General features: G+C 34.7%; 1 protein-coding gene across 8 annotated transcripts; it reads left to right on the top strand.

Annotated features, from left to right (window-relative positions):
- The first annotated feature begins 33,789 nt into the window (after positions 1-33,789).
- On the top strand, positions 33,790-51,417 carry LOC111023867 (uncharacterized). Of its 8 annotated transcripts, none has more exons than XM_088122701.1 (6): positions 33,790-34,017; positions 34,295-34,381; positions 44,978-45,111; positions 50,439-50,546; positions 50,638-50,762; positions 50,864-51,417. In XM_088122701.1, the coding sequence occupies exons 4-6, from the start codon at positions 50,462-50,464 to the stop codon at positions 51,092-51,094; spliced, it is 441 nt and encodes a 146-aa protein (XP_087978827.1). In that variant the 5' UTR covers positions 33,790-34,017; positions 34,295-34,381; positions 44,978-45,111; positions 50,439-50,461; the 3' UTR covers positions 51,095-51,417. The 8 variants fall into 8 exon arrangements, with proteins under 8 accessions (XP_087978827.1, XP_022157051.1, XP_022157053.1 ...); XM_022301359.2 differs by having other exon boundaries at positions 34,209-34,381; XM_022301361.2 differs by lacking the exon at positions 44,978-45,111.
- Positions 51,418-72,089: the final 20,672 nt, after the last annotated feature.

The following is a 72,089-nucleotide window of genomic DNA, read 5'->3' as shown; positions in this document are numbered from 1 at the left end:
CCAAGAAAGGATATTTGTATATAACCACCATTCTACATCAATAAAGAGCACAACTTATTTGAGCACAACGTTACATGGTTTGAACCGAACTGAGCTCAAATGGAGGCCATAGTGCGTACTTACTACAAACTATTCTACTCAGCTACGAGCTCCTATTTGTAACTAAGTTTTGAGCACCTAACTTATTATTAACTAAGTTAGTTGTTTTATAAATGTTCCAGTTAATCGAGCTATCGTAAAACATAAAAAGTGCACACTAAACTCCCAAATCTGACTTAATATTGTTAAGTTTGAAGATTATTAATAAGGAATAGGGTAAGTGTTTAAAACCCGACCTCAAAGTTAATGGACTTTGAACACGGTAAGGGTTAAGTATCCGACCTAAAACATCAACACGATATAAGCTTAATAAAACAGAGATCAATATTGTACAAGAAAGGCAATTTCATTGATAAGATAAGCTGAGGTACATAGGCCCCGACCTACAAAATTACAAAGTTTGAAGAGTACAAAGCATAATGAAGTGACCTATCCCAGGATTGAGGAGAGTTCTTTTGGGAGCTCGTCCCAGTAATGTCAACTTCCTCTTCCTCCCCCTTGTAATTTAACTCAGTGAGATAGGATTCGATCAAGGTGTTTGATGCCTTGGACCCGTCTGAGAGGTTGGTCCATTCTTCGACATACGTCCTTTACCGACCTCTGAATGATCATTCTTGAGCTCACTCAAGGCAAATATGAACCCGCTGTCCATGAAGTCCTTATCGAATGATGAGTATGACGAAGTCTACTAGAAGGTCGCCTCCACAAATGGCTCATCTTAAAGCTTCTTCTTGAGGTCGGAGAGCCCTTGCTGGGAAGCTTCAAGGTCCTTCTATGCAAGCTCAAAGTTGGTCTTCAGGTAAGAATAAGCCTCTATGACCTTACGGATTTTTTTTTTAATCTAAATTAAATTTAGATTATTTAATTTTTAGAAAGTATATGATAAGTGACTAATCTGAAAATTAAAAATAAAAATAAAAAAGCAATTAAGAAAAAAAAAGATTCCCTAGAAATTTTATCGTTCTCGCTCTCTCTTTCTTTCTTGTTATCACTCTCGTTCTCATTCTTTCCCTGCTTCTCACTTCTCTCTCTCACTTACTCTCTGTCTCTTTCCTCGCTCATGTTGTTAAAGAAAAATACAAGTAAGAAAATTTCTCTCTCGTCCACACTAGTCTGAGTCCGTCGCTGGAGAGGGAACTCACAGATTTTGAGCATGGTTTACGTCGTTGGGTCCATAGTTGGGAGGGCAAAGTTGGTCGATCCAAAAAAAAGAAGAGAACATATTCCTCACTCTGTATTTTCAAAGAATCACAGTGCAACCCATCGCATAAAATTATAATTTATTAAAAAAAAGCAAGCTCCAACAATGGCAGCAACATATCGACTTCATGAACGAACCTTCATTGGTCGGAGGATCGGTGGGTGGACCAATGCCACTGCATAGAATCAGCGTTCGTCACCTACGAATTTTGTGAGGGAGGAAGAAGAGAGGAGGGAAACTAAAATTGATTTTCATATTTCCCATGAGAGGAGAGGGCAATTTGTGTCTTTTTGCATTCTTGTCAAAAATCAAGTGACCCCTAAATGAGGTTATTGGGTGTGTTGCCCTAAACTCGTAGTTTGTATTTTGTGTAAAAACAAATGTATATTCAATAAATTTGCTGTTGAATTCATAGCATTGCATTGTCCAAAATCCAATAAACTAAACATTCGAGGTTATTTTAGTATAACCGGGACAGTATATGTACTGGGTATTTATTTGATATACCCCTGATATACGAGGTATATATTTCATATTCCCTGATATACAAGTGGATAATGTCCCGTTAATAACCTAAAGGGTCTATAGTATATGGATAAGGTTGAGTACCTTATCCTGGCAACACTATGGATATGGCCCACTCTGTAAAGGTTACAAACGACTCGATCCAGGTCGTTCGTGTGGAGACATGTGAGTGAGGGTATCCTATACAATGAGTTTGTATAAGATCGGACCACGAAATAGCCAATCTTTAGATGTAACACCGTTAACTAATAGATTGCTGTTTCTTAGGATGACCAGGCAACTCATTCTCAATCCTGAGTGAGTTATGGACTGTTGCCCGTGAGGGCTCGTCCTTTGATCTTTATGGGTGAGAGTGGCCAAAGTTGCCGACTCAACATTCCTACCATTTTGGGGACGAGACCGAGTGGGGAGCTGGGAACATAACTTCACAAGATGGAATTCACTCCTCTCCGACTTTAAGGGAGTAGATGAGTGTTCCCTTAAATGCTGACTCCGGGACTTGAACAAGGGGCCCCACCCTCTCATTGGTCCGAGAGGGACTTCCGGTTATTGGTCGGACCATAACCGAGTTGTTCATTAGATGAGCAGTGGTATTTAAGGAGTAAGATGTAACTCAGGGGTAAAACAGTAATTTGACCAACTTGAGTTATGACCATTCGTGAAGGATTGACTCGTCATTAATGGTCGTATATCCATGGACGCAAAAACATTCTGCAGTGAGAAGAGTGCAACTGCGGGTCTTTAGTGGAATGACCCTAGTCAACGAATCTTGATTAACTCGTTCAATGAGTTTGACCGATTAATCTTGCATCGTTGGAGCTTCTGACCTGTAGGTCCATTAGGTCCCCTCGCTAGGTCATAACGGGTAAAACGAGGATCAAGTTTTTGGAAGAATTTGAATTGTTCAAATTACTTAAGGGATTATATGTATATTGGTACATTATAATATATAGTTAATTATAAATTAAAACTATATATTATGAGAGAAATTATTTGAATGAGATTCAAATAATGTGCATAAGATGTACATTACCACTATAGGTTATATGAGAGAAATGTTATAGAATATGATTATATTCATGTGATAAATAATTAAGGGTTAATTATTTATTTGATATATATATATATATATATAAATTAATTATTAATTAGATTAATAATTAATTAACTTTTATTAATTAATATGATTAATTATTTATATATATATATATTTGTTATATATTATTAATATTAATAATATTATTAAACTCCCCTGCAAATTTGCAGGGGAGTGGGGGGTTAATATGACATGGGGAGTTACCCCACATCATTCTTCTTCTCTTTTTTTATTTGCAGAACTGTTCTGCAAAGGACTGAACAGAAAAAAAAAAGAACTCCCACCCAACTCTCTCAATTTGATCTCTCTCAACTCTCCCTCACATTCCAAATCGGTGCTCCCACAAGTACGCTCTCGAGACCCAAGAGGATAGCGAGGAAGACACGGTGGTGTTGTTCGGGTGGAAACCGTTGAAGAAAAGTTATTCAAAGGTATGGTTTTCCTCTGTATTTTCATCTTTACACATTTTGATTTTGTTTCCCAAATTTCACAAACAACGGTCCGCTTCCACTTCGGGATTCACATCCCTTCAGAGGTCACTTATGCTATTTCCGTAGAATCGCTCTTCTCTCCCTTCCTCCTTAACTATTCACTATAATTCATTTAGTTTATTCTCTCTTTTTCTTTTTTTTCTTTTTTTTTACAACAGTGAAATATCTGAATTTGAACTTCGGACATTAAGAAAAGAAATAGATATCATTTATAGCTATGTTAATATTGGATGCTATCTCTATCTCTCTCTCTCTTTTTTTTTTTGGTTTAGTTATGGCTAAATTCAATTATAATTAAATTTTATGTTAAAATACTCTTTTGGTCCCTGTACGTTTAGGTTGTGTTCATTTTTGTCCATGTACTTTAAAAATGTTCATTTTCGGCCCTATATTCTTCAGATGGTTCATTTTGGTCCTTGCTTTTAACCAACAGTTAAATTGATAATAGATGGATGACTTAACTTTTTTTTTTAAAAGATTTTTCTTTTTTAAACAGACATTTTTTCTTCTCCTCTTCGGCTCGCAGTCTTCGACAATTTCCATATCAATCCAAACCCATCTATCATCTCTATTTCTTCTTCCTCTACCTAACTGATAAGAAAACAGTAATCATGCTGTATATAAGTCTAAGACTCGAGAGTTAAGTGAGAAACCTAAGGATAAAGGAGAGACTTCTTATAAGGGGAAAGAAAAGGTTGATGAGACTAATGAAAGAAATAGAGATATTAAGTGTTGGAAATGTCAAGGGGTTGGTCACTATAGTAGAGATTGTCCTAATAGGAGAACTATGGTCCTTAGGGAGGGAGAGTTGGTGACGAACGATGAGGAGGAAGATGAGGTAATAGAGAAAGAAAATGATGATTGTGATAGTGAGGAGTATAGTGAAAAGGACCCTACATATATGTTCTTAGTCACTAGGAGAGCTTTAAGCACCCAAGTTAAGGAGGATAGCTTAGACCAAAGAGAGAATTTATTTCACACTAGGTGCCTTGTTCAATTGTAGTATGGTGATCAACAGCGGTTGTTGCACCAATGTTGTGAGTTCAATTCTGGTCAAAAGACTTGATTTAAAACCACATCCTAGACCATATAAGCTTCAATGGTTAAGTGATTGTGGGGAGGTAAGGGTGAATAAGCAAGTTCTTGTTTCTTTTACCATTGGAAAGTATGCTGATGATGTTTTGTGTAATGTTGTCTCAATGCATGCCGAAGATATTTTGTTAGGGAGACCATGGCAATCTGATCGTCGGGTAATGTATGATGGATATGCTAATCGTTATCATTTTACTCATAATGGTAGGAAAACTACTCTTGTACCTTTGTCTCCAAAAGATGTATATGTTGATCAATGTAAACTTGAAACGAAAAGGCAAGAGGTCGATGCAAAAGCAAAAGAAATGAAAGAAAAATAATTGAGAGAAAAAAAGAGTTTGAGTGAAAAGCAAGAGAGTAGCAATCGACCTAGTGAGAAAAATGAGAGAAAAGCTAAATGTGTGAGCTTGTGTGCTAGAATGGGTGAGGTTAGGAATGCTTTGATTGCAAAACGAAATATCCTTGTACTTATGTACAAAGGATCTTGTTTCCTTACTAACGAGCTTAACCCTTCTTTGCCTAGTGTTTTTGTTGCCCTTTTGCAGGAATTTAAGGAATTATTTCCCGAGGAGATGCCAAGTGGATTGCCACCACTTAGCGGGATCGAGCACAAGATTGACTTCATTCCGAGAGCAACCATTCCAAACCGTCCGGCGTATAGGACTAATCCTAGCGAGGCCGAAGAGATACAAAGGCAAGTGAATGACCTCCTTGCCAAAGCGTATGTATGCGAGAGTTTGAGTGCATGTTCTGTTCCGGTTATTCTTGTACCTAAGAAAGATGGGTCATGGTGTATGTGTGTTGATTGTAGGGCTATAAACAAGATAACTATTAAGTATAGGCATCCAATTCCTAGATTAGATGATATGCTTGATGAGTTGCATGGATGTAGTCTTTTTACTAAGATTGATTTGAAATCGGGTTATCATCAAATTCGCATGCATATTGGGGATGAATGGAAAACTGCTTTCAAAACTAAGTATGGTCTTTATGAATGGTTAGTTATGCCTTTTGGATTGACTAATGCACCTAGTACATTCATGAGGTTAATGAATCATGTCTTGCGTGAATACTTAGGGAAGTTTGTGGTTGTATATTTTGATGATATTCTTGTTTATTCTAAGTCATTAAATGATCATGTTGAGCATGTACGTTCTGTTTTGACTACTTTAAAAAAGGAGTGTTTGTATGCAAACTTAACGAAATGTAGCTTTTGTATGGAAAAAGTTAACTTTCTTGGTTTTGTAGTTTCATCTAAAGGTGTTGAGGTTGATGAGGAAAAGGTAAAGGCTATAAGGGATTGGCCTACACCTAAAAGTGTAAGTGAGGTAAGAAATTTTCATGGACTTGCGGGTTTCTATCCTAGGTTCATAAAAGACTTTAGTACAATTGCTTCACCTTTGAATGAACTTGTTAAGAAAAATGTTACTTTTGTGTGGGGAGAGGACCAAGAACGTGCTTTTACCACTTTGAAAGAAAAATTGAGTTCCGCTCCACTACTTGCATTACCTAATTTTGACTTAACTTTTGAAATTGAATGTGATGCTAGTGGGGTAGGTATAGGTGTTGTTTTAATGCAAAATCAAAGACCTTTAATGTTCTTTAGTGAGAAGTTGGATGGTGCTTCTTTGAAGTATCCCACTTATGACAAAGAACTTTATGCTTTGGTGCGTGCATTACAAACATGGCAACATTATCTTTGGCCTAAAGAGTTTGTTATCCATACTGATCATGAAAGTTTAAAACACTTGAGAGGTCAAGATAAGCTCAATCGTCGCCATGCTAAGTGGGTGGAGTTCATTAAGACATTTCCTTATGTCATTAAGTATAAACAAGGTAAAGCTAATGTAGTTGCTGATGCTTTGTCTCGAAGGTATGCTCTTTTTAACACTTTGAATGCTAAACTACTTGGATTTGAGCATATTAAAACCTTGTACCATGATGATGCTTCTTTTGGTTCTATTTTTGATTCTCTTGAAAATGGTACTGTTTTGGATGGGTACAATTTGTTTTTCTTTTTAAGAAAGGTAAGTTGTGCATTCTAAATTGCTCTATTCGTGAATTGCTTGTTAAAGAAGCTCATGGAGGAGGATTAATGGGGCATTTTGGAGTAGCAAAAACATGTGACATGCTTTCTGAACATTTTTAGTGGCCTAGGATGAGACATGACGTTCATAAAGTTTGTGAGCATTGCATTTCACGTAGGCAAGCTAAATCTAAACTTAAACCGCATGGCTTATATTCTCCTTTGTCCGTTCCAATTGCTCCTTGGTTGGATATATCAATAGACTTTGTCTTAGGTTTACCAAGGACTAGGAAAGGTAGAGATATTATATTTGTGGTTGTTGATAGATTTAGTAAAATGGCTCATTAATTTCAGCTCCTTTAAATGAACTTCTAATGAAACGCCTCCCTTAAGCTCTACTTGGAAGATATTGCCTTAAAAAGTTTCATCTCTCTCTTGATCATCCCTAGCCGAGTTCACCAAGTATTGAACATGAGAAAGTAAAGCTTGTTGTAGCTTATTGACTCTTGATCTCGTTATGAGTCCTTGAGGCATGACAATGGTGCTTCCTTGGTTCACATCACTGACCCTAACCCACGAAATGAAAGAAGAAAGAGAGATGGGAGTTTGTGGGAGAGAAGGAAGAAGCCCAACGGAAGAAAATGGGAGAAAGATTTGCCGATAAAATGAAAGTGAAGAAACCAGCGGCTGAGGAAGATAAGGACAAGAAGAGGTAAAAAACAGAGGAATCCAAAGATCAACCACCTCAGCCGCCGTCGGAGATTGTGCTCAAAGTTTACATGACTGGAAAGTCCGCCGCTGCCTCAGAGGCTTTGAAGATAATTTAATCACCCATTTTGATAAACAAAAGAAAATGAGTGGATTGCAATGTATTTATTTAACACTACATTACAAATAGAATACAAATTCAACTCATCCCCTTTCTTTTCAATCCCCTCTTTTTTTCTTCTCTCACTAAACGGGCCCAAAAAGAAGAGAGACAGATGGGAGCACAAAAATCCTTTGATTCTTTTTTTTTTTCAAATTTTTCCCATGTTGGGCTTCTTCCTCCTCCCCCACAAACCCCATCTCTCTCTTTTTTCTTTTTCAATTTGTTGCTTATTTAATGGTGGTTTAACGGTAGGAAACAAAATAAACCATTTGTAAAAGTATACGGATTAAAATAAAGATTTTTAAAGTATAGGACCAAAAGAGTATTTTGACCTAAAATTTAAAAAGAAAAATTAAGTGTCATTTGGACAATTTGAACGTAGTTAGTAGGTAAGTCATTTTCAAGTTATATTTAAATGCCATATATATATATTTCTATAATATTTAAATGTCATACTTTTTTGTTGAGTACTTTAATGTCAGAGTTGATGGTAGAAAACATGCAAAATATTGATTTGAAAATTGATTTATCATAACGATGCAACAGTTGACTGTACTTTCTCAATTGCCACAAATGCTGTCAATAATGAAAATCCACTAAAATTAGCGATCCAAACCTTATCTTATTTCCCATCAATGGATCATCCAATTTCCTTCCCAAAAGAAAAAAACAAAACAAAACAAAATTAAACACAAACGGAATCTACCACATAATTTTTGTCGGCCAAAGCATATTAAAGACACAAAATTTAAAATTCAGATGAATAGAAATCAAGAAATTTTCATTTGGGTGATGTTTAACAAAATTGTAGGACTGAAATTAACGTGTAGAACTCAATTAAAACTTTTAGGGCCGTTTGACTTTTGAGAATGTAGATGTCCGGCATCTTCAGATGCCTCGAATCTCATATGTCTGGAATTTTAGATGTCCGGAATTTCAAACAACGACGTTTGTTTTGTAGGAAAATTTATAAGGATATATGACAATATTTTTGATAACCACGTTTGTTTTGTAGGATTTATTCAAGAGAATATTGTAAATTTATGTACTGTTCCAAAAATGCCCTTAACGGTCGTCATATAACTTATATGTTAAATTTAATAGTATTTGAATTCATATAAAAATTGTACTTTTATTAATTTAGGGCCCGTTTGATAACCATTTTAGTTTTTGGTTTTTGAATTTTGGTTTTTCTTGTTTTTAGTTTTTGGTTTTTGGTTTTCTGTTTTTAAAAAACAAAAACCATACATGTTTGATAACCATTTTTTGTTTTTTTATTTTTAAAAAATAAAAAACCAAAACATGTTTGGTAACCATTTTTAGTTTTTAGTTTTTAAAAAGTTAGAAAATTGAAAATACATATTAGAGAGAGAAAATTTTATGTAGAATACAGATGATCTGGGTGCGAGTGAGGATGCTCTCCCCCATTCTTGGGCTCGTGAAAATTTTTAGTCTCCGTCTCCACCTCGTTCTTGAGTCCGAGAGATGTTCTCGAGAAAAATTATCGCTTTTATAATTGTTTTTAATTATTTTTAGAATTTAAATATAAAAAAAAGTGTAATAAATATATATTAATTGTTTAAAAATGGAATCAGGGACGGGGTCGAGACATGCATTTTCTATGTTTGGGACCCAACCCTGTGGAAATTTTTGTCTCCTAATGTAGAGACATGAAAATAAAGATGTAAATAAACTTTTGGTAGATAAATTTTAGAGAGATAAATAAAAGATATTTAGAAAAAAAATACTGAAAGAAAAGTTAAAACAAAAAGAGAAAAATTTTGGAGAAAAAAATAAAGTCGAGAGGAAAAGATATGTTAAAGAAAAAAAAAGAAATTATAAAGAAAAAGAAAAATTATAGTGGAAATAAACTTAGAAATAAAAACGAGATTCATAATATAATTTTTATATAAAATAAATAAATATAAAGATAAATAAAAGTTACAGTGAAAAAAAAATTGAATGAAAAAATAAAATATAAATTTTAGAAGAAAAAATAGATTACGAAGAGACAGAAAATTTAGAAAATATGAAACTTTAGAGAGAAAAAATTAGGAAAAATATTAAACTTTTAGAGAGATAAATGAAACTGGTCTGTTCGAAAAAAAAATACAGGAAATGTTGGAGAGAGACAAATAACAATAACTATTCAAAATATGAAAATTTTAGATAGAGAAATTTTAAAATAAAAAAATTTGAGTGAAAAATAAATTTTTTAGAGATAAATATGAGAAAAAAAAAGTTGAGTATTAGAAGAAGAAATGAGATTTTGAAAAACAAAAATCTGTTTTTCAAAACTACTTTTTTTGAATTTCAAAATGGTTTTTGAAAAACAAAAAATAAAAAATTAAATTGGTTATCAAACAACCCTGTTTTTGAAAAACTAAGAACCAAAAACTAAAAAACCAAAAACGAAATGGTTATCAAACGGGGCCTTAGTATTATATTTTTATATCAATTTTAGTTTATGTTTGGTGACTATTGGAAGAGCAAAATAAATGAAAGATTGCACCCTAGATTTGAATTAAAAACAAATTAAGATATTATACCATTGACTAATGTTTGTTTTATATCTAAATGTAGCATATAAATAAAATTATATTTAGACATTTATCATGAATTAGTGTATACATTTATTTTTAAAATAAGATAAAATAAATGAGAAATAAATATTATTGATGAAAAAATATTATAGAACAAAAACGATGAGGGACAAAAATTGTCAAAAGAATATGTCCTCAACACGGGAATCTTAGAAACCCATGTTACAACAGGGCATCTAAAATTGCTCAAATGCCTTCTGTATAGGCATTCTAGGATGCTTGGGGATCTAAGAATGCTCGGGAATCCAACATTCCTATCAAAAAAATACGGGCATCTGGATGACCATCCCATGGGAATCTGAGATTCCCATTAAACAAACGGCCCCTTATAATCAATCTTAAGGTATAATTTCATTTATCTCCTATAACCTCATCAATTTCATTCTCATTGTTTATGTATTCTCTCTCATCTCCTAGCAACACCCATACGTTTTTAGTTAATTGTTTTACACTTTTATTATGTCTTTTATTTATTTATACTATTAATAGTTTTACCTCATCAATTTTGAAAGATCTAATTTGCTTGTTAAAATATTATTCAATCTATAAAATCGCAAATTTTTTTATCTTAGAAATTAAAAGCAATTAAGCACATGCAATTGTAGTGTAATTAAAAGGCAATATAGTAAAGAGAGACGACACAAAGACGTTTTTAACATGGTTTGGTTTCTCAACCTACTTCACAAGACCACGCTTGAAGAATAAGATTAACAATTAAAAGTTAGTATAATTTACAATCAATATTGACTTATGCATAAAAGAACTCTCTTTTTAAATCATGCCGCAGTATTTGATCGACTTCTCATTCGATTAAATCTTTTCAAGCAGAAGCTCCCCTTGTGTTGCAGACCAGTGCTTGAACTCCCTTCAATGGTAGATGCATCTTCTCTCAAGACTGGATAGAAATCTCACAAAAGAAAAACAACTCACAAAATTGCACTTATCGAATTATATTAAAAAGAAAATCTCTCCCAAAATATTACACCATAAACAATGTTGGAAGAAATTGAGAAAACAAACAAACTTTGCACCACACTTCTTGCATGCTATGTTCCAAGACTACACAATAAATAGACAAGAATAATTTACCATCATAATCATCTTTCTCAATATTGGTATTTTCCATGTCATCTTGTCAATTCTGCTACTCGTAGAATTATCAGTAATAAAAGATGTAGTAAATGCCACATTACCGACTATAGGTTCTTCTTGATCAAAATCTTCATTGCTCCACATACTTGTTATCAAGTTGGCCTTTTTCAGTTTGAATAGGACCATAACCATCACACACTCTCTACATTGTATCCCTTTTTTATTTTCATTTTGTTTGAAAGAAATATTATTGCCAAGCTTACAATTCTTTGCCATCGTTTTCATAAATTTACTAAAATTCTTTGACAAAAAAGCAAGTTGATCATCATCAATATTAATTTCTCCATTATCACTATGAGCACAATTAAAAATAATTGTTTTCCTTTTTATCTTTCTTTCCAGTTTAGTTCAAAAGTTCTAAGAGAGCCTATCAATTCATATACCTTTATATTATCTAAATTTTTACTTTCTTGGATAGTCGTTATTTTAGGAGAAAATCTATTGGGCAGAGATCTAACAATTTTTCTAACCAATTTAGAATTTGACATTTTCTCTCCTAAAGCAAACGATGCATTAGCAATATCACATAACTTTAATTTAGTATTAAAATCATTCAAACATTCATCTTCTAACATCCTAAGGTTTTCAAACTTTGCAGTAAGCATAATTAATTTAGTGCACTTAACATCATTGTTTTCATCATAGGTTTTCTATAAGATGTCTCATGCCTCTTTTGCCGATTCACATGTTATGATGAGTTTTGATTTGATTGGCATCAGATCAATTAAAAATGACATTAAGAGCTTTGCTATTGCAATTTGATTGTTTATCTTCTTTAGGCGACCATTTTATCTCGGGATTAGTAGGGAGTGTCAATTTGATCAATATTAATTTTCATGCCCTTTCATCCATAGCTTTGATAAATGCTCTTATTTAGATCTTCCAATAAGGATAATTGTTTGATGAATGCCTTTTGAAATGATATTGATCAGATGCCCTCTCATAGCAATGGAAAAAATTTATGAAATAGATATTTTAGCACACAAAAAATTAGATCAATAAAAATTCCTAAAAATCTCACTAAAAGAAATTAGTGCACTGCTCTTATATCAATTGAAACGGTCTAATTATCTAAGTTATTTAATGACTTGTTGAAATAGTAATGATGATTAGTTAGGTTATTTAATTAGTATAAGTCAAATATGCAATTCTAATCTAAATGTTTATTTTAAAAGTAAATAATGTATTGTTAATAATGATGAAGGATAATGTGTGCTAAAAGGGTATAGATCTCTCGGTAACTGTTATACTATTTCCTTATCTCATACAAGTTTGACTAGTACAAAAAATTAAGCTAACTTATGGCATGAAAAGCTACGTCACGTGAATTATAGATCTATCTAGTGTAGGACGTGTTCGAAGATTGTCAAAGTTAGAAAACAAATATCCTAGTATTATTTGTGAATCTTGTCAGCATGAAAACAGGCCGTGAAATCTTCTCATTCTTCAATAAATCTTATTAACGCCTCAAGATTGCTAGGGTTACTGAATATGGATCTCATGAGTCCCATACAAATTGAAAGTATTGCTAGAAAAAGGTATATATTCGTGTGTGGATGATTTTTCTAGACTTACCTGGGTAGACTTTTTAAAAGAAAAATATAACGCATTTAGTGCTTTTAGAAAATTATGTTTTAGGATCCAAAATGAGGAGTACTGTAACCTAGGAAAAAATTTTCACATTAGAAGTGATCATGGATAAAGAATTTGAAAATAGTTATTATTCTGATTTTTGTGATAAATATGAGATTTCTCATGAATTTTCTGCTTTAAAAACTCCGCAACAAAATGGGGTTGAAGAAAGAGAAAGTAGGAATCTTGAAGAAATGGATAGATAAGTCCATGCGCTTGAGTTGTCGCGTATCAATTAGACTCAAATTAAAGGAATATATTTTGATGAAACATTTTCTCCTGCGACTCGTCTAGAATCCATACACGCGTTCGCTCGCTTCTGCTGCGGGATCCAATCTCTTCATTATATACTGGTTCAGTTACATTTAATAACCTCGGATGTTAATTTATTGAATTTGGGTCAATGCAATGTTAAAACAAACCTCAATAACGACTTTATTAAATAAATAAAAATTGTTTACATTCACTATTCACGAGTTTAGGGCATAAAACTCAATAGAAAATGGTGTAGGTGTTGATCCCACTCTCTGTATAAGTATAAGATATAAAGTTTACTTTATCTTACAGCTAGTCATCTTGATATATGTTATGGTATCGGAGTTTGTGCTAGGCACCAAGCCAACCTTAAAGAATCTAATTTCAATGCTGCAAAAAGAATTATAAAGTATATAAATGGGAGCATTAACAATGGACTTTGGTATTCAAAAGATTCCACTTTTTGGATTATTGATAGCACACTATGTGAGCTACATTTCACGATATTTATATTGGAATTATTTGTTAGTTTTTTTTCTTTATAACAGATTTATGCACAAAGCTATATTTTGTAGGAATGAATAATCTAGAGAAAACGAGACATAAATGGATCAACTTGATATGGACATCATAGCCTAAGCGAGTAAAGAAGACATTACAACACTTATTGCACCTCGAATACCCGAGAGAACAGCGCTGGGGTACCCGAAAAGACATCACAGCACCTATCACAAAACAGTAGAAGTCGATTTTGACCCGAGAAGGCCATGCCTAGGCGCCTCGACGCCGGTCATAGGACTACAGCACCCCGAACGCTAATTCTGCCCGTCTTTTTTCTATGCAGCCTATGACAAACACTTATGGCACCATGGCACTATAACGATTGTTTTTTTATAAATTTAGGTTTTACCGTCGTCATTGGGGACATTTGACAGACTCTTGGAAGAGAGACATGAGATAACTCAAAAATAGAAGGAAAATGAGCATCAAGGAACATAGAGAAGAGATTTTCAAGGCTCGAGATCGTAGAGATTGAGTTAGGGATGAGCAATCAACACAATAGATTTAGTTTTTTTTCCTTTTCCCTTTATTTTGTAGTTTTTCATGGAACTTTCTTTAAGACTTCATTGTTTTACATTGAATATGAGTAGCTAAGTTCCTTTGTCTTAGAGATTGATGTAGCCATTGAACTTTATGGATTGATTGTTCAATTCTCTTGATTGAATGTTTGTGAATGTTCTATTTATGTATCTTTATGCTTAATGCCTTTAATCTACTGGTCGTAGATTCATTGATTTTAGACTTAAAATCTTACGCTTCGAGTTAGAACTGGGACCTATAACTAAAGGGGTTTTAAGATCAGAAGATTTAGAAGTTCTTTAGAAGTAGTTAAAAAACTTATTCAATAAAGTTTTTACTTGTTATAGAAAAGAGAGGTTGTTTTTATTGGTTTCTTAATTAGTAAGGAGAATTAGCTTGTGCTCGGGAGAGGAATTTGAGATTTGAGAGTTCTTGGCCTATAAAATTAATAGTCCATTCATTATTCGGTAATTAGTAATTGGTTCATAGATTCAATAGGTGAAATTAAAATTCCCTATGACCTTTCTCTCCATTGATTTTATCTTTATTATTGTATGTTTAATTCCTATGATTTTACTCTCTTATTCGATTTTGATTCTCTAAATAAAATTGAGTAATTATATCTGTGGTAATTGAGTGAGCTAGAAACTCAATCCAGAGGACGATATCGGTATTCACTTACCATCTATATTAAAACTTGACTCGTACACTTGCGGTATGTAATTTTTGCTACAATTATGTGGGTTTAGTGATGCCGATGAGCTGGAAATATAGAAGATCAGAAAAGCACGAGTGGAGGTTGTTTTTACTTGGAGAATAATTTGGTGTCATAGCATAGTACAAAACAAAATTTCATTTTTATGTATCTACTACTGAAGCTGAGTACATAGCAGTAGGGAGTTGTTGTACTCAACTTCTATGGATGAAACAAATGTTAGAAGACTATGGTATTCAAATAAAAACTTTAGTAATTTGTTTTGACAATACCAGTGCTATCAATCTTTTGAAAAATCCAGTTCAGCATTTTGCACTAAACATATTGATATTCAACATCATTTCATAAGAGATTTAGTCGACAATAAGTTGATTCATTTGGATCATGTTTCATCAAGAAACAAATAGTTTATATGTTTACTAAGGCTCTGATTTTAATAGATTTGATTTTTTGAGAAAGGTGCTGGGCATTTGTTGTTGTTTTTGTAATTATTTTTCTTGTGTTTTTACTTTTGGTTCCTTATTATTATTATTATTATTATTATTTTGTTACAATCTTTATTACATTCTTTCCTAATACTATTCAATGGTTGTCACTTATTGTATTATTGTTTAGTATGACTTGCAGGTCATAATGGATGTGAAACTTGTTCTTGGTATGACACATGTCGTAGGAGTATTTATTTTGGCTTATATGTTATAGTGGGTATGACACTTGTTGTATGGTTATAATGTGCATTTTTATTCAATTGCTCATGTTCTTCAACCTCATTAACTATATTTTATTGTTGTTGTTTTTGGAAAATAAATGAAAAAATTGGAACCAGGAGCTAAATTTGTTGTGTCGTGGGCGGAACCACTACCTTGAAAGCAAAATCGGCACGACCTCGGTGCTAAATCGTTTTTTTGCCGATATGCTCCCCAAGGTTAACACAACCTCCAACTCAGTCGTACACTCGTCGGAATGGGAGTGAAATCACTCTCGTGCTCAGTTTAAGGTAGTGGAGAGAAGTGGAAAATGAAGAACAGTGTAAGAGAGAGTGGAGGTGGAGAACAGGAGAGAAGTATTGAATGAATGAGATGATTAAAATGGTAGAGAATGACCTTTATTTATATTGATGGAGTGGCCCAAAAATAGAACTTGATTTTTTTAAAATAAAAAATCCAAAAAATTTTTGGCCACCCACGTGTCCTTGAATGGCCACTTCCTTCTCTACACCTACCACTTGTATCTTGACTTCCTCAGCCAACTTTCCATCCATCCACACATTCTTGAATTTATCCAATTCAATTGTTATTCCCAACAATCCCCCACGAATGACAACATAGTAAAAAGAAGTAAGAAGAAGGATTGAATTTTTGAGAGAATGATAAAAACTTAAGCATTAATATCTTTTGATTTGAATTAATGCATAGTGAAGTAGGACAACAACCTAAATAATGAAAGTGAGTTACCGCTTGAGCTTCTAGTATTTATAGTTGAGACCCCCACAATATAGTTGAATCCTCAATTTTGATTCTGCAATAGTTATCAAGTGCTTTTAGTGGCCATGCACATACACATTGGGTCATCATGAAAGCTCTAAAAAGAGATAACAACTCTTTCATAGAAAGCGGCCTCACATTCACAATCACGTTGTCACTTGATCAAGTCTATCATAAATAAACTACTCAAAACTGAGCTATGAAGACTTTGAATATTATCTATCAAGTCCACGTATGGACCACCCAAAAAGGGCTATGGATTATTCATTGTATCCATCAAGTTCATTCATGGGTTACCCTCCAAAGAAGGGTTATGGATTCACATATGTTTCACTACATCCATCAAGTTCATACATGGACCACCAAAAAGAAGGGCTATGGATTGAGCATTATGGCTTGAGTCTCATACATCCTGAGGACTCTAGAATTCCTCTCCTTGTTTGGCCTTTGGTGAGAGGATCCGCCAAGTTCCTCTCGGACCTCACATACTCCAAGGAGATAATTCAATCTTTCAGCAACTACTTCACAGCTCCATGTTTTAGACGCATGTGGCATCTCTTGCCATGTACACAATGTTTTTGACAATTCTTATGGCACCTTGTGAGTCACAATGTATGGAGATTTCCCCCGCAGTGACACGTCTCCAAGAAGGCTTTTCAGCCATTCAGCCTCTTGACCTGCTAGTTCAGGTGCTATGAATTCAGATTCTATGGTAGAACGAGCAATGCAGGTTTGTTTTGCCGATTTTCATGAGATAGCTCCACCGCCAAAAGTAAACACATACCCGCTAGTGGAGCTCACTTCATCATTATCTTTAACTCAGTTTGCATCACAATATCCTTCTAGCACAACAGGATACTTGTTAAAATACAAACAATAGTCCATTGTACCCCTAAGATACCTTAACAACCGATGTAGAGTAGTCCAGTGATCTTTACCAGGGTTATGAGTGTATCTACTCAATCTGCTTACCGCATATGCAATATCAGGTCTAATGTAATTCATTAAAAATGTGACACTACCTATGATCTTTGCATATTCGGATTGAGATACACTATCGTCCTGATTCTTTTTAAGACTCATGCTAGTATCATACGGTGTTCTTACAAGTAATTTATCAAAGTTTCAAATTTTTTCAACATTCTCTCAATGTAGTGTGATTGACATAAGGAATACCCATTATCTTTTTTCCTTATTTTTACACCAAGTATTACATCAGCCTCTCTTAAATATTTCATTTCAAAATGTGAAAAAAATAGCAACTTTGTCTCATTAATGATATCTAAGTTTGAATAAAAAATGAACATATCATCAACAACAAACATATTATCACACAATCAGCATCAAAAAACTTTGAGTAAACACATGTATTAGGGTAATTTACTTTATAACCATTGTTTATCAAAGTGCCATTAAATTTTTCATACCATTGTTTAGGAGCTTGTCTAAGCTCATAAAGAGATTTTTTGAGCTTGCATACTTGATTTTCTTGACCTGTAGATAGAAAAAGTTCAGGTTATGTCATATAGATCTCCTCTTCTAAAATGTCATTAAAGAAAGTTGTTTTTACATCTATTTGGTGTATTACTAAGCCTCGAATAGCCGTCAACACTATCAAAGATCTAATTGTGACAATATGAAGTGACGTTAATCTCGCAGTGGAAGTAAAGAACGTGTTTTTGAATTTTAAAAATAAAAAACAGCACATTAAAGAGAAAAATACAGGGGAAGAAAACTCACTTTTGAAGACCTTCTTCAAGAAATCACAGCAAATGAATCCGTTCACTACCACCGATCTTCCCGGCTATTATTTGGATACGGAGGAATGCTTGTGGGAGCACTTGTTTAAAATCAAGGGGAATTGAGAGTTTTCTGTAGTGAAATTTTTTTCTCTATTTTGATTTTGCAGGTTGAAGGAGATGGCCAAATGTAGAAACCTTTTGCATTTTTAACAAAAAAATTACATGGGGAGTTACCCCACATCACCGCTCTCCTGCATTTGTGCAGGTAGTTGGTTTTCCATTTTTTTTTGTTTATTTATTTATTTAATTAATAATTAATTAATTAAATCTAAATATTAATTAAATAAATAATTAACGATTAATATTTAACTTTTAATTAAATATCATATATTTAATTAAAACTTAATGTTTGAATCATATTGAAATTCATCTCTTGTATAACATATAGTTTTAATATGAATCCAATTCATATTAATTATTTGAGTCCTATTCAAATATTTCACTCCTAATATATAGTATTAATTTTGAATCTTTATCAAATATATATATATATATATACATACAATTTATGAATATACATTATATACATTCCCTTAAATAATTTGAACACTTCAAATTATTTCATAATTCTTGATCCTCGTTTTATCCGTTGTGAGCTAGCAAGGGGACATAATGGACCTACAGATCAGAAGCTTCAACGATACGAGATTAATCAGTCAAACTCATTAACCGACTTAATCAACATTTGTTAATTGCTGGTCACTTCACTAAAGACCCACAACTGCACTCTTCTCACTGCATAATATTTTGTATCCACAGATATACGGCCATTAATGGCAAGTCAATCCTTCACGAGTGCTTGTAACTCAAGTTCGGTCAAATTATCGTTTTACCATTGAGTTACAACTCACTCCTTAAATACCACTGCTCCTCTAATTAACAATCCGGTTATGGTCCGACCAATAATCGGAAGTCCATCCCGAGCCAATTAGAGGGGCAGGCCCCTTGTTCAAGTCCTGGAGTCAGCATATAAGGGAACACTCATCTACTTCCCTAATGTCGGGAATGAGTGAATTTCATCTTGTGTAGTTATGTTCCCAGACCCCCACCCTGCTAGCGACTCGAGCCACTCTCACACATACAGATTAAAGGACGAGCCCTCACGGGCAGGAGTCCATAACTCACTCAAGATTGAGAATGAGTTGCCTGGTCATCCTATGAAATAGCAATCTGTTAATCAACGGTGTTATATCTAAAGATTGGCTATTTCACGGTCTGGTCTTATACTAACTCATTGTATAGGATACCCCCACTTACATGTCTCCACACGAACGACCTGAATCGATCGTCTGTAATATTTACAAAGCGGGTCGTATCCATAGTGTTGCCAAGATAAGGTACAAGAACGACCCTTTAGGTTATTCCCGAGACATTATCCACATGTATATCAAGGGTATATAAAATATATATCGAGTATATATACTGTCCCAGTTACATGATAATAACCTTGGGTGTTTAGTTTATTGGATTTGGACAATGCAATATTGTAAATTCAACAATAAATTGATTGAATTAAGAAAAATAAAACTTCATTGAATATAAATTTGTTTTTACATAATTACAAACTACGAGTTTAGTGCAACACACCCAACACAATCTTGATTACAGGAGAGTATGTATTGAAGTAATCAATGTCATACTTTTGTGTGTAACCTACAACCACTAGTCTAGCTTTGTATGTTTCTATCATACCATCTGATCTCATTTTTCGTTTAAAGATCCATTTACATCTAATAGATTTATTTTCTACATGTAAATCTACCAATTCCCAAGTTTGATTCATAACTATGGAGTCTATCTCACGTTTAATAGCTTCTTTCCATAGGTTAGAATCCTTCTTGGTAGGTCTTAGGATCTTCGTCTATCAAATACATACAAGCGAACTGATTTTTAATCTTGTCAAAGTTTTCTACCACATAGGAAGTTAGGAAGTCAAGTCCGAAGCTTTTACTAACCTTTTGCCTTTTACTTCTCGTAGGTTCAAAATCTATTGCATCATTGGATCTAAGTTCAAGGTCTATCATATAAATAGAAGTGGAGGGCAATGACATGCATACAATTTTTGAAATACCACTAAATTTACCACCAGTTCTAATCATAAGGAAAATATTTTCAAGAAATACAGCATCTCTATATTCACATATTGATTTATCATTCAAGCTCATGAACCTATATGCTAAACTATTTTGAGCATAACCAATAAAAACACAATCAAAAGTTTTAGATCCAACCGTTGGTTTTTTTAATTCTGGATATACCACCTTTGACAAGCACCCCCGCACCTTCAAGTAGCTCAGGTTTGGCGAATACCCCTTCCAGAGTTTGTACGGTGTCTTATGCAGCTTTTTGTGAAAGACCCTATTAGGAATAAAATACGTAGAAACTGCAGCTTCCCCCCACATATCATCAGATAAACTAGAACTTAATAGTATGACATTTATCATCTCTTTTAAAGTTCTATTTTTCCGTTCAGATATTTCATTCTATTGAGGTGAATATGAAGCATTAAATTCATGTATAATCCCACTTGATTCACAAAAATCTCTAAGTGAATAATCATTATATCCACCACCCCTATCTGATCTTATCCTTTTTATCTTTCTGCCTAATTGATTTTCTACTTCAGCTTTAAATTTAAAAAACATACTGCTAGCTTCAGTTTTAAATTTTATGAGATATATTTTCGTATATCTAGAAAAATTATCAACAAAATAAATATAGTAACTTTTTCCACCTCTGTTAGTTGTGTTTTTCAAATCAGCTAAATCAAAATGAATTAATTCTAGGAGTTCAGTACACCTTGCAGTGGCAGGTTTAAAAGGTTTTTTTAGCAAACAATGCTTCTACACAGATAGAACATTTTGCAGTTTCAGACAAATCAGAAGCATTAATTAAATTTAAAGTTCTAAGCCTTTTAATCGATGCAATATTCACATGCCCTAATCTACCATGCCACACATCAAGAGACTCAACAATGTAAACATAATTATAATTAATTTCATTTGAAGAAGCAGTGTTGAGAAGAAACAAACCATATGCTAAATAGCCCTTACCAACAAAGTCACCATTTTTGGTGATGATAACCTTTTCAGCCTCAAACACAATCCTAAGTCTGGCTCAGTTCAACAGACCTCCTGACACTAAATTCTTACGCAGAGAAAGAACATACAACACATTACTTAATGATAAAGTTTTGCCAGATGTGAGTTTGAAGAGAACCTTCCTTTTCCCAAATACTCCAACTGTGGTAGAGTTCCCCAGAAAAACACATTGGTGGTTAGCGGAGTCTTGGGCCACGATTCGAGCAGAAATGTCTGGACACTCCTATGTCAAAAATTCAATCGGATTTGTTCTCTACCAGATTTGCTTCCACAACCACAACGGCAATGATATCATCCATCTCTACAAGGTTGGCTTGTAGAGTAGCCCTTTGATCTTTCCTATCTTTCCCTTGGATGCACTGAAAGGATTTGTGCCCCGGGTTTTTCGCAGACATAGCATACTAGTTTCGATTTCTCGATTCTTCCACCAGTATTTTGGGGTTGGAGACCTTTGTTCTTTTGAGCTCTGTCCCTTGTAATTTGATTCCCTTTGTTTTTGAACTTGTCTTTGGAAGCACTAGAAGATTTAACTAAATTAGCTTGAACTAAATTTAGGGATTAAGAAGATAGCTTATCCTTTAGTCTGTTGGCTTCCTCCGTGCGTACGTGACTGATCAGTTCTTGCAGAGCCAGGTCATTCTTTTAATGTTTCAAGTGATTGCGATAATCCCACCAGGAAGGAGGAAATTTCTCGAGCAACACATTGACTTGAACAATCTCGCACATCTTCATGCCTTCAGACGGCACACTTAACATCAGGCTCTCGTACTCATGAATCTGATCCCTCACCGGTTTGTCACCAATATTTGAAATTGCAGCCATTTACCGACGACGTACTTTCTCCTGCCTGCATTGTCCCCGTCATATCTAGACTCTAACATGTCCCAAATGACCTTTGCAGATTTTGGACAACAAAGATATCAAAAGAGAGTCGTTCATATGATTGAGAAGATGCCCACAGACCGTTTTTTGTCCTTCTCAAATTTGTCAGTTTCGACGACAGTGACAGTTGACATCCCGGGATCAACATCGACAGCTGAAATGGTGGCAGCGACAACGGCAAGCGGATCAGTGACGACTATAGTGATGGAAACGGCAGTGGTAGCAGCGACAGTGGTAGTGGCTGCATCGGTGGGCTGATCAGCAGTGAGGATGTAGTCGATCTCTAACTACTCAAAGAAAATCAGTAACTTCTGTTACCATTGCCGGTAGTTGGATCTGTCGAGTGGTTCCAATTTTGACAAGTCTTGGAAGACCTTCCCAGATTGGATAGCAGTCATGGGTAGATGATTTTGCTTTCAAATTCTTGGAAAATAAATGACAAAATTGGAACCAGAAGCTAAATTTGTGGTGCCATGGGCGGAACCACTGACTTGAAAGCAAAATCGACAAGACCTCGTGCTAAATTGTTTTACTGCCAGTATGCTCCCCAAGGTTAACAAACCTCCAACTCAGACATGCACTCGTCAGAATGGGAGTGTAATCAATCTCGTGCTCAGTTTAAGGTAGTGGAGAGAAGTGGAAAAATGAAGAATAGTGTAAGGGAGAGTGAATGTGGAGATGGGAGAGAAGTATTGAATGAATGAGATGATTAAAAGTGGTAAGGAATGACCCTTATTTATACTGATGGAGTGGCCCAAAAATAGAACTTGATTTTTTTAATAATAAAAAAATCCAAAAAACTTTTGGCCACCCACATGTCCTTGAATGGCTACTTCCTTCTCTACACCTACCACTTGTATCGAACTTACAACCTCTTAGTTGGAGATATATATCAATTACTACTGAGCTATGCTTGCTTTGGTATAGCTTTATTTGTCTTTATTATTTTTATTGTACCTTTTGTATATATGGTTTTTTTTATAAAGGTCTTCTTCTCTCAGTTTTGAAATTTTGTGATATATTTGGTTATAGGTAATTTGAGGTATTAGTTGTTTATTTCTTTCCTTATCTCCATGGCTTTGATTTGGCTACCTTTAAATTTGATTGATTAATGTAACATTCATAATCCAGTGAGCGTTTTTTCTCTTTAAATATTGAAAAGTGGTTAAGAAAAATTCAATTATCTCGCAGTATTTTTCTTATACTTACTAATTGATCCAATTTTGTCTTATTTACTGCTTAATCCTTTGTTAGTAAATATCAAAAAGTGTTATCTATTCTTTTGGTTTTGCTTCATGCTGAATATATATTGAGAACGCACTTTAATTGAAGATGGTGAGTTTCATAAACGACTGTTGAACACATTGAATCTGACACAATGGGAGCTTGTGAACTTAGATCGTCAAAGGGATTGGAGCAAGAGATTGCGGCATAAAGTTCAAGAAGGAAGTTCTTTTAAATTTATGCGTAGTACAATATGTACTTTGTACTAATCATTTGATAATCTATTTTAAATTTCTAGGTGTGGCCTCCTAGAGTAGGTTGTGAAATCGAACCACGCTAAAAATTTTGTTTGCTCATCTATGTTTCTAGCTTTGCATATCTTTAGTCTTCTTACAAGTCAAGTTAATTTTTAGTTTGCTCACAAAATTACAATAGAGAATTACAATTTACAATCATTGCTACGATTCGAACAAGTCATTAAATAACTATGATAATTAGGTTCTTTCAATTTTTTTTTCATTGCTACAATCCAACAAGTCATTAAATAACTTCAATTTTTTTTATTACCTAGGAGTCGATTGCCTTTTGGCTTTGCCAAGACATTCCTTATTCCTTTTCTACCTCATCTACTAACGAAACCCATAACTTTTTAATTAATTGTTTTACACTTTTATTATTCTTTTTTATTTATACTATTAATCATTTTTATTCTAATAAAAATTTATATAACTTTTATTAATGGATGTGATTTTATTATAGAATATTACAAATGTCTATTTAATTTTTTAATTATTTTATTTTATTTTATTATTATTAATTAATATGAATAAGTTTTTTTTCCAAATAAAATTCATTATTATTAAATATTAGAACAATAAAATTTAATAATATTTTATATGGGATGGTTGTTTTTAAAAATAATTTTAGTTGATGTAATTTATTTTAGGATAAATTGCACAAACCATCCCTAAAGTATTGTGCTTGTTACAATTATACACTCAAACTTTAAATTGTAAAAATTAAACTCTTAAACTTTTATAAGTGAAAAAATTGCACCCGTAAATTATGGTGATTGTTACATAATACACCCTCAAACTTTCAATTGTAAAAATTAAACTCTCAAACTTTTTATAAAACCCTAAACTTCAAATTTAAAAAAATTAAACTCTTAAAATATTAAATTTATTCTCTCTCTCCTATCTCTCTCTACTTTCTCTCTCAAGAAAACTCTCTACATCACCACCATCTCGAGACCTTATCCCCCTTTCTTATTGCCTATTTCTCTTCATCTTTTTTCAGATAACTTAAATTTCAATCTCAATTTTCCAGCGGTTTTGGAAGAATAATCAATCAGTATAATTGAAGACAAACAATCAAACTGGGCTCATCAATTTTCGGGCGATTATATCGATTATGGTTTTTCAGTTTTCTATTTTGTATTTTGATTGGAATATGTTGGTCTCCATTGCAGTTTCGAACTCGCCAAGATTTTCTCCCTCGTCGTAGATGTTCCCTTTTTGCTCATCATCCCCTTTGTTCTCCTTTTCGGATAAGGTTTTCGAAGTCCCATTCTGAGCTTTAGGCTTTCCGCACTAGCTTCCACGTCTTTTCCTTCATCGGTGTCGTCCAACACAATTTTGCAAAAGAAGAAAGTAGAGAGAGAGAGGAAGAAAGTTTAGGGGTGAAGTTTTTCGATTTATGAAAATTTGAGGGTTTAATTTTTACAATCGAAAGTTTTGGGGTGCAATTCTAATAATCATCATACTTTAAGGGTGCAATTTTTTCACTTGTAAAAGTTTAAGGATTTAATTTTTTCAATTGAAAGTTTGAGGGTGTAATTGCAACAATCATGATATTTTAGGGGTGGTTTGTGCAATTTGCCATTTATTTTAATTATTCAATATTCGTTAATATTAAATAAATTGTTATAATAAAAAGTATTTACTATCAATAAAACGGTATAAAATAAATAAAAATTTATTATTATTTTAATTAAAAATTAGTACAATAATATATTTGTAATTAGCTAGAAATAAGAAATGGCTTAGGTAGTAGTAATTGAAATTTTTAGTAAAAAACATTAAAGAAATAACATTCCCACAAAAAGAGGAGACTTGATTTTAGTACAACAACATGTGGAGGCAGGGGTTTGAACATAGGATGTTTTGGCAGGAGATAAATGCCTTAATTAATTGGGCTAGACATGTTTTTCTCCCATGTAGGGTAGAATGACTTTCATCTCTATTTGGATGAGTGTGTCTATCGGTCTATGACTGCTTTTCATCAGACATTTTCATTTTTGAGAGGGGTGATTGGAAGTGTGGTTCTCTGTCTGTTATTTGTTTTGTTCGAGATGTCAACCAATGAACAATAAGGTTGTCTTAGTAAAGTTGTTAAAAGGAAGCAACTAAGAAGTATAAGAAGGTATTGTCCAAGCACCAAGGATCGCTTGACTAATCAACCTTCAAGGATGAAAGTTTTTAAGGTGGATAGTCTGTAACTCCCCAGTGTTCAGAGTTGTGCGGCCAGTCAACTTTCGAGGACGAAAGTTTTTTTAAGGTAGTTTGTAACGCCCTAAGTTTTTTAGTTATTTTTATTTTAAGATTTAAATTGGGTCTTTGGATCTTTTCCCTAAGCTAGTAATTAAATTCTTGGATTTATAAGTTGGAGTTCTAATTTTGGATAAATTAGAATTAAATTTAATTTCGTTAGACTAAGGTAAATTTAGTTTTCGAAATTTGTAAGAGACTTTTAATTAAAATCTTACTCCAAGAATTTGGAAATTTATGGCTCATTTGGTAGCGTTCATGTTTCTTGTTTTTGTTTCTTTATTTTTAATGAAGAAAATGTATTGTATGGTTCCAACCTCCAAGAATTCAAATATGATAAACCAATCTTTTTATTTATGTTTTGGAACAAATTGGAAATGGGAACAAGAAAGGAGAAACTTGTTTTGGTTGTTCCCAAAATTTTTATACAATTGTGAGAATGTTCCCAAGAGAGGAGAAACAAGAAATAAAGTTAGATGTAAAATACTTAGATTTCTTAAGAAAATTGGAAACGAGAAACAAGAAGTGAGAACATTACCAAACGAGCTCTTAATTTTCCCTTTTTGATTTTATTATTGGGTTCCAAACATAGGTTAACCTCTTATTTTATTTTCTCAAATCCTTTCGAAATGGTTTTATTTTGAGAAAGAATTAAGAAAAATCCCTACTTTTTATAAGGACTTAGGCCTTCTTTGTTTTGTTTTAGTTAGACATATCCCTCCTTGATAAAAATAATAATAATAATAATAATGAAAAAGTAATTAAAACAAAACAAAACCCTAGACTACTTGGGAAATTGACTCAAATAACCCCCCTAACTTTCTATTTTGCTTAAGTAATGCAGCCCTCATAAATTGTTTTAAATAACCTATGTCATTATTTTAATTAATTAAAAATTATAACGGAAGTGACATTTATGCCCCTCAAAATCAAAAAACAACCGTTGTCATCTTCCCTCTCCCTCCCCTCTTCCTCTTCCTCTTTGGTTTTCGTTCAACGTCTTCGTCTTCCTCTTCCGTTTATCTTCTTTTGATTCTGTCTTCGCCCAATTTCGTCCAAATTTCATCTTCCTCGTCTCTCACACGAAGCTTCGAGGTAAAGGGCTCTCTCTATTTTATACTATTAGTTAGGGCGTCGTGCTGTGGATTATATACTATGAATCGTGGTTTATTTCTTCAATTTATGTCGATGTCATATGGTTTTTCTCGTTTATTGGGTTTGATTTTTGTAAAATTGGTGGTAGTAGGTTAGGTATTTCAAATTTCGGAGTGGGTTTTTACAATGGGAGGTATTCTCGGGGCGATTTTCATGCAAAGTGGTTTTGGGCTTCGATTTTTTAGAGTCTAAACAATTCTCGATGGTTTTCGGGCGAAGTAGTTAGGGTTCAACGTTTTGAAGTGTGTTTTTAGGAATATGAAGAATTCTCGGTGGATTTCGGGCGAAGTAGGTTAGGGTTTTCAACATTTTGGAGTGGGTTTTAAGAATATGAAAATTCTAGGTGGATTTCGGGCGAAGTAGGTTAGGGATTTGGAAAATTCTAAATTCTCGGGGTCTTTCGAGCGAGGTGGGGTTGGGTTTGGAGTGTTTTTATCATCTGCTTGAATTCTCGGGAAATTTCGGGCGTGGTGGGTTTGGAATCCTATTTTTTGGAGTGTTACTATCTTCTGTGAGAATTCTCGAGGCACTTCAGGCGAAGTGGGTTAGAACTAAGATGTGAAAACATTATCTTTTTAGGTTATTGAATAATTCTTGGTGCCCATTCTCGCCGTGAAATCACCCGAGAAATTTTACAGTATTATACATTCTCGAGCGAAGATGCTTGAGTTCATTTAATACTGTAGAATTCTCATACACGACTTCGCTCGAGAATTACACCGAGAAAGTTGACAGGACTATGTTTTACATCTCTTTTTTTCGGTTGGTTAAAGGAATGGTGGTTATTAGTATATGTATGGCTTATCTCTGTCTCTAATCATTGGATCTTTTATTTACTCATCTCCAAGTTTATTCAAAATGGAAATGGTACCTAAAATCCCTCATCATCCTATGCCTCTGTCAACTTGACATGTCTGTTGCACCTAGCGAAGACTACTGCAGCTATTAAGAGTAAATTGACCCCAAAACAACTTAACATGTTTAGGAAAACTATATTCGATCACCTCCTTGACTTGGACTTCGTATTTAACGGGCCATTGATACAAATTATTGTACTTATGGAGATCGAGGATAGTACACCTGACACAATTAGCTTCAACCTTTTTGGGAGTAAGGTGTCATTTGGGCGGAAGAAGTTTGACATTATTTCTGGCCTTAAATATGATAGGAGTCCAGTTAGAAAAGACACATTTCCCCACAAACTTAGGGCTTTGTACTTAAATGATAGCAACGACATATTGTTGAGTGATTTCGAGAAGATTTATATAGCCGCACGGTTCGAGGATGACTTCGACGCAATAATTTGATGTAACTCAGGGGTAAAACGATAATTTGACCCAACTTGAGTTACAAGCACTCGTGAAGGATTGACTTGTCATCAATGGTCGTATATCTGTGGACACGAAAACATTCTGCAGTGAGAAGAGTGCAACTGCAGGTCTTTAGTGGAGTGACCCGTAGTTAACGAATGTTGATTAACTCGGTCAAGGAGTTTGACTGATTAATCTCGTATCGTTGGAGCTTCTGATCTGTAGGTCCATTAGGTCCCCTTGCTAGCTCATAATGGGTAAAACGAGGATCAAATTTTTGGAAGAATTTTAACTGTTCAAATTGATCCAGGGAATATATGTATATTGATACATTATAATATATAGTTAATTCTAAATTAAAACTATATATTATAAGAGAAATTATTTAAATGAGATTCAAATAAAATTAATATGAATAAGATTCATATTAAAACTATAGGTTAAAAATAATGTGCATAAGATGTACATTACGACTATAGGTTATACGAGAGATGCATTTGAATAAGATTCAAATATATGGGTTTAATTAAATATGTGATATTTAATTTTAAATAATTAATTGTTAATTATTTATTTAACTAATATTAGATTTAATTAATTAATTATTAATTAGATTAATAATTAATAATTAATTATTATATTAATTAATTAATAATTAATTATTATATTAATTAATTAAAAACTCCCCTGCAAAATTGCAGGGGGGTGGAAAGTTGTGACGTAGGGAGTTACCCCACGTCACATTTGGTTAAACTGTACAGAATAGTTCTGTACAGTTCTTCTTCCTTTGGCAAGATCAAACTCTCTCGATCAAGCTCTCTCCCTAAATTCTCTCTTTACATTCCAAATCGGTGCTCCCACAAGCACGATCTCGAAACCCAAGAGGATAGCACGGAAGACTCACTAGTGGTGTTCGTTGGATCAAATTGAGGAAGAGTTCTTCAAACGTAAGTTTTCCCCTGTATTTCATCTTTGAACCTTTGTTTTTGTTTTCTAAAAAAATCATGAACGAAGTCCCGCTTCCGCTCCGGGATTCACATCCTCCCATCAGTTTGAACCACCCAAATCCTAAGATGGGGACGAAGGTCGGCATGAAAACGATGCTGTTGAACCATCAACTGCACCTGCAGAACCAGAGAAGAACGACGGGGGACAAGCAACTAACGTCGATGAAGGTGTTAAAGAAGATGTCCATGTCGAGGCTAAGGAGAAAGAGGAGAATGATAGTGGTAAGAAGGTACGCATGTTCAGTGTATGTCTGAGGAGGGTTGAGAAACGTTTGAAGCGCATAGACGACAGGATGAGAGGTATTGAGGCTGAATTAAAATCAATCCAGAAATTTCTGCGAAGAATCGCTAAGGTGATAATAGTTTTCACTTATAATAATTACGATGTCTTTTCACTTATTGAGACCTAATTTGTCCTCCATTGTATAGGTTTTACTTGTTGACCCAAATGACATGAGAAGATGCAGCAATGAAGATGATACTGGGCCAGGAGATGGACCTAGTGATGCACCAAGTGGCGGACCCAGTGGTGCTGATGGTGGGCGAGGTGATAGTCCTAATGCTGGTGATGGTTCTAAACCATCCATTATGGACGGGGAAGTCCATCGATAACATGATCATCGATCCTCCGAATGTGAACGTGCACGGGCCAGAAGCACCTCATTCTAGTCACGATGAGGACCAAGCTCAACAAGAACTTCCTGGATTTTGGACACTAGAACGTGAGGTACATGTTGGTAATTCATCCGTTAAAATTTGATCATAATCTTATTCTAACGAAGTTGCATGTGTCCTGTTTGAGGACGTGCAGAAGGAGAGTAAGGAAACCAATAGTGGAGAATGCACGGACGTACCCTGTGGCTTAGATGCACGTTACGAGGCTGCCCCTCTTGAGGAAACTCCTGTTCAGAGCACACCGGTGAATCATATTATCATTGATTCACAGTTGTTAGAGTCATCCATGGACGACGAGGTATTTACTATCGACCTTCGACCTTTCAACACAATACTTTCTCTTTTAACATAATTTATCCAGGATGAAGATGCAGAGGATTTCACGGACTCTGATGTGGAAGGGTGGGGAGAAGTTAAATCCTAGACTGTTGAGCATACATCCGGGACATCGCATCCGAACCCAGATGAGGTACGTGTGCTATCGCAGCCAGTTGAACACTAGAAACCGCGGCTAAGGTCTCGGAAGAGGAAGCTCCCATGGAAGCGTCGGGGCTCATTCCATGTCATTATGGACGGGAAGCGAAATAAGATAAGTCGATACGACCCATTAATCCACGTTCCCCCTGAACAAGTCCAGAAGTTTCATGCATGGATGGCCAACCTGAAGACCAACCGTTTCACTCGGAAATCATGTTACGGTGATCGAGGAAAGACATGATTTCGTGACCTTATCACCCTAGAGAAGTGGTTGACGAGTGAGCTACGGGGTCGAAACCCTAAATATGTGTTTATACTGTTACTTATTTTGCTTCTTGCAACAATAACTTATATAGGTGATTTATTCGTTGGTGATGTTTATGCGGAACAAACTGGAGCAACGACCAGACTTGTGTTGTCGAAAGTTCACCACCAGACTTGTGTTATAGAAAAATAATTTTTTATACATTTTATTAAAAAAAACATAAAATAAAAAATAGTTATCAAACAACTATTTGATTTTTGGTTTTTTTTTTATTTTGAAAATGAAAAACAAAAAATGGTTATCAAACATGTTTTGTTTTCTGTTTTGTAAAAACAAAAAACAAAAACTAGTTATCAAACATATATGGTTTTTTAAAAAAAAAACAGAAAACTAAAAACCAAAAACAAGAAAAATCAAAAATCAAAAACTAAAAACAGAAATGGTTTTCAAACGGGCTCTTATATATTGTAGGTAATCAAGTATTCTGTAAAAATGCACGTGCTTTGCGTAGGCCAAATGCACCTTTCCTTCAGATTCTACTGGATCATTAATAAGTTCACGAGTTCGAGCAATTGAGGAGTCACCCCATGAAGAAAAGTTAGAGAGAGAGATGGCATTCAGGGCAGCCGTTCTTCGCCGTGTTCGAGTTCCGGTTCGATTCCTTGCCCTAGCTCGTCGGGAATGTCAACCGCAACCATGTTCTGATGGACTCCGACTATTTTCATCACATGATGATCACCTTACCAAGAAGGAGGTCATTGAGAGAGTCATTGCGGTTATCAAGTGCCATCCCAAAGTGGAGGTGATTCGATCTTATCACTCATTTTCCCTTGAGTCGTTTTCAAGACTTGCATTCGAAAAAAAGAACTAAAAAAGTTGAATATTCGATCAAACAATCTAACCAAATATAAGAAAACACAATACATTGACTAAAGGAGAAAATTAACATACCGAAAGAGAAAAAAAAACTCAAGTTTTGATGAAAAAAAAGTTGGGAGAAAGAGTAAGAAAAAACTCTTTATATAGTTGTAGAAAATGAAAAGTTATGAAACTTTCGAAATTCCTTATTAATTATAATTCAAAATAAATTATAACTTTTTAATTAATTTATAGAAATAAAGAGACAAACTCCTACATATTCTAACTCTTTATATTATAATCTTTAAGAGGAAGAGTTTATTAGAAAGAGAAGATTAATTTTAGAAATTTGTAAGGATGTAGATTAAATATTTTAAAAGAAATGAAAAAAAGGGAAAGTGGCATGGGAGAGAGGGAAAGGGGGAGTGAGAGAGAAAAATTAGGACCAAATTGCCCTTAAAATATCTATGGGAACGTTGAAATTAAAAGGGCAAAATAAGGAGAAAAAGTTTCTCCCTATAGTTTCTTTTAGATATATTATAGAATTATAGATTATAGATTATAGATTAAAATATCTAGTAAGAAACACGTGCCTTGCACGTAGAATCTTGTAGTTCTAAATTAAAGTAAAACAAATAGTGTTTTTTTAAGTTTATAATATTATCATTTTAAAGAAAGAAAGTGATTATATATAAATATAAATTCAAGGTATGATATTGTTATAATAAAAGAAGATGATGAAAGATTAGCATGGAAACTAAATACAAATTTGAAGTGTAAGAAAGATGAAAAAGCACCGTGTAAGTTTTTTTTTTTAATGAATGAACGTTCTTAATTTACCTCTAATTTTCTTGATTATAAATTATTATATTACATTTTATCTTTGTTAAATTGTGTGATGTTAAATCATTAAGTTTGTTCATTCTAAAATGAAAAAGAAAGGTAAGAATGAGAGAAAGAGTAAACCGTAAAATGTCCAACCTTATGATATTGAGAGGGATAAAAATTGTTTTTTTGCCCTAACTTTGTAAAAATAATTAGAACATTTCACATATATAAATCAAAAACATCACTTTAAAAAAATAAATAAATAAAAATCAAACTCATAAGCATTCTTATTATCCAAATTATGAGAATGATCGAATTTTGCTTTATCTCGATTCCATCGACCACCACGACACATCGTACTCTAAAATTTCTTTCAATCTGAACAATGATAAATTTGGGGAACGCGAATTGATGTCATCAACTCAACTTTAATTTGGTTTCTCTTCACTATCAATCATCCTCTCGATCACCCATATGTGTATTGTTGTTGTCGTTGCTAAAGCAAGAGAGTAATCTTCATACCTTCACACCACTTAGAAAATTTTCCACTTGTTCGATCCACCACCTCTTGATTTTTGGTTGGCATGAGAAAGAGAGGACACATATTTATATATGGATTGGGAGGGGGTTAGGAAGATGAAAAGATTGAGAGAGGGTATGTGATAATTGGAAGGGGGTTAGGAAGATGAAAGGATTGAGAGAGGGTATGTGGTAGATGAAAGGAGTTAAAAAAATCAATGAGAAAGATAAAAATAATGAAAGAATAATTAAGAGAGAGAAGATTAGCAAGAGAAAATAAGGGAATTTAGAGGGGTGAGATCCTGAGGGAGAGAAGAGATAAATGGGAGAGATGGACGTGGGAATGAGGGAGAGGAAGAAAGTAGGAGAGGTAAATGACAAATTTGCCATCAAACTTTTATAAAAATGAGATATAAAAGAAGGGTAAAATTGACCTAAAAAATTTCTCGTCATCCCACCTTTTATATATAATATATAGATATATAGATATAGATTATAGATTATAGATTATATATAGATTATAGATTATAGATTATAGATATAGATATATAAATAGATATATAGATATAGATTTAAAAATAAAAGTAGTTAAAAAAAAAGTAACAATTATTCATTCAAATTTTGGAGGTACTTAGAGAAATTAAAAGTGTTAAATAATAAAAATAGTTTTAAATGGGTAAATTTAAGTTTACATAAAAAAAAAATTGATTTTAGTAGAATTTTTAAGGATCTCAAAAGGCTTTAAATTTAAATTAAAAAGAAAGAAATTAAATAAATTTAATTTTCTAATTCTTTTTAAAATCTACCCCAGCTTTTAGAAAAGTCCTTTTGCTCGGCCGCCTCCCTCACTCCAGTTCTCCTCTCTCCCCTCTTCTCTCGTCGATCTCCATTCTCCCTGAGGCCTCATTTTCCGTCGCCCCTCCGTCGCTACTGTCTCCGTCTTCCGTCGCTGCTGTCTACCGTCTTCCATCTCCGTCCGCCGCTGGTCGTCCGTCGCCGTCTATCGCTGCCGTATTCCGTTGCCGCCGGTCCGCCGTAGTGAGGTAGTTTGTTACTTTTATTTATTTCAAACCATTTTGTATTTTTACTCTTTCACCTCTGATGCGACAATGGATGCTATTTAATTCCTCTGTTTCTTTCTTCCAGATCATTACAATCAAGTGATTTTATCTCTGGTTTTTTTAGTTTTGTTACATATGCTTTGGAGCTACTTGATTGTGCAAAATGTTCTTAGGTCGATCATTGTTTCAGTCTCTGCAATTTCACTCACTCTCGCCTCGCCTATTCAATTCTCCTTCGCCTTCTCTCTCTCTGAAGCAGAATCACAGCTTGCCGCTTCGATTCTCCCTCGCTCTCAATCTCTCTGAAAGGAATCCTCCTCAATCTCACTCACTCGGCTTCTTCAAGGTACTAAATGTACCACGATTCAACGTTTTTCTTTTTCTTTGAGTAATTACTAAGAAATGTCTACTTTCTTCTGGCTTGATCACGAAATTATTATTTGATGGTTATAATCGCTGTTTTGTTTGTTACTGATGAACATTTCTGGCAAACTGGTATGTATCACTTTATTCTAGATTGAGAATGGTGGGTTTTTTTTTTTCTTGGATAGGAAACAATTTCATTGTTGATATGAACTTGTACAAAAAAAAAAAAGAAGAAATAGAATCAATCAATTGTTGGGTAGAGTGTTCATTTTCCTTAAAATTCCTAGAGTTCCTTTCTCTTCAAACAGTCAAGATGAAAGCTCTTATGTTTTATAGCCATAGAGTAGCTTTTTCATGATTGAAGGGTTGATGTACGAGAATAGATGCCAACCAATCCCTTATGTTGTTTGGTGATATCAAACCCCAACAAAAAATGGATAAAAATTGTGTCCAGATCTTGTTTGTGAAGGGGCAGTCCATAAAAATATGGTATTGAGATTCAGATTCCACCTTGCATAAACAGCACCAAGAGGGAGGGGGAGATGGACCAGTGGCCACCATGGGCATCTTCTTTGAAGCTTGTTGAAAGTATTTAGGCATGAAATTGAATGACTTAAATCACACATAAAAAATTTGATTTCTTGGATAGGTGGCTTTCCAGATAGCCTTATAAAGGGATGTTGTATGAGGGGTTGTACCTATAGATACTGAATGTGTAAATGGTTTAACGGTGAAGCTTCCATTCTTCTCTAGGTTCCACATCCAGAAGTCCTCCCTATTACTAGGGTAGAAAGAGGACAAAATTGTTAATAAAGCAGCCCTTCCCCATTCGTCTTCTTTGATATTTCTCCTAAAAGTCATGTTCCATGCCCTGTTTTGATCCTCTGAAAGGTCAGCAATTGTAATGCTTTTATTTGTGGCAACATAGTAAAGGAAGGGTAAAGTCTCTCATCATTGGCCTTTGTCTAACCCACAAATCTATCCCATTACCAACCTTGAATCGAATGTTTGTAAAGATGAAAGCCCCTTGTTTTTTGATGAATTTCCATGGTCCTTTTGTGGATTGAAGAGTTAAGTCATCGATTTTTTGGATTAAATGCTTTGTACTGTATATTGCAGCAATAAGCTTTCTCCATAAAGCATCCTTTTCCTTGTGGAGAATCCATATCCATTTGGCTAATAAAGCCATGTTTCTCCTTTTCAGGTCATAATACCCAAACCACCTTCTAACAAAGGGAGTTTAACAAGGCTCCATCTTGAAAGATGAATGTTGTCCTTCTGTTTGTTTCCAGCCCATAGGTACTTTCGAAAATATGTTCTATGGCAGCAGCAACTTTGGTTGGCAAGTAGAAGAGAGATAGAAAATAAATAGGGAGATTTGCAAGGGTAGCTTGTATAAGAGTAAGCCCCATAGCATTTGGACAGTGTATGACTCCAATTTTGCAGTCTATTCTCTACCTTGTGGATGACAGACTCCTAAAGGACAAAGTGTGTGGTTTGCCATGGGTGACCCAAATAAGAGCTAGGCCACGTGCTTACCTTAGATCCCATAAAGTTAGCTAGATGGGAGATGTGTTCTCCTTCACAATTTATGCCAAAAACTCAAATTTGTGCTAGTTGACGTTTAGACCCGAGGCATCCTCAACGCTGTTAATGTCATTAAAATATTTTGATTATGCTTTTCTTCATGGGAAGAGAAAAATATGGCGTTATTAGCAAATTGGAAATGATTTATCTGCAACCTTTCTCTGCCCACATGGAGTACCCTAATGTAGTTATTTGTTGCTGCAAGTGACAAAATATTGCTAAGACAATCAACAACCTTAACAAAGAGAAGGGGCGAAATAGGGTGTCCTGTCTAATTCCTTTTGTAGCTTGTAATTTGCGTCGAGGCTGGCCATTTATAATGATGGAGAAATTTACAGAACAGATGGCCCATCGCTTCCAGTGTATCCCAAAGCATTTTGCTTCCATAATCATATCAAGGAATTCCTAGTAACTATGTTGAATGCCTTCTCCAAATCGAGTTTTATGATCACTCCTTGGTTTTTCTTTCGAAACCATTCATTAATAATTTTATTTGCAATGAGGGAAGCATCAAGAATTTGTATTCTTGCTATGAAGGCATATTGGACTTCAGAAATAGTAGAAGGGAACATCTTTTTAACCTCTCAGATAAAACTCTAGCAATTATTTTGTACAAACAAGTGGTGCGGCTGATGGGTCTATAATCTCCTACCATTTTAGAGTCTACTCTCTTAGGGACTAGGCAAATATAAGTGTCGTTAAGGCTGACATTTATAATGGCATTCTAAAAAAATCTTGGAACACCTCCAACAAATATGGTTCAATCAATGATGTTTCAAGACTTTTTGAAGAATTCAGCAGGGAATCTGTCTGGTCCAGGAGATTTGTTTGTACCACCTCTTGAATGACATGCCATATTTCTTCGTCCTTCAAAGGAGCTTCCAAGGCTAGATTATGCGAGGAAGAGATGGGATCCCAATTTAAGGAAGATGGAAGGTATCTGATGCCATCTTTTTTGGTGTAAAGCCTTTTATAAAAGCTTATGAATTCTACCTCTATATCGTCATCATGCATTAAGCTAGTGCCTTGGCCGGAAAGGTTTTTTAGAGATTGTATTCTTTCTTTTCTTTGTAGCAAAAATCCTGGGTTCTGATCCCCTTCCGCTAAACCATTTAGCCTTGCATTTCTGTCTACAAAAGACTTCTTCTCTTGCAACCAAATCAGTGAGTTCTACCTTGATATCGAATCACTTTTCAATTTGTTGTAGAGTTAGCAGGCTCAAATTCTTTATTGAGTTTGTGTGATGTAATTCTCTTTGTAGTGTCACTTTTTTAGTCAAAATGCATCCATATGTATTCCATGATTTTAAAGCCTTTTTTAGGCCCTTTAAGTTTTTCAATAATCCATGCCCAGTCCATCCTCTCAGGGTTGTTGTTCCACCATGCTTCGATGAAAGAAAGAAAATTAGGATGGTGAAAGCCACATGTTTTCAAACAAAGGAGTTAGACCTCAATTCTGTATCCTAGGGTAGAATCAGGGGTAATGATCTGATGTGGTTCTTTCTATTCTTTTTATACAGAAGTAGAGGAAAATTTGGAGATGATGGATTTTGTTTGGAGGAACCAATAAATGAGAGTGAGAGTAGGTGGATCTCTGAAAATTTGACCAAGTACAACTCCCATTGGATAAGTTAACCCATCATCAGCAATGAAGGTGTTAAAGGTCCCCATATTGCTGGCAGGGCGAATTCCATTGGAGTTTTCATGATTCTTTCTAATGAGGCTGGCCTGAGAGTAGATGATGATGGACCATATATGCTTTTGATCCAAAAATCAAAGCCATCAGTTAAAGAGTGGTGGGATAGGATGTGTGTACATTTTGGAATATCCGATACTTTGATTGATGGATCATTCCAAAGAATAATAATCCCTCCAGATGATCCACAAGCATAAGGGAAGACCAACCAACATTTTTGGAGCTCCAAAGGGATTTAATAAAGAGTCTTTCAAGTTTCAAGGGAGATTTATGGATTTTTTTGTCATTTATGGCGTTTTTTAAAACGTCACAATTAGTTATGTGCGCTAGGAGTGTCTAAAAAACTCCTTAACTCCACCCAACCGAACATGTGGACACCTCTATTGTGCGCATTTTTTTTGCGGAAAAAATGCCATCTTAGGGTTTTATCTAAAACAACGTTATTTTCCGAGGCTAGATTACGTTGTTCGCAGTCTAAGCTCGCGTATGAATCAAGTTTGTTGTTTGCAATTAAATCCCTTTCCATTTTGAAGTAGTCGACTCTTTTGAGCTCTTATTAGTTGTATTGATCCTTTAAATTTTGAGAAAACAAAAAAGATTTTAAACTTTTGGACCTGAAAAATTAAAATAAAAGTGAAAGCTTAAGAATCAAAATAGATTTTTTTTTTGAACAAGAAACAAACTTCTCATTGAATTAATGAAAAGGAATGACAATGTTCAAAGATACAAACTCTCGAAAGAGTGAAAATAAAAGAAAATTACAAGTGAATAGAAAAGAACAAGATAATCTTAAACATTAAGAGATAAGGTAAAAGCTCCCCAATTGAAACAAATAAGTGAGGGAGAAAAGTTTTTGAACAAAGGTGATAAAGAGCTCCACTGTGAGGATTTAAATTTAGCCAAACTGAAACGATCCAGTGGAGATTTGCGACGATCCTTAAAAATTCTGAGATTTCTTTCATACCAAAGCTCGTAGAGCAAGGCTTTGACACCATTTGACCACAGCAAGCTACTTTGAGAAGATAGAATTGGGCCTAGGAGTAATTGAAGGATATTATCCACTGCTATGTCGCTGAAAACCCAGGAGAGATTGAACTCTTTAAATAACAAGAACCGTGCAATGCGTAAGGACATCGGAAGAAAATATGGATCAGATTCTCCCCGCTTTCTTGACATAACATACATATTGATGGCTGTAGACAAAATACCGAGAGCTTTCTTTGAAGAACTTCATCTGAATTCAATCTTCCATTAATGATGATCCAAACAAAAAACCCAACTTTCTTCGGGCTCTTTGTTTTCCAAATAGCCTTATAAAGATCGGGTGGCAAAAGGGATGACGAAAAAGATTTGCAAAGAGATGCCACTGAAAAGGAGCCAGAAGCTTCCAAAGACCAGAAACGACTATCCTCCGAACTGTTTGGGATGTAGAAATTTAAAACAGCCGATAAATCAATAAATTCCTCAGCTTCCTCATCTTTAAGCAACCTTCTAGTTTGAATTTTCCAAGAAGTCAAAGGGTCCCAAAAATCATTAACTGTTCCATTAGGCAAAGAAGATACACGGAAGAGACATGGGAATCTTTCCTTAAGAGAACCATTTTCAGTCCAATGATGATGCCAGAATGAGATTCTAACGCCGGAACCCAGTTTAAATGTAGAAAAAAACTGTACCTTCTTCCATTGACGAGAAATGTTGATCCAAGGGCATCTTGCACATCTGTTTGGTCTTTCCCCTGAAAACCACCCTAGGTTACTCAAGCCATAAATGCTTTCCACCACTTGATGCCAAAGTGTAGTAGGTTCATGCCCAAAACGCCAGCCCCATTTGGCAAGAAGAGCACTGTTTTTAGTGGATAGACCGCCTACGCCCAAACCTCCATCTTCTAGATGTTTAGAAGTGATATCCCAACGGACTAGATGGCTCAAGTTGTGTTTTTCACCACTGTTCCAAAGGAAGTTCCTCAATCTTTTTTCGATCTGTTTTCTAACCCCTGTTGGCAGTTGAAAAAGTGAAAGATAATATATGGGAATATTAGATAAAACAGATTTACAAAGGGTCAATCGCCCTCCTCTTGGTAACTGAAACTTCTTCCATTGATCTAACTTCTTTTCTATTTTCTCAATGGCTGGACTCCAAAAAGAAGCAGACCGTGGATTGCCGCCAAGAGGTAAGCCCAGGTACGAGAAAGGCAAATTTGCTATTTGACAATTAATTGAAGAGGCAACCTGTTCTATCTTGCTTTGCTGAAAATTAATACCGCAAATGGCCGATTTCTCCCAATTTACAGAAAAACCGGACACCCATTCATAAACTTTGACTGTTTTGAAGAGATTAGCCAACATTTCATCATTATCCTTACAAAAAATAAGGACGTCGTCAGCGAATTGAAGATGAGAAACATGTACCTGTTTGCTTCCAATAAAAAATCCTTCATAAAAGCCATTCGAGTAAAGCTTATCCAACATGCTGCTAAGTACATCACTGACCAGGAGAAAAAGGTAGGGGGAAAGTGGATCGCCCTGCCTTAACCCCCTTAAAGCCCTTATTCTGCCCTTTGGTCTCCCATTAATGAAGATTGAAAACCGGGTGTTCCTAACACAACCATTGATCCATCGAATCCATCTATTAGCTATCAAGATTGGATCAAGAAGCTGCCTACCTTCAACAAATGCACTTTGGGTAGGAGAGATGGCAGGTGAGATCACCTTCTTGAGACGTTCTGCAAGAACCCTGGCCAACACTTTATAAATGGAATTTGAGAGGCTGATTGGTCTAAAATGTCTGATGTTTGAAGCTGCCACCTTCTTTGGTATTAGACATATAAAATTCTCCTTAAGACAACCATTGAGATGACCATTTCGGTAGAATTCCTGAAACAAACGGAGAAAATCAGACTTCAAAGGCTGCCAAAATCTGATTAAAAATTCAGTAGTGTACCCATCAGGTCCCGGCGCTTTATTCCTTCCAAGTTCATTCAAAGCTGACCAAATTTCTGATTCTTCAAACTGTCTTTCTAGCCATAAACTGTCTGAGAATGAAATAGGTCTCCAATGAATACCTTGTAAAGAGAACCGAGGAGCATTCCTACTAGAATAAAGATGCTTAAAGTAGGATATGATTTCTGACTCAATATCCTTTTGATTTAACAGTGAGAAACCTTGCTCATTCTTCAATTCAGAGATCAGGGACTTTCTTTTACGGGCAGCCAAGTATCTATGGAAGAAGTTGGTATTTTCATCCCCTTCTTTCAGCCATTTGACTTTACTTTTCTGGGAAAGGTCCCGCTCCTCCTCAATAAACAAATTAAGCAAGTTGACCTGAAGATTGCTTCTTTTCTCAGTTTCCTCAATAGAGAGACCGACTTCTTCCTCTTTAACGTCCAGAGAGGAAATTTGATTTAAAAACTGACGTTCTGCCTCTTTTTTCTTTTCTTCATTCTGTGAGTGCCAGGCCTTTAAAGTTGATTTCAGGTTTTTCAACTTATGAGAGAGAGATAAACCAGCCCAGCCGTAAGATCTATCCATGGCAAGCTTGTCTTCTATAATGTTGATACAATCTTTATTACTTAACCATGAATTAAGAAAGCGAAAAGGGCTTGGTCCCCATTTGAAGTCCCCTGCCTCCAAAAATATTGGAAAGTGGTCAGAGACTATCATTTCGGCTCGAGATGCTCTAGAATTTGAGAATACTTCTTCCCATCCGGATGAAACAAAAAACCTGTCCAACAGTGAATGAATAGAAGCATTGCCCGACTTAGACCACGTGTATTTCCCATTTGATAATTTCAACTCTGTGAGCTCGAGTTTCTCAATAAGATTGTTGAATTTCTTCATGGCTCTTGAGATTCTGGTGCATGATCTTTCCGACGGCCATCTAATGATGTTGAAATCCCCAGCTATACACCAGTAGTCATCGCATAGAGATTTAAGATCCTGTAGTTCAGTAAAAAAATGCTTCCTTTCCTTACAATCTGTTGGACCATAGACATTGGTTAGCCAAATGTCATTAATATTAGAAAAGGAGAGTAAAATAGTCAAGGAATAACCCCCTTTAATAACATCCTTGACGTTAATCCTGGTTTCATCCCACATACACAGAAGACCACCTGATTTACCAAAGGGATCGGTGACAGACCAACCGATATCTTTGGAGCTCCATAAAGACTTGATAGAAGAAGAGTCTATCTGATATGTCATTGTTTCTTGCAAGAAAACTACGTCTGGATTTAAGTTCCTGACTATACGTTTGATTTTCAGTCTTTTGTCATCTTTTCCCAGGCCACGAATATTCCATGTCAGTATCTTCATGCTGAGTTGGGGATAGGTATTAGTTGAATACCAATCTCATTGAGGAAGGAGGGAAAATCATTTGTTTCTTGATCATTCTTGCCTTCGTCAAAAAGTGACTGAAAATCATGGGCCAGTGATGATTCACAAAGAACTTCGCTGGGCGTTTCAACTGAATTGGGAATAGGGGAAGAGTCTGGGCTGCTAATGCTTATTTCAGAAGTTGAATCATCATCCCTTGGAAGAGGAGAATTCGAATAAATCGTGTCTTCATTCTTGGTTGAATGAATTAAACCATGGGAGAGGGAAGGGGGGAGAGAATCATTGTTATTTGGAAGAGGAGCCGCGTCTTGAAGCAATGATTTCTCCTTATTGAAAGCCAACAACAAATTTGATTGTAATTTTTCCCCTGAATTAATTCGAGCCATGCTATTAAGTAAGAGGGACTCTTCATTTCTTTTCCTTCTTTTGTAGAACAGGGGCAAAGGTTCTATGTGACCTTTCGCTTTCTTATGCATTAAAGGAAATGACAGACTTTTCACTTTTTGAGGGATAGTTTCATTAAATCCTTGTGACAAGGGAATAATATTTCTCTCTCCTTCCAGCTGGATATTAATTTCGGTACTCTGGCGTGTCATTAAAAATGAAGAAGGGTCCTTTAGACCCTTCGCCTTCTGAGAATTATTATCCGGCGTTGATGATTCTCTATCTTCATTAATAATGATTGTTGTTTGAGCCAAGTTTTCGAAAGTGACATGCTGGTCATTGATCCTCAAACGCTCCCTATTCTTTTCAGGAGAATGAAACGTTTCAGAAGGTTCAGATGAGACCATTTTTCTCTTTATGTTTGTATAAATATCAAAACCTTCAGGAAATGATCTTTCAACTTCCATAACTGTCTGAAATCTGGCAATGTCGAGAGGATTTGAAAGAATGCTAAAGTCCGACAGAAAAGAGATTTTCTTATGAGGACTTATAGCTTGACAATGAGAAATTCGGGCCTCAAACGAACCAACACCTTCTGATTTAATTCCACTGAAGCTGGAAGAAGACCACACTGATTTTGTTCCACTTGAATAACAGCCTCTGTAACATCCAACATATTCAAAGTTCTCGTTGAAATCGCTAACAGACTACCGCAATATTTACCTATGGCTTCAAAACAATCTCGATTCCAAAACGAAAGAGGAAGGTCTTTAATAACAATCCAGCCTCCGTATCCCAGAATAAAATCTGGTCTACTATGCTTCTCAGTACACCACTTTTCTAATTTAAGACGAAATCCCTCCACTTGTCGCCAATTACCAGATAACTCCTTTGAATCAAGAGTTCGGCCATTACTGAACTTGAGAAGAGCCTTATCAACCATAAAGGGGTTGAGTACACAAGGCTGTGAGTAGTTTGATTCAAGTGCTAAGGAGATCTTAGACCAATTATCGTGGGCACAACATCTGGAAACAACTATCATATTGTTCCAGTCGGTTTTCAGCACTTCAAACTCTTTCTTGAACCAATGGGCCTTCCAAGATCTCTTCCCTGCTGGCCTAACCGTCTTGAACTCAACCTCCGCAGATAAATCAACTTTTTCTTGAATGCTTACACCCTCAATCTTAGAGGGAGAGGGCCCTCTAGAAACGGAATTTTTAACCACCTCAACGTAAGAACGAGATGAATCCTGTTTCTGTGATCGGGGAATAGGAACTGAATCTTCCGCTAATGGAACATGAAAAGCCTTTGAATTAATGTTCATCTATCTCTCAGCGTTCCTAGCAGAAAAGTTTTTAAGCATTAACCAGAAATCATACCAACCCGATTTGTTAGAACATGCCGGAACTAGAATGACCCTTCTGCCCCCTGTAAACGGCCAGAAAATGAGGGAGACAAACCAAGATTGTTTCATCTTTACCTTATGAATTCGGCATGTTCCAAACTCGTTGCGCTGATGCTGGAAGAAAGGGGAGCTCAACGATAGGTGAACTAATTTCGCCATGTGACTCTCGAACCAAAGGAAATGGGATGGATGAAGGGGAAGCAGTTCTTTCCTAACCACGTCTTCCAGCATGAAGAGGTCGTTTTCCGCCCAAAATACAGAAGAACTTACCCTCTACTTGACAACCGCTGACCTCCATTGGGAACCGCTTGCTACAGCAAAATCTTAGGGACAAAAGGGAGAGGGAGAAGAGAAGGAAGGCGAGGGACTAGGGGGAAGACAAAGGACAATGGTCGGGAAGCTCGCCGGAAAAGAGTGCCGGAGAGCGGGAATCTAGGTGGTTGAGGGGAGATGATGAATGGGAGAGGGGAGGAAAGAGGAGAGAGGAGAGAGCATTTTTACGGCCGACCCATTCTGTTTGTTTCCATTGGTTACCATCTATTTTGTTTTTGAATCAAAATAGAATTTAAAACAATATAATTAAATGGCAGCTTACTAAACAAATAATTATATAGTTTTAAATTTACTTTTGAATTGTTAAAATTCTACCTAATTGTTTAAAGTAATTAAAATTTTACTAATTAAAATCATGGTTCTAAATATCCATGTTTTCATGGGTTCGACATCGACACGAGGAGTAAATCGATATTTCCATTATAGTACAAGAAAATCGAAAAAATATGAAAATATCAACAAAATATCACTAATATATACATAATATTAATATTAATTATTTTTAACTAATCTAGAAATAGAAAAATGTTTATCGGTTAATTTAAATATTTTCTACGATTTTTTAATTTTTTTAACTTTTACAGAAATATACATCGACATTTCCATCAATATTTCCATGAAATCGAGACCTCGACATTTCATCGACATCGACCTTGATTAAAATATAAAAATTACTTTTTAAATATAAAATATTAAAAGATTTTTGAAAGCTTCTATTTTCAATTTTAAAAAATATAGTTAAGTGTTATTAAAAAGCAATATAAGATCCATTCTTTCGATTCTTCTTAAAGCTGTAGTTGAAACTTACCCTTCATCCCTCTCTCTCTTCCTCACATTTTAGTTGCCCGCCTTTCGATCTGCTCTCCATCCTTCCCCCAGCCTCCATCTCAGCCCCTCAAATTCCGGCGATTGACGCACAGCAAGTGACTGCATAAATTCGGCAACCTAGCGACAGGTCGGGCATAGCTGAAGCTTGTAAGTTTTAGGTCGGATGGTATTTTAGTATCTAGCTTTGAATGTATATGTGCCCTATTATTCTTGGGTTGTTGATTGAAATGCTGGCATTGGATCTACAAGGTTTCTTTTTTTGTTTCATATTGCGATTGCGTTATGGATTTGGTGTTATGGATGTTCAATATTATAGAAGAAAGGGATTTCCACCAGTACTAGGATATCTTGTGCAAACAACTAGTGACGTGTACAACAACCGGAAAAGACAAGAAATTGATTAAAACACTTCCAAGAAGAAGCTCATGTCATTTCTCGCTCACTTTTTAGACAAACAATTGCACCACTTCTTGGTATGGTTAGAAACATTATACAATTGAGAGGACTTCATCTGCAAATGATGAATTACGGAGGCAAAAGGAAGGGAAGATATTATTACTCTGCTAGGAGATAATAGATCAGGGTGGAGGGAATTCATGGAGCTTCTACAACAACTCCTCAAAAAGGACAAGGAAATGTCGAAATGATTAAAAATACTTTCAAAGAATGATAAAGGAGCATCAAAGCCATATATGTTGCAAATTTGGGAAATATCATGAACTGTGACCAGAAACATCAATAAAAGAGTGGACATAATTGCATTTTATCTTCATAAACCTAGTGCTAGTTCTACTGCATGGTAGTTGCAAGCTTTGCAATTTAGAAACTAACTTTTGCATATAAACTCAAAATAGTGTCATAATACTGATTTTGTTTCTAGTGACTCCTCAAAAAAAAAAAAAAAATACTGATTTTGTTTCTGTCATGTGTACAATATGATAAGCTTTTAACATGTCATTTCTTATTTGCTTAACAATCTTAATGAAACTACTAATAAAAATAGGTTAGAATTATGCTTTCCACTTATCATCTTGCTCGGATATTTGAAGGTTTTACTTGGTGGCTTGTACATTCTATATGGATATTAAGCAGCTTACTTGGAGTTCCTATATGTTATTTTGTCTCCTATATGAAAAATTCCGTGGATGTTCTTTCAGCTAGGAAACTCTTGAATGTTGGGTTTCTGTTTTTTCTTGCTTAAAGAACTTATAATAATAGGCTCCAACTTCTTTGGATCTCATAATAGGCTTGTGCCTCCATGAAAAGACAAAGGTTTGAAGTCTCTGTGCCTCAGATGTAAGGAGAATAATATTAATTTGCCTTTTTATCCAGAAATATAAAGTTCCCCTGCGTATTAAATGCTAATATATTTTGAGTACGCCAAGTTGGCCTATCTGTACTTATACTACATAGGTCTAATAAATGTTGAAGGAAATGATTAAAAAATAAGGTTTTTTTTTTTTATAAGAAATAGACATTTCATTAAAATATAACGAAATTTACAAAAGAGGGGGAGCATCCCCACAACTAAAGGAGATTATAGAAAAACTCTCCAATTTCTTATTAAAAAAAAGGAAAAACTCTCCAGTTAGCCAAAAAATATAAAATAGAGTAATTACAAAAAAAAAATAATAATAAATAAGAAAAAACTTGCTAAGTTTACATTACACCAGGGATTAGTAACAGAAATGACTAAATCCAAAAAAAAAGAGTCAAATTTCTATCTATTCGAATAAAGAGCTTTTCCTATCTCTTGCTTAAGGGCAATGGCATAACACATGACAAATATCTTCCGGCTCTTCTTGATAAAGAGAACATCTTCTAGACAACAAGTCCATCGTGAAGGGAATTAGGCCATCTAAGGATACTTTTCTATAAGTTTTCTGCAGTATAATACCTTGAAGAGAGGCTATTCAAACAAACAATCAAACCTGTTTTTGGACACTTCTTTTCCAATTTCAATGTTCATATTCTTAGTAAAGCTTCTACAACCATTGTTTCATTCTAGAAAATGGATTGTATCGAAAATAAACCTGAGGATGTAAATTTTACACTCATCCATTCTAGCCCATTACATTCATAAATGTATTAATTTTCTTCTAGTAACAATTTTCCATTTTATTTTTAAGAGAGAAGGGAGCTATCCCCAAGCAAAAAAAAATTGCTAAATGGTTATCTAGTTTGTCAAAAGATCATGTAACCTATTTACCTGTAAAGGGATGAAATCGTTTACCCCAGAAGGAGAATGCACAGGATAGAATTAAACAATTTATCCTAAGAAGCATATTTATCTTTGTAAATGCAATTATTCTGCTGACCATTTCATTTATTATTTTTTTGATAAGAAACAAGGAATAGATTCATACAAAAGAGAGAAGTAGGAGACAGCCTAGAGGCGGGGTTGAGGTCACCCCCACCCAAAACAAACGGAATCAGGGCCTTCCAATCATACAAAATCATGAGGCTATAATTACAAAAGAACTTCTTATGGTTAGAACACCCCTAAGAAGATATATGCCGTACGTTGTTCCACAAAAATCCTCAGTAAAAAACGAATCTTCAAACGATCTATTGTTTCTTTCTTTCCAAATCAACCACAAAATAGCCTTGAAGACACAATTCCAAAGCACTTTTGCCTTGTTTTTGAACCTCGAGCCCATAAGAAGGATCTCATAATATTCAGCCATGGAGTTTCATTATCTTTCTTGCAAGGATGACCTGTGAGGATCAAACGGAGAAAAACACGCATATCTTTAGGAAGGACCAGATTCCATTTGTGGCAGAGGGTCATCGTGAGTAAGTACAGTCCTCATCCCTTCGATTGGGTGGCTGGCGGAAGGCTTAAGGCTAGTGTGAATAACTCCTGGAAGGCTATTTCCTCGGGCCTTCCTTTTTTCTCTCAACTCCTAACCTGTATAGTGGGGGATAGGCATGATATTTATTTTTGGGAAGACACTTGGGTGGGAGAAAAACCTCTTTATTTTTTGTTTCCTCGCATTTTTCATTTGTCACACAGAAGGCTGCACTTGGTGACCTCGGTGTTGGAGAATGGGGGGGATGGGTTGTCTTTATCTCTGGGCCTCTCTCGGTCTTTAACTGATAGAGAGACTCGAGAAGTGTCTGAGTTGATCCACATGCTCTCTGCAGTTTCTCTCTCTTGTGATAGGAAGGACTTCCGTGCTTGGTCCGCTAACCCTTCTAGGGGCTTCTCTTCTAGTTCTTTCTTTAAACTCTTATGTTCCCCTGCTTCTCCCCCTGTGGCCCCTGTGTTTACCTCGCTGTGGAAAGTGAAGAATCCGAAGAAGATTAAAATTTTCATGTGGCAGGTCTTACTTGGGAAGGTCAACACCATGGATTGTATTCAGAAGCGCTCTTCTTCTTACTTGGGGCCGCATTGGTGCGTTCTTTGTAAGCGGGATTCAGAGGACATTGATCATATTTTATGGCAGTGCTAGTTTTCCCCGAATATTTGGGGCCGGTTCTTTGAGATATTTGAAATTTCTTGGGCTCGTCATAGAGAGTGGGTGTCGATGGTGGAGGAAGTGTTGTTGTATTCCCCCTTTCGCGAGAAAGGGAGATTCCTTTGGCTGGCGGGGTTCTTTGGGATTTTGTGTGGTATTTGGGGGGAAAGAAACAATAGAATCTCTAGGGGATTCTAGGGGGTGGAAAGAGAGTGGGAGTTTGTTTGGGACCTCATAAGGTTTAATGTCTCTTTATGAGGGTCCGTTTCGAATTTATTCTGTAATTATCAATTAGATCATATTCTTTTGGATTGGAAGCCCTTTCTCTAGGCTGGCTTCCTTTCTCGGGGCTGTGTTTTTTGTTGCCCCTGTATTTCTGTTTTATTTTCATTCTTCTCAATGAAAAGTTCGGTTTCTTATAAAAAAAATGTATGTCTAAATTTTTTGAGCAAAGGAGCATCCGTAGAAGAGGTGGCTTTGAGACTTATAATATTCTTTTCTCATAACACACCAATTTGGAGACATAACGATGTTGGTGTTTTTTCCTTGATGCCAAATCGGTGTTTTTCTTTGATGCCAAATCTTGTCATAGAGAGTATCTATAGAATGCTTAGTGTTATCACCCAGATAAGAGAATGAGGAACTAATTGAGAAGATGTTGAAGAAAGACTTTTGCAAAAGTCATTTATCTATAGCACTGGTACCAACATCCAGCAGATTAGGAAGATAGGCCCACTCCTCACCCTCATCTTTCTTAAGAATCTACGAAAGCCTAGGTCCTATATTTTGGAACAAGCTTCATCAACAACAATCAATTTGCAGTAGTAGGTCCCATATCTGGGAACAAGCTTCACCAACAACAATCAATTTGCATGGGGTGGTGTGGAGGATCTCAATCATCTTCTTTGGAGATATAATTTTTCTTACTTGGTTTGGAACAATTTTTTGGAAGAGTTTGGTTTCAGCCTTGCTCGTCCTAGAGATGTTAGTGCACAGCTAGAGGAGTTGTTCACTCTTTCGCCCTTTCGTGGTAAAGGGCCTTTTCTTTCTTATAAAAAAAGGGGCGTTTTCTTTGGCTTGCCGGAATTTGTGCTTTTTTATGAGGTTTGTGGATGAAGAGAAACATTAAAATTTTTAGAGGAATGGAGAGATCTTGGGTGGAGGTTTGGTCTTTTGTTAGAATTCATGTTTCTCTTTTAGCCTTGGTGGTTAAGTGCTGGAAGTCGAAGTGGATGCAACGGCCAGGTGTAGTGAAAGCATGTGCTAGAAATTGGTTTAGCGGATCTTGACGACACAATTTAACTAAAAAAGATTTTTGAAAAGCAAAGAGATCGAATCCCTTACATTTAGCATCACAAAGGTAGCATAGATGAAGACAATCTTTTTGCTGCATGTCCTTGAGTAGACAATTTGCTGTTGCAAGAAATTTCTGAGTTCATCAAGAACATGGAGGGTGAGAGAAAGGAGAGAAGAGTGAGAGAGAAAAGTAATTTAAAGGACCCAGTTTTTTCATTTATCGAGCTTTGAAGGTTTAATTTTTACTATCAAAATTCACGAGTGCATTTTTTCAGTTGGAAAAGTTTTGATGGTTTAATTTTTACCATTAAAAGGTTGTAGGTGCAACTGTAACCTCCATACTTCAGGGTTTGTGCAATTTGTCCTTTTTTAAATGAATTGGTATGTCCACTTGTAAGTGCTAGGTTTGAGCATGTTTGAATGAAACTCTTGTTGATGCCTACATTTTGTCCAATATCCATGCTTGTTTCTTGGATCCATGTTAACTATGAAGGATTTAAAAAGAATAGATGTAACCTTTTGAAAAACTTGTTGCCGGCTTGTCGCGAAGTATTTTCTTAGATGTAAATGGTAGGCTTATTATTAGATTATGCCCATTTGAGCTTGTTTAACTAGATTATGTTATATATGGTATACTTAAGATTGGAATTTTACTCCTTCGAACTTGTTGAACCAAACTATGTTATATGTCCTAATTGTCTTATGTCATATTTTCAGGATAGGCTATATTAAATACAATCATGCTTAATATTGCGACTGCATTTTGCAAAAGACTGAATGTCAAGGATTTGGTTACCAATGTTCCTGTATATAGCAGTTTTAGTGGTAAGGATGGTTCAATTAGATCAAGTTGTGCTTGTTATGCTACTTTGTCTACATATTTGATGATTACAATATTTGTTTAATTGATTCTCAGATGGAGCTGCTGTTGGATTAAGCTTATTATTCAGACGTTGGGCTACCAAAAAGACAGCTGGGTCGACTAAAAATGGACGAGACTCAAAACCCAAGAATCTTGGGGTAAAGAAATTTGGTGGGGAGGTGAGTGCAAGACAAAAAATTGAACTTGCATTCTCATAAACTAGAACTGGAATTGATTGAAACTGTTTTGTTGTTAACTCCGTCACGTTCTTATGGAACAGAGAGTTATTCCAGGTAACATTATTGTCCGTCAACGAGGCACCCGTTTCCATCCGGGAAATTACGTTGGAATAGGGAAGGATCACACGCTTTTCGCTCTGAAAGAAGGCTGCATCAAGTTCGAAAAGCACAAGCTCAGCGGACGCAAGTGGGTACATGTTATTCCAAAGGAAGGACACGTTCTTCATCCTGTTTATGCAAGTACTGCTTCAGAATTGAAGACAACTGCATGATATCAAGCTCTCTTTCATACTGAAATGCTTGAATTTACCCAAAAACACGATGATGGTAGTGAATTTTGCAGTAGCTTTTCATGATCGATGTTGGGTGAATTCGAAGTTGTTTTTCTACCTCCTCTGCCTGGAAATTTTTTTTTAGTGATATTTTCTTGATTGACAATAGCAGTATGTAAGTGCCTGGGAATGTTCATTAGCCCAGACAACAGTTGACTGATTGTATTGTAGGCAATAATTTGTTAATCAGCTTTGAAATTTTTAGAAGGGTTATAAACGAGCTTTTTTATGGATTTTCTAATGATAGATCCACTATTTAACCATGGGCATTAGTTGTTTATTATATATATTCTTGCCAAGACGTAATTATGGATGGGCTACGACTTTGGAGAATTTGACTAGATGAACTAAATATTTGTTTGTTAATGAGATATGTTTGGACTGTTCTTTTTATTTTTATTTTTTATTTTTGCTTTTTGTTTTTCTAATCTTTTTGCTAGTGTTAGAAATCAAGCGAAATATGTTTTGCTCCTCTTCCTCGATCACGTTCCCGCTCCTTTCCCTTAATCACGTGTTGAATCTTTTGCCCATATCTAAATATATAAGTAATCTACTTATGGGAATGTCATTGTGATAGAAAATGTCGAAACAAAACTATGTATACATATATGAAAATTCTTTGATTAGTGAATTAAAGTTTAATGTTAAGATTTGATCAGTTGAATTTAATTTAAAAGTTGTCTTTTTTAAATCAGAAAGTTGTCTTTTTTAAATCGATTACTTTAAGAGTTTGTTAATTTTTTAGTTAAATTTAATTAATTTTTTTTGTTTCTTTAAGATTTTATTAGATTTTTTATAGTTAAATATTTAACTTTGTTCTTTTTTCTTAACCAAAAGGATACAAATTTAACAAATAGAAAATGCCCAATGTCGTATAATATTCGATTTTTTTGCGCTCTTCTACAAACTTTGAAAAAAAAAATCAATCGACATTTGGTCGACATGTTGACATTTCATCGACATGTCAACATGTCGTCGAGAAGAGGAAAAAACAATTTTCCCCCTCGTCGACCTGTCGAGTACCTAGGGATTCCATATAGATTTAAGAAAAAGAAAAAAAAAATCTTCACATTGTTCAGGCGAATATTTTCAGGGCAGAAATATAATATTGCGTACTTGTTGACACTGGCAGAATGTTAGAAATCTTGATTAAAAAAAGGCATAAATATTTCATTTGGGGCCAATTTTTTTGAGTAATCTAGTTAAAATATGCCACGACTTTGTTTGATTTGACTAGTGGACCCTGGTTAACAACGTCATATATTATTGTTAAGGATTAAGACTCCATTTACTTCATGTGAATGAATGAATTCTCATTTTCTTTGATAGTGTTTACTAAAATGTAGGAATATAATTAATTAGACTTTTGAGAATCACCCTTCCTATCAAGGGGCCATTTGTCTTTTTAGGTAAGACTTATGTTTAGCATCTTCAAATGCGTGAAATAAGATGTATGTCATTGTTAGATAGCCACATTTGTTGGTAGGAAAATTTATGAAAGTGTTCAAGAATATTCAGATAGTCATGTTTATTTGTAGGATTTGTTCTTAAGAATATTTTAAATTTATATAATGTTATAAAAATGTCATTACAAATAGTAATCTAATTTATACATTAATTCAATGTAATTTACATTTATATAATATATTTGTTTTATTAGTTCTTTTAAAAATAATTAATATTATATATAAATTTCATTTTCGACTTTAATTTCTTTTAAAAAAGACAAATATTATCTTGGGCGAAATTAATTTATCATATTATCAAATTATATTTTTTTAGGAAGAAAAATATCAAATGAATGTTGGTTGTTAAAAAAAATAGCTTTAAATTTATATATTTAAGACAATACATATTATTATTAATAATTATTCCTTCGAAATATTAAAAATAAATGGAGATATTATATAATTTAATTGAAACTTATTATATATGTATATGTAATATATAAAGTTGTTTATTAGTAAATGTGTGTATTAATTTATTTAAATTATAAAAGTAAAAATAGAAATAAAAAATTGATTAAAGAAAATATATGAAAAAAATGAAGAGCAAAAATGTAAAGAGATCATTGAAATCTTAAAAATCATGTTTCAAAGGGCATCCAAAACAGGTTAGATGTCTCCCATGTGAACATTACGGGTGTTCAAAAAACCCGACAACTCGAAGAACCTGAGCAAACCAATCCAAATTGTAAGGGTTGGGTTGGGTTAGATAAAATTTCGGTTTGAGTTGGGTTATATTTTATACGAATTGAGCGGTTCGATTCAGTTCGGTTCACAGGTTCAATAAAATAAATTCGGTTCAACCCAAACCGAACTGAAATATATATATATATATATATATATATATATATATATATATGATGGAACTCTTAGACATGCACAGTGGAAGCTAAGGATCACAATACAGTTAATGAAGCAATTTAACTAAAATAAACATGCTTAGAAAAATGATAAAAAAGGTAAAGAGAAAGAGATTAACTATATACCTTTGAAAACCTCCATTATAACTTCTTCTCCTAACTCAATGAGACTATCAACGACAAATCCGTGGTATCCTTGGGTTGATGAACACGGTTGTGGGACCGAATTTTGAGTGAAAACAAAGGGAAAACACTAATGACTAGGAGAAGACAATAGAAATTTGAGTGGAAAAATTCTGCACTTATGCAAGGAAGCATTAGCCTTATCCAAGTGATCTTCATCACCTATATAAAGACCAAGTGCATGCATGCTATGCCTTCCACTTCAAACTCCACTAGCATGTAAAAGATAGGTGTCATTGCCTTTGAAGTTGGATTTTCCCACTAACTTGATTTTTTAAATAAAACTTTGATAAAACTAATTTTTATAAAAACAAAAATTGAAATATCAATTTTCTATTAAAACAAAAACCAAGTCAAATCAATATCTCATATTAATTGGTCTTTGACACTTAAGCTTGATTAATCACATTAATCAAATTACAACTCTTTTTCATGCTTTGAACTTATTTAAAACTAATTTAAATAAGTCATACTCTCCATAATAATTAAATGTCAATTAGATTATATATTATATCTCATATAAAATACAATATTCCCTTAAAAACTGAATTTGAACACTTCAAATTCTTGCTTCACCTAGTTCATCAATTTTATCCTTTATGAGCTAGCATGGAGACCCGTTGGACCTACAGATCATGGTCTCAAATGATTCAAGACTAACCGGTCAAACTCTTTAACTTAGTTAATCAACATTCGTTGACTAACATGACTGTCCACTATAGCTTGTAGATGCACTCCCCTCACTGTAGATATATTTGTGTCCATTCGGTATAACCGTCATTAGTAAGTTGATCCTTCACAGGCCGTTCGTAACCTCAGCTAGGTAAAAAAAAACTGTTTTACCCCTGAGTTACATCTTTTCTCCTTAAGTATCACTATCCCTCTAATGAACAATTGATTTAGGATCAAATCACTAAATCCAATTCCTCTCGGGTCAGTGAGAGGATGTGTTCAAGACCCGGGATTAGCCCTTAAGGGAACAACCTCTCTACTATCCCTAAATCGGGTAGGAGTGAATTCCGTCTTGCTAATTCTATGTCCCCAGCTATCTACCCAGTCTTATCCCTGAAATGGGAGGCATATTGAGCAGCGCTGATGAGCTTACTCTCACCTATGCAAATCAAGGGAGAATCCTGAATAAATAGGAGTTCATAGATGGCTCAGGATTTAGATCAAGTTATTTAGGTCATCGATAAACGAAATTAATCAGTATTATCCGTAAACGGTGTTAATACGTAACAGTAATTATTTCAAGGTCAGTCTTACACAATCTCATTGTGTAGAACACCCTTGCTCACATGTTTCTACACGAACGAATCAGGATCACTTCGTTTATGACACCTTACAACATTTGTAACAATCATAAAGCGAGCTGTATTCAATAGTGTCTCTAGGAAAAGGTACCCAACTTGATCCATGTACTATAGACTGTTTAGGCTATTTACTTGAACTTGATCCAGTTTATGTCTCCACATAAAGTCCAAGTACTCATTATAATAGTCAAGGGTTTGTAGTTTATTGGATTTATTAAAAAACAAATTCACTTTCATTTAACAAAATTTGTTTGAATAACCTCACATTAATGTTCACTGTTCACAAACTACGAGTTTTAAGACAGAGTACCCAGCAATATATATATATATATAATATTTTCTTAGGGGTTCAGTTTTAGTTTTTTTCAACCTCCCTCTCAAATCTCAGGTTCTTTCTCCCATGTCTCGAATCTCATCTCAATCTTCTCCAAGCATCTCGTGTCGACCCTTGCTCACTCTCTCACGTTCATCCCTCATCTCGCCCTCTGCTCTGTAAGGTCCACCATCAAAGTTCTTTGAGCTCGGGATTTCCACCTTCCTTTGTTTATATCAGATCTGAGGTTCTATGATCCCGTTTCTTAGCTTGCATCTGGAACCACTTCTGCCATGGATGGTTGGTACGAAACAAACCCTTTCGATGAAGAAGAGGAAGTTCTCAACTCTTTCGAAAGAAACCCTTTCCTCCAAGTTATGCTCTGTCATCGCGGTCCTAATCGCCACCATTGTGTTCGTCGCCGCCTACACAGTTACAATTGATCTACATGGTGTTCACGGTGATGGACATTGTGGCGGTGGCCATGTCAATGAAGTCGGTGGATTTCAACTGGTATTCCAGAGAAGAAGAAGAAAGGGGAAGAATAAAAGGCAACCCGATGACCCAACCAGAAAAAATTGGGTTGGGTTGGCAATTACCTTCGGTTCTTTCTGTTTGCTTATCTATTCAGGTTGGTCCAAAAAAACGCCTAACCCGACCCAACCCAACCTGTGAATAGCCCTGGTGAACATCCTAGGATATACCTAAGTATCCTACATTCTTGAAACAAACGTGTGAATCTAAATGTCTATCAAATATAATATAAATCTTGGATTCCCATGAAACAAACGGGTTATTTCATTTTCTTAAAAAAAGAAAACTCACAAGTCTCATTCATATTTCTATAATTTTTTTATTAATTGTTTTATAACTTCTCATTTTCTTTGTTTATTTATACCACTAATAATATTCCTTCTAATAAAAAATCATATTACCATTCTTATTTGTGTGATTTTATAATGAAATACTACATACTTCTATTTCATTTTACTTTATTATTAAAATATCAATACAATTACTAAAATAGAATAATAATTATTAAATATTAATTTTTTAAAATAATATGGTTATTAAATAAAAATTATATTAATCTTTTTTGTTGATAAAATTTTATTTTAAGTATTAATTAATTATTAGTAGTAAATGAGCTGTTAAGATAAAAAATACTAATATCAATCAAATAGTAATAAAATAATTTAAAACGTATTTGTTAAGGGTAAAACCGAGTAGGACGCGTGTTTCACCTCCAAGAGGTGGGATCGCAGATGGTTACACACTGTACGCTGCAATGGCAGGGGATACACACGTTTATGTCTTCCCAGTATGGGTAGCACGCCGAGCTCTAGCGGCAGGTGACACGTCGGTGGTGCCACCGCTTGTTTTCGGGAATGTTGACACCGCATTTGGTCCGGCTCAAATTTTATTATTTATTATTAACATTAATATTAATATTTTATATTATAAATTTTATTTTACATTATTATTAGTTTTAAGGTAAAGTTTTAATTAAATTTAAAAATAGATTTTGTTTTAAAAGAATTTGATTTATTATTAAAATAAAAGAAATAAAAAGATTTGATGTTAAATAAAGAATTTTGTTTTAAATAAAGGTTTTTTTAATTAAAAACAATAGATTCTCTTTTGCTTAAAAATAAAGATTTTGTTTCTTGTCCCGTTTTTCCTTCGTCATAACTTAACGCTGTGTCATCCTTCTTTTACTGTTATTTTTTTTATGTATTTAAGGGACAGTGAACACAGAAGAACACACACTGCAGAGAATTAGAAACCCATCACTGTATCTTCTACTCTCCATCTCTCTTATCCCACCATCACCACTTTTCTCCTTCATACCCACAACCTCCGACGATGCAAGGGAAAGACGCGAATGACAGCAGCAACAACCTTCTTCACAGCTTCTTCCAAGCCTGCTGGCACTCCGACGATTTCGTTCCCAGTAGTCGTTTTAAGTAAGTATCAAATACGTTGGAAAGAATTTTTTTTTTAAAATAAGGGAAATGCTTTGGAAATCTTGCTTTTAATTTGAAACAGATTCTTTTTTTCTATCAAAATATTTTTTTTTCTTTTAAGAAAAATGTTTTTTTTAAGAAAAAGTTTTTTTTTATACTTTTTTTATACTTTTTTTTAAAAATAAAATGCTTTTAGTAAGAAACTTTTTCTATGATAAAAAAAATCTTCTAAATTAATTTTAAATAACTTTTTGAAAATAAAATAAGGATTTTGATATTTTAAAATTTGATTTAAAATAAAAAGATTTTTCTTTTTCTAATAAAGAAGAATTTTTTTAATAAAATAAATATTAAACTTAATTTTATTTTAATAAAATATTTTACTTTAAAATTTTGGTTAAAATACGTTGAAAAAATAGGAGTTTTATAAAATAAATCTTGTTTTAAAAAAAATTTGGACTCTTTTAAATTTCAATTCAAACTTTGAAAGTTAGTTTTTATTTAAATTTTTTTAACAAGGTTTACTTTTTTTTTTGGTAAACTTTGTTTTATCTTTTAATTAAAAAGAGTCTTCCTTTGCAGGATTTTAAAAAAGAGGAGATAAAAATATAGTCTTTGTATAATAAAATCTCATTTTTTAAAATTTTCTTTGAATAATTTGGTGGTTATGGTTTTGTAAACAATCTTAACAAAAAAAATCATTTTTTTAGCAAACAAGTTTTGTTAGAGTAAATTCGACTTTATTTTTAAATAAAAAGTTTTTTTTTTAAAATAATCTTGTTAATTTCGAAATAAATAAAAAAAGTTATTTTTTTTTGTTTTAATTTAACAAAATTCGTAGGTTTTTTTAGTTTAAAAAAATAAATTAAAACTTTTGTTTGTGTAAAATAATATAATGTTTACATCTTAAGATGTTGGCATAGTGGTAAGATGTTTGATTTTTAATGTACATGACCTAAGTTGGTCGAGTCTTTGACTGCCTCATTTTATTATTGTTTTTACAAAATAATTATTTTAAATAAAAGATTTCATTTAGAGATTTTTTTAAACAAAATTCAAAAATACAAAATATGTATTTTGAAAAGGAGCATAGCTTATATCTTAGAGTGGTGGCATATTGGTGTGATGTTTTAGTGTCAATACTCATGTCGCAAGTCCAAGTCTTGATGTACCCTAAAATTAAAATTACTTTTTTATTGATTATTTTTTTTGCTAAATAATTATTTCAAAAAACTCCAATGACGGGAATTAGAACCTTTCAATATTCTCGAGGTGCCAAAATTTTTCTAATGGCCTTCGTGCCACTCATACCTATTAATTTATATCTTATAACAAAATGTGAATTAATATAATATGAGACATTTAAAATAATATAAAAACATTTTTTTTGGACCAAATAAAATAATAGGATAATTTTTGACAAAATGTGGTACCGTTTTCGAATAGGTGTCGTAGGGTGGTAACACCTTCCCTACGCTCAGTCGACTCCCAATCCAACAATCTGTTTTCGCAGACCTTGCCTTTATTTTTAGGTGACCAATCAGATCTCGTAGATGATTGGTGGCGACTCCAAACCCTTATCTCGAATGAGACCCTTCAGAGGATGACGTCGGCCGCTCCGCGTTGCGATGACGTTGCGACAGCTTGGCTACTCCACTGGGGATTATTAAGGGAGTCAAGCCATTAAAGTTTATTATCCTATTGTAATATGTTTTGGGTCCATTTTTGTTATTTGTTATTTTTTTAATTTTTGTAAATATTTATATTCATTATGATTTTATTTTGCATCATCACGGATCTCACACACATTCACAAGCCTCCTACCCAGGCTTTACCCTTGAGATTAGATCGGAGACTGAGTAGTGTGACCTTCATGGAATTTTGGTTCCTGTGACCATACTGCCAAAGCATATGGAAGATTTGGGGGTCATTATCCTCTAGGATGCATTAGTACATAACTTCACGTTCATATTCATATTACATTACATTTTTGTTGTGTCATATTGTTTATTTTTTTAAAAAAATAAAAAATAGGACCAATTTGGCCGAGTTTTAACCATAAGGTTTTAAATGAACCACATTTTTTTAATTAAAAAAAAAAGAAAAGGAAAAAAGCATTTACCTTATTTCTTCCTAACTATTTACTTAAGTTTAGATAGAGGTTATAAATGTCTCTGTTGTAGGTACATAAAAACTTTTTCACTTATTTAGAAGTTCGTCCTTATAACTCTAAAGTTTCATTTCATGCGCATATTCATGATCTTCCCTCGTGGGATGATTTATAGTCTAGCATTACATTTACATGCATTTAGATTGCATATCATATCACTTCGCGGTAATTGGTAGCACATTTTTTTTCTTAAAGTAAATTAAAACTGTTCTTTCCTTGCATTATTTTGCATGTCCATAATATAAATTAAAAAAAATATCATCTTATGCATGCATCATTTCACATGTTCATAATCATTTAAAATTTCCCTTAATTTGTGATCCAAAATTTGCATAACATTATCTCATGCATATCAATTTCTATCTTAAAAAAATCAAAATCTGTGCATTCTCCATTACATTATAATTAATACGAACTCTTAGGAAAAATAGCTCAAGAATCACATATTTACTATTCTTTATATACAAGGTACATAAAGCACAATAACATGGAAGAATTTAATGCTGAGTTAGAGAATATTAGTGACGAAATCCACGAACGGGTCATGGAAGAATTGAATATTGAGCTAAAGAAAATAAGAGATGAGATTCAAGAACAAGTCATGGAGATGCAAAATGTAGAGCTAAAGAAGATGAGACAAGACATCGATAATAGGAGCAAGTCATGGAAATTTTAAATGTCTTAAAGAATATTGTTACAGCTGGGGACATTTCTCAACCTACCAATTTAGTTGAATCTCATAATAATTCATCACCTAGGGTGGACCCACCTCTTTGTCAATCAGAAGAGGGCTTCCCTCAACACAGTTCGTCACATGATGCTCAGCTTTCCAAGAAAGGCCAACAAATTCCTACAAACTGCCAGGTTGAATTCACATTCAAAGATGGACAAACATCAAAGGTCAATTACTCAGATAATTTAAAAGGTAAAGAAAAAGAAAATGTTACCAATGGAAATGCTGAAGGAACTGCAGGGAAAGAATATGCTCAAAGATGGGGAGAAGCAACAGAACAGCTGCCGATGCCTTTAATTAATAAAGAGCCGCATCCTGAAACGAATAGAAGCTCTATTAAAAGGAAAAATAAAGTCCAGGTAGTAATTTCGAAGCGCAAGGGGAAGTACCAACAAGGATTTGTGGCATATAGTCCTTCTACGGCACCCATAAACTCATTGACTCTGCAGAATGATCCACAAACATTACTCGATAATCATAGTAGTCGGAGGCAACTAAAGCGAGAGAGCTTCCATCCGATCCCAATATCCTACACTGAGTTGTTATCCCAATTATTTCAAGGTAATCTATTAGCTCCCATACCCGTAGAGCCATTGCAACAATCTTATCCAAAGTGGTACGACCCGCAAGTCCACTATGATTACCATGCAGGAGCTGTAGGTCATTCAACTGAGAACTGTACTTCACTAAAGCATAAAGTGCAAGTTCTAATAAAGGCAGAATAGATAAAGTTTTTAAAGGAAGATGGTCAATACATGAAGCACTAGAATCATGAGTGTACAAGATTATCAAAATCAATATTGACCTATTACTTTGCATTATCAATAAAGTTTATTTCTTCTTTGAATTCATCTTTGAGATTGCTTGCTAGTGTTAAAACGGCAAAGAAGCTTTAGTCACCCTAGTCACCCATGATTTATCTAAGTACTTGTAAAAAAGAATGTAAGTGTGTGGAAATTGAGCTATTTTCTTAAAAAAAAAATTTAAATCATACATTCATTCATGCATCACTCATATCATATCATTGGTTGAAAAACAAAAGAACAAAAAACAAAAAAACAAAAAATGTTACATGTTTTGAAATTTTTAATAATAATTTTAAAAATGTCTACCCTTATTACTTTGGTTAGTTAAGACCTTAGCAAGAATCATAAAACAACTACAATAAGTCACTTGGACAAAATAAGTCACTTGGAGAAAAAAAAGTGAGAAAATGAAAAGGTGAAAAAGGAAAAAAAAAAAGTGAAAAAAAAAAATGTCTTCGATGCTCTCAATGAGATATAAATTTTTGCCAAATCTCAACCATTTTTTTTCCTCTTTGAACATATTTCTCAAAACTTTGTTGTCAGGCTAAATCCCTAAACCAAAATAGCTTTATCTTGGCCTTCCTATTTCTTCTTATGTGCGAACCAGTAAAGCGCTAAATTTCCATGCTGAGGCAAGAATGCCTTTTTGAGGTGAGAGTCCAAAATTATTCACTCCCTATGAAACCTTGAGCCTAGCCTGCTTTAAGCGTAATCTACCTTGAGCCTGGCCTACCAATATATGATAAATATGGTCAACATTGAGAGTTGACTATTTACTGCAAAAAAAATCCTTTGCTCAGCCTGTCACATACAATTTTCGTGACGAATATCAATATTTGCCTACTTTCCATAAAAGCTTTTTGCTAAGCCTGCCACATCTAATTGTGTGGTAAACGTCCAAAATTATTCACCTAGTGTTATCCTGAAAACTTAGAAGGTAGTAAAATAACATTAGGCTCTCATGATTTACTGCCTCATGAATTGGTACTTGTAGTCACACAAGCAACTCCCTATTTTGACTGCCTTTTATTCATATCTAAATTTTTCTTCCCAACTCTTTTCCGTCTTGTTCTTCAAGCTTAATCCTTCGTCTGTTTCTTTATTTTGAGTAAAAGTGATTCCAAGATCGAGGATAATGATTTTGAGAATTGGGAAGTTAGCGATCTGATAAAGTCTCAAGATCTCAGTCTCCTTTGATGAGTTTCGTCTGAGAGTAATTTTTACTGGAGCAGCAGCAAAGACATAATTTGGAAAGCAATAGAGGCGACTACACATGACCATCTTTTTTATATGTGATCGCACCCTATTTTGCTTGTAAAAAGAGTATGTCTGGTAAAAAAAAAAGATAATAAAAGCAAAAAAGAAAAAAAAAGGAAAAAAGGAAAAAAAGGAAAAAATAAAATGTTTAAGACCATGACAATCTTTTAGTTCAACAACTGGGGCAATCAATATAGATCACTAACGTCAGTTTCAAAGGCTTCCAAGTTTTTTTTTACAAATCTTCAAATTGGGGCAAAGTCAAGCAATGCTACATTGGGGCAAAGTTGTAATTGCATTTTGCAAAACTTCGAAACAAAGATCGTCTTCAGATTGAGAAGGTCTCATTTCTCTCACAGGAAATCTTTTGATCATTCACTTCACAAAATGGACTGTAAGACAACATTTCCATAGAAAACTAGACTTTAAAGTTGAAGGATGGAAAAAGAGGTCATTTACATTCAAAAATTGAACTTCCCATGAAGAACTACAATTGGAAGTCAAGATTAAAAGGGAGCCTTACATTCAAAAAGTGGGTTGCAGCAACATGGCCATAAAGTGAAGCTGAAGGCGAGAAAGAAGATTTTTAACAAAGATCTTGAGCTAAACCCAAAAAAAAAAAAAAAGAGGCAAGATGTACGAGATGAACTCTTAGAGAGTTACGCAACCAATTCTCAAGGTTACTTATCCAAAGAAATTGGATCTTTCTTCTACTCTTATATTCATTTGATTATAATATCTCACCAAAGTTTTAAAAAAAAAAATCTCCAATCTCTTATTATTGAAGAGATTTGACAAAATATCCCTAAACTCTTGGTTTATTTTTCTTTAAAAAAAGAAGTCCACTGACTTTTATTCATCATTAAGCTTCATGATTTCCATTCTCACTTGTTCCTAATATCAAATTCATGTTCTTGTATCCGACCTTCTTGTCAGTTGTAAGGCTAAGTTTATGAAACAGTTTAATCAAGCAAGATGTATAATGCTATTAATTACATTTGATAGTATTCTAAACTAGCACATGAGATACATCTAAAAAAAAACTCCCCACCAGATCTAACATGGTTGAGAAATTACCTTGATGTATATATCTCTTATCAAGTGAAGGCATTCATTTAAAAAAAAAATCAAAAGCAAAAGAAAAGGAAAAAGAAAATGTTTCCTCCAATGTCGACATTATTATTATTATTATTATTTGCTAAATAATTGCTAATAGGATGGATGAAAGTAGACAAAAGATAATATCTCTGCAAAATATGGAAAAACTTCTTGTTCTCTCAACTATATTTTCACAAATCATTCATTCACATCATTAGCATACATATTCTTCAAAAATAAATAAATAAATAAATAAATATCATGGTTAGATTATGAAAATTTAAGTATCATGCATTGTGCATTCATAATCACACTCCATTGTCAAAACAAAAATTAGCATCATGCATACATATTGCATCATGCATTGAAGATCAAATTCATTGGTTAAGCTAAATAAAAAACATATTATATGTTGTCACACATTTTCAAGTGATAAAAATAAATTCAAAATAAAATGGAGTATTATTCATGACATTGAGGCAATACACAGTTGTAGATGCATCCATCCATCATAAGATAGTCGCATTAGAGGTCGCGCAACAGCTTCCCGGGGAGCCTCCTACAGATCTCTTTAGCTTTTCCTCGACCTTCAGAGTTAGAGCTAGTTGATCAGCCACACTCAATTGTTATCGACACGGTACCCAATCTTCATTAGTTATCTCTGGCAGGAGCTCTTTCATTTACGAGGGGACGCAATTACAGCTTTCCACCGCATCCATTCTTATCCCATACTTTATGATCTTTGGGCATTCTAGTCGTTGACTCCTCACGTCGCTACGGGCGTTTCTAGGACCGACCAGCGCCTCACCTACACAGTTACCTACGTAGTGTAGTGTTGGTTTGTTAGGATGAATTGGATTGGTCTAACCTCTCGCTCGAATGTCAGAATTTTCGCTACGATAAGTACTCCATATTGCCATTTTGAAGTTCGCATTAGTATGAACACGTGGTGTTAGTCTTATCGTCATGCGTCAAGTGCATATCTCATGCACTTAGCAAGTTTAAAAGAAACTCTAAACCCTACACTTAGGTGGCATATCCTTATTAGAAGAGAAAAATTTTATCACCTCGGTACTTCCACTGTCTACCGAGCCAACGCCCGTTATGGCCGAGCCAACCAAGATATCCTTTGGTCTCGTTCCAATTATTTGTTTGAACCGACCTAGATGTGTCTTGCTTAGCCACATATTTCAACAAACTCGACGACAGCATGCCGTAATTCACGCTTACCTTAAAGAGTCGTTGAGGCCTGGTCGAAAGTCCTGTCCGTGCCTATATATAGAAATCATTTGCTTCTATCCAAGGTATGCGAACACTGTATTTTCCCTCGAATACAACTCGGATTCTTCCTAACTTGGGCGTTGGAGTGTTTTCTTTTGCAGGTCTCCTACTCAGCAAAATTCAGCTCATCCTTAAGGTCATAATTCCGTCTGAGCCGAGCTTGTAAGCTTGGTAATTTTTGTGATCAAACATTTATCTTCGCTTAAATCGAACCCGATTCAAGTTGAGGTCGAAGCCTGTGTTAAAGCCAGGTCCATCGCATTTTATCATTTGGTTAAATCAAACCCGATCCAAGTCGAGGTCGAAGCCTGTTGTTAAAGCCAGGTCCATTACATTATATTCCGGTTAAATCGAACCCGATCCAAGTCGAGGTCGAAGCCTGTTGTTAAAGCCAGATCCATTACATTATATTTCGGTTAAATCGAACCCGATCCAAGTCGAGGTCGAAGCCTGTTGTTATAGCCAGGTCTGTTGCATTATCATTCGGTTAAATCGAACCCGATCCAAGTCGAGGTCGAAGCCTGTTGTTAAAGCCAGGTCCGTTGAATTTTATCATTGGGTTAAATCGAACCCGATCCAAGTCGAGGTCGAAGCCTGTGTTAAAGCCAGGTCCATCACATTTTATCATTTGGTTAAATTGAACCCGATCCAAGTCGAGGTCGAAGCCTGTTGTTAAAACCAGGTCCATTACATTATATTTCGGTTAAATCGAACCCAATCTAAGTCGAGGTCGAAGCCTGTTGTTAAAGCCAGGTCCGTTGCATTTTATCATTCCGTTAAATCGAACCCGATCCAAGTCGATGTCGAAGCCTGTTGTTAAAGCCAGGTCCGTTGCATTTTATCATTCCGTTAAATCGAACCCGATCCAAGTCGAGGTCGAAGCCTGTTGTTAAAGCCAGGTCCATTGCATTATCATCTGGTTAAATCGAACCCGATCCAAGTCGAGATCGAAGCTTGTTGTTAAAGCTAGGTCCGTTGCATTTTATCATTCGATTAAATCGAACCCGATCCAAGTTGAGGTCGAAGCCTGTGTTATAGCCAGGTCCATTGCATTATCATCCAGTTAAAATCGAACCCGATCCAAGTCGAGGTCGAAGCCTGTTGTTAAAGCCAGGTCCGTTGTATTTTATCATTTAATTAAATCGAACCCGATCCAAGTTGAGGTTGAAGCCTTTTGTTAAAGCCAGGTCCGTTGCATTTTATCATTTGGTTAAATCAAACCCGATCCAACTTGAGGTCGAAGCCTGTGGTTAAAGCCAGGTCCGTTGCATTTTATCATTTGGTTAAATTGAACCCGATCTAAGTCGAGGTCGAAGCCTGTGTTATAGCCAGGTCCATTACATTATCTTAGGTTAAATCGAACCCAATCCAAATCAGGGTCGAAACCTGTGTTATAGCCAGGTCCGTTGCATCTTATCTTCGTTAAATCGAACTCGATCCAAGATCGAGGTCGAAGCCTGTATCAAGTACAGGTCTTTTGCATGTTCGAGATCCCGCCTAATGTCAAGCTGGGTCTGCCTCTTTAATAAAAAATTTTTTGCCTCCCAAATACTTTGTCTTTTTTCCTTTGTCTACCTTTTAGTTCTGTAAGGATGCACAAAGGGGGGCAAGCTGATGACACCGTATTTGGTCGGCTCAAATTTTATTATTTATTATTAACATTAATATTAATATTTTATATTATAAATTTTATTTTTCATTATTATTAGTTTTTAGGTAAAGTTTTAATTAAATTTAAAAATAGATTTTGTTTTAAAAGAATCTGATTTATTATTAAAATAAAAGAAATAAAAAAATTTGATTTTAAATAAAGAATTTTGTTTTAAATAAAGGTTTTTTTAATTAAAAAAAAGATTATGTTTTGGTTAAAAATAAAGATTTTGTTTCTCCTCCCGTTTTTCCTTCGTCATAACCTAACGCGTGTCATCCTTCCCTTCTTCTTCTCCCTCCTTTTTTCTCTCTTCTTTTGACTCTTCTTCTTTTACCGTTATTTTTTTTATGTATTTAAGGGACAGTGCACACAGAAGAACACACACTGCAGAGAATTAGAAACCCATCACTGTATCTTCTTCTCTCCATCTCTCTTATCCCACCATCACCGCTTTTCTCCTTCAGATCCACAACCTCTGATGACGCAAGGGAAAGGCGTGAACGACAGCAGCAACAGTACCCTTCTTCACAACTTCTTCCAAGCCCACTGGCACTCCGACAATTACGTTCCCAGTAGTGCGTTTTAAGTAAGTACAAATACGTTGGAAAGAATTTTTTTTTAAATAAGGGAAAGGCTTTGGAAATCATGCTTTTAATTTGAAACAGATTCTTTTGTTTCTATCAAAATATATTTTTTTTCTTTTAGGAAAAAATGTTTTTCTTAAGAAAAAGTTTTTTTTTTTTTACTTTTTTTAAAAAGAAAATGCTTTTAGTAAGAAACTTTTTTTAAGATAAAAAAATTCTTCTAAATTAATTTTAGATAACTTTTTGAAAAAAAAATAAGGATTTTGATATTTTAAAATTTGTTTTAAAATAAAAATATTTTTCTTTTTCTAATAAAGAAGAGTTTTTTTAATAAAATAAATATTAAACTTAATTTTATTTTAATAAAAGATTTTACTTTAAAATTTTGGTTAAAATACGTTGAAAAAAATATGAGTTTTATAAAATAAATCTTGTTTTAAAAAAAAAAAATTGTACCCTTTTAAATTTCATTTCAAACTTTAAAAGTTAGTTTTTATTTAAATTTTTTAACAAGGTTTACTTTTTTTTTTGGTCAACTTTGTTTTATCTTTTAATTAAAAAAAGTCTTCCTCTGTAGGAGAGGAGATAAAAATATAGTATTTCTATAATAAAATCTCATTTTTTAAAATTTTCTTTGAATGATTTGGTGGTTATGGTTTTGAAAACAATCTTAACAAAAAAAATCATTTTTTTAGCAAAAAAGTTTTGTTAAAGTAAATTCGACTTTATTTTTAAATAAAAGTTTTTTTAAATAATCTTGTTAATTTTGAAATAAATAAAAAAGTTAGTTTTTTTTTGTTTTAATTTAACAAAATTCGTAGTTTTTTTTAGTTTAAAAAAATAAATTAAAACTTTTGTTTGTGTAAAATAATATAATGTTTACATCTTAAGATGTTGGCATAGTGGTAAGATGTTTGATTTTTAATGTACATGACCTAAGTTGGTCGAGTCTTTGACTGCCTCATTTTATTATTGTTTTTACAAAATAATTATTTTAAATAAAAGATTTCATTTAGAGATTTTTTTAAACAAAATTCAAAAATACAAAATATGTATTTTGAAAAGGAGCATAGCTTATATCTTAGAGTGGTGGCATATTGGTGTGATGTTTTAGTGTCAATACTCATGTCGCAAGTCCAAGTCTTGATGTACCCTAAAATTAAAATTACTTTTTTATTGATTATTTTTTTTTGCTAAATAATTATTTCAAAAAAGTCCAATGACGAGACTTAGAACCTTTCAATATTCTCGAGGTGCCAAAATTTTTCTAATGGCCTTCGTGCCACTCATACCTATTAATTCATATCTTATAACAAAATGTGAATTAATATAATATGAGACATTTAAAATAAAATAAAAACATTTCTTTTTTTTTTGGACCAAATAAAATAATAGGATAATTTTTTGACAAAATGTGGTACCGTTTTCGAACGGGTGTCGTAGGGTGCTAACACTTTCCGTACGCTCAGTCAACTCTCGAACCAACAATCTGTTTTCACAGACCTTGCTTTTATTTTTAGGTGACCAATCATACCTCGTAGATGATTGGTGGCGTCTCCAAACCCTTATCTCGAAAGAGACCTTCCGGGGATGACGTCGGCCACTCCGCGTCGCGATGACGTTGGGACAGGGAACATACGCCCTCAGCAGACGTCGTGCCTCACGGCGCGTTCCTGCCATCCCAACCGTCGTTCTTCCTGGTCGGTTGTCCAGGCCTATATAAGGAAGGACCTTCACCCTCACCAAGTAAGTGAAAAACCTGTCACTAACACTTAAGGTGTCTTTTTCATATTCTCTAATCTGGTATTGACTTGAGCCTCAGAGTGTATTAGGCGGGACACCGCACTAGTGTCGAGTTTTCTGGTTACAAGCTGATTTGTTTTCAGGTGAAGCTACTCGTCCGAGGGACACGTGGACCTCTTCAAAATTTGCCATCAACAATATTAATGTTTTAATTAAATATAATATTAGTACATTATTTAGTTAATCTATTTGTAATAAGCAGAAAATAAAATAAGAAATGAGTATGTTGATGCAAGATTCAGAGAGCTAGGTAGTCTGCCTACCTCGAACTGGAGTGAGCTAAGAAGGAGTGAGCTGCGTAAGGGATAACCTAGAAGGAATAAATTGATACGTGACAACCCAAGCGTACTGAGTTACTCGAGCCACAAGCCACTTGAATCTGATTGAGAGATGGTTCAACCCGAAAGGCCAGGGTTAGAGGGATACCTTTGCAGTCGTTACCTTAGGCAAACAGATGACTCACTATGCTCGAGGTCGGAAACACTCCACGAGTTTGATGACCAATCAAACAAGCATGCTCCGAGGGGTTCAAATACGACAACCTAAGTTCTAGCACACAAAGGGTTCAAAATTTGAGGGGTGGGGGGGGGGGTTTGCACAAGATAAGGGTTAGAAACGCTCTATTCAACTTCAATAATCCAAGGGTATCTTACAATGGAGAGGAACACGCCTATATATAGGCCAAGACCCATGACATTTAAAGGAAAATAACAAATTTAAAAAGAAAAAGAAAAATGATAAATTCGTAAAAAAGTAAAGAAGTTGCCTAAAGTTGAAATTAAAATTGATAAATCAAAAACAAATCCCATAAAATAAACCAAGGAAATAAGAAGAGAATTTTTTCCTTAAGTGTGATGGAGTGGGTGGCAAGCAAGTTGGGGGCACCCATGGGGGGTGGTTATATCAAGTGGTGGAGGTGCCCTTGGAGATATCGTGCGCAGGCAAGGAGGTTGGCGCTGGGCGGGGGTGCGGGTGCTGGCCGCTGATAGAAGTGCGGGAGGGGGCGTGCTGGCGCTTGGGACGTGAGGCGCGCTACATGCAAGGCGACGCGTATGAGAGCTGGTGGACAATGGGCGCACAAGTGGCACGGTATGGGCAAGCGGCAGGGGGCGTGTAAGCGAACAGACGCTGACTGCAGGAGGGGCGCGTGTAGGCGCGGGGGCATTAGGAGATGGGTAGGCATCCGACGTGTGGAGGAACAGACGCTGGCGATAAGAGGGGCGCACGAGTGTGGGAGCGCGGGCGTTGGGCGATAGGCAGGCATCCGGCGGGCATGTGTGCTGGCGGGGGCGCTGGCCTCTTGTGAGGTTAGCATGGTAGGAGCGCTTGGTGTGGAGGCCATGGCGGCAGGGACGCGTGGTCATGGCATGGTAGGCGGCTAGTGGAGTGTGCGTAGGGCGAAGGTGCGCACGACCAGTCAAACAGTGCAGGAGTGCGCTTGCGAGACGCGGCCTTGTGAGGTTAGCGCGCGCGAGCTGTGTGCGATGGGCAAACCATGTGCGTGTAACGGACCTTCCATCTTGGCATGAGCGATTTCTTGGTTCCTTCTTAGGCTCCTCCTTCCTCGTTTTAGGGAGCCTCCCATCTTTATCTTCCTTTTTATTGATGTAGCTTGATTCTTGGACCTCATGCCCAAATATGATCACATCATAAACACTGTAAAACTCAAGTCAGAAGTGGTTCGAGCTACTATAGATTTTAGTCGGTCGTTGGAAACGCTCTGACTGGCAGTTACAAGTTGTTGGACCACACGTTGGTTGTCGGGTCTGAGGTCAGCATCCTCAAGTCAGTTGAAGGGAGCTTAGTTGATTCTCCGACTGACTTTATGGTCTTCAGCTCGCTTTTCTGATAGGTCGGTTTTCTCCATGGAGCCAGTTTGACGTATCTGACGATACCAAGCTGACTTGAATTGTCCACATGTCATATTTTGTTTTTTCGTCCAACATAGTATACTACGAATTGTTATATTACCTTATTTCTATTCCGACTCAAGATAGGTTTAGTAAACAACATCAATAGATTTCTGATTCTAATTTTAGAAAATTTCTAGCAAAAAAAAAAGAAAAAAATAATAATAACATTTTCATTTTGATTAATTTTAATTTTCGATTCCTTATCGTTACGATTTCTTGTTAAGTAAACGATACCTAAGAGTGTTAAGAAACCCTCGACCTTGTTGACAAACAAGTCCTTAAGATCACATACTCAAAAACCCAAAAACGATAATGGAACCAACCCAACGAAATTAAAAACAAGATTAACTTGTTGATTAAGTATCTCAAGGCAAGAAAACTCGTTCCTTATTTGAGATCTGAATCACTCCACAAGCAAGATAGATCAAGTCTCACTTGAATTATCCTAAACATGAAAGTTATCACAAGATGACAAAATACATTAACTCTTGGATAAAAGAAAGGCTAAAATGCTCATTTCGTTACATCTTAATGCTAAATTCTCATTTACAAAGAACTAACGAGACTTTATATAGCCACATATAAAACATATGAAAAGTCTCAATTAAATGGAAAGACTCATAACTTACAAGAATTGAAAAGACAAGTAAATAAAAAGTCTAGAACTTGAAAAGCTTAAGTAAATGAAAAGATTAGAAATAAAAGGCAACCAAATTATTAAATCTCGTCCTTGATAAATGACGGATGGATTTTGACACAATTTCGACAAATTTTGACTTATTTGGATGAGAGTTGAAGGTGTTTGACTTGACTATGTCAGAGTATACTCTTATATGCTCTATTTACTTTTATTCATTTGGATTATGTTGGAGATTCATAACATTCTCCCCCTCTTAAAAAGGATTCGTTATTGAATCTAAAGGAACTCATTGTAAAGCAAATTTGAAATCTTGTGCATTGCCCAATAAAACTCTTATTGGATTCCTCTTCACGTGGATTTTTGGTCATGGATGATAGAAGGGATTTTGGGACGATGCTTTTTATGTAGCCCCTTGTCTTGTACTTCACATGTGAACGGTATTGGTGAATTTTAGAAGCAACCTTTGAATCTTGCTTTTCAAGAAGCATTTTTTTTTACTTTCTGCAATAATTCAAAAGAAAAGCATAGCACACTTGGTTTAAGTGCCCATTAAAAATCAAGTCATTTCGGTTACAAGTTCTTGTATATGTCTTTTTGAAAACAAAACAATGCGAACCTTAATAATTCTCATAACTGGATTCTGTTCTGAAGGGATCAAATCTTGCAGCAGATGTGTGTGAACGCTTGTGCTTCGATTTTGTTTAAAAAATACAAGAAAGAAAAGACATAAGCGTTGTAAAAATGGAAGTAGAGAAACTTACCTTTGAAGACACTTCTTAAAAAACGACGATGTCGAACTCGAACGCCACCAAAAAGCCTTCCCCGCTATTTTCTTGTCAATGACCGATTTGTGGAAAC

Source organism: Momordica charantia, assembly GCF_013281855.1.
Source record: "Momordica charantia cultivar OHB3-1 chromosome 4 unlocalized genomic scaffold, Mcharantia_2.0 BLBB01000004.1, whole genome shotgun sequence".
NCBI lineage: Eukaryota > Viridiplantae > Streptophyta > Magnoliopsida > Cucurbitales > Cucurbitaceae > Momordica > Momordica charantia.
This window is presented reverse-complemented; position numbering and strand designations above follow the sequence as displayed.

Bases quoted from the DNA above. Each gene is read 5' to 3' on its own strand.
- LOC111023867 (XM_022301362.2), top strand. From the start codon at position 50,462: ATGCTTAATATTGCGACTGCATTTTGCAAAAGACTGAATGTCAAGGAT. The intron at 50,547-50,637 runs GTAAGGATGGTT...ATTGATTCTCAG, and splicing joins TGTATATAGCAGTTTTAGTG to ATGGAGCTGCTGTTGGATTA. The intron at 50,763-50,863 runs GTGAGTGCAAGA...CTTATGGAACAG, and splicing joins TAAAGAAATTTGGTGGGGAG to AGAGTTATTCCAGGTAACAT.